Here is a 72,089-nt window from a genome sequence, read left to right on the forward strand (position 1 = left end):
TTTTAAAAATTTATTTTTATTTATACAATCTCTGGGTACAGTCAGAAGCGCGGGAGGGTGAGAGAATTCACCAGAGCCAGAGCGGGGAGCCGAGCAGGCAGAAGGACCGAGGTACACTACTGAGGGGAGCAGCGGGCGGCAGGAGAGGTCTGCGCGCCATGCAGGACCCTCCTCTGATGGCCGGGGAGCAGCCGGGGATCGAACTGGCGCTGCAGAGGCTGCGGGCAGCTTCGCAACCCAGCGCTCAACCGCTGCGCCACCGGGGAGGCCCCCACAGATACTTTTTTTAAACATCCCAGATACGTGTGGACTAACCCTCGCCCTCATATTCTGATCTGTACAGGGGCCTCCCTGGTGGCGCAGGCAGTTGAGCGCAGCGATGTGAAGCTGTCCGCAGTCTCTGCAGTGCGGGTTCCATCCGGGTGGGCCTGGGAGCTACCCACATGGTGCGGCCTCTCCTGTCTCACCCGCCACTCCCCTCAGCAGTGTATTTCGTCAGTGTGCCTGTTCTTTTCTCCGCTCTGTCTCTGGTGAATCTTCTCGCACCCCACACATCTGGCCTGTACCCCAGTTCTTGTATGCTTAAATAAATAAAGCTTTAAAAAAAAAAAAAAAGACCAGTACGTGTTAAATAATGCACATATGTAACTGCTTTTTTTTTTTTTTAGAAGAACTGGGATGTAGGCCAGAGGTGCAGGGGGTGAGAGGATTCACCAGAGACAGTACAGAACAGGCAGATTTACTGAAATACACTGCTAAGGGGAGCAGTGGGCAATACCGAGAGGTCTGCTAGACCCTGTGGATTAGGTACCTGGCCATGGATGGAACTCAGGCCACACCAGAGATAGCGCTGAGACTTAACCCCTAGACCACCAGTGAAGCCCTGGACCCATATATTTTTCTAAAGGACCCTTTTAATTTTATAATCACTATGAAAATAAGGTTTTTTAATTCAGATATTGTGTAAATGACCGAGTATATGCCAAAACAAAATAGGCTGAGCTCTTAAAATCTACAAAATGAAACTTAGACAATGTATAATGCAATATTGTTTCAATTAAAGGGAGCAAAGTATTTTTTGAAAGTGGTGAGCAGTCATGGAAATGTGCACAGTATGCCTTGACAGCACAGCAAAGGAGCATCTGACTCTGACTGAGAGATGGCAAGGTCAGGCAAGGTTGGTGAAAGAGCATTACTATAATAGAAATTAGCTGAAGGGTTAGAGTTCTACAAGTCTGTCCTAACAGAACTGAAGTTGTGTTTTTTTAATGTGGAATTTAAACTTCATCATGGAATCGTCATTAAAAGATGTATTTAAGGGTACACATTTTCCTCATTATGCCTTTATCTGATTTTATTCTTAAAGCATGTTACCTTCATTCCAAGCTAGTATAAACCCCTGTAGAGTACTGTGGTGGCGGGGGAGAGGGATATTACCCCTTTTCTTCATTTTTCTAGGCTGACAAATAATCAAATTAACATTAAACGAGGGAAAAAACCATGGAAGTTTAATAACATTTATAAATCCTGTGTACATGGGAGACCCAGTATAAACTAATTCCCAAAAATAGCTGAAGTCACCTCCTTAAATAATCAGCTACAGACAAAGGATGTTGGTGGGGTGCTCATTCAGGGGAAGTCACCAAGAAAAGCACAATAAACAAGTATGACTGTATGCAGATTTGTCACTGTTTCTCCATTGATGAGTTAAAGGAAGCCCAGAATATCCCACTTTGGCATAAGATTTATTTCCAGTTGAAAGTATTTGAGTTCCTGAACCTCCCAAAGAACTCAATTGTCATAAATCCCTTCTTAGGGTGCATACAGGGAAGATTCTCTTATAACCCTATACAAGAAGCACCACACCCAAGCAGACTGTGTCACAATACTCTTCTCCTTACGACCGATGTATCTTTCCTAAAGGTAATTCGCCTTCACACATATGCCCTTTCTCCCAGCAACTTGCCCTATTAAAATGCCAATTTTTAGTATCCTTCAACCCCTCTCCTGTCAAGAAGGTATATAAACCCTAAATTCTAACCATGTTTTATGCCATTTTTGTGAACTGCCTCCTCTATTAATTTTTTCTCTTGCTAATGTTTTTTGTTAGTCTATTTTTTAACGATTTATTTATTCATACAAGAGCTGGGGTAGATGCCAGAGGTGTGGGGGGGTGAGAGGATTCACCAGAGACAGACTGGGGAGCAGAACAGGCAGATTGACCAAAGTACACTGCTGAGGGGAGCAGTGGGCACGTCAGAAGAGGTCTGCTGCATGTGGGTAGCTCCTGGAAGGCCGGGAATTGAACTCATGCTGCAGAGGCTGTGGACAGCTTCATAGGTTGTGTCTTAACCCCTTGCACCACCTGGGAGGCCCTTTTTGTTAAATAGCAGGTTTCCAAACACCTAAGAGGTAGGTTTTTCCTATCCTAAAGATTAAAAAATGAAACTTTTTCACTGGTGAAATAACTATATATAAGTGGTTTAAACAGTGGGTCTTAACCCTAGGCAGCCTTTTAAATGCTGGTATCTGAGCCCCTGAGATTTTTATTTTATTGGTCTGGACAGGAACCTTGGCATGTTTTTTTAAACTCCTTAAGTGATTTGAATATGCAGCCAAGGTTGAAAACCACTGGGTTAGATATTGTACTCTTTATTAAAAACACAAAATTTTATTTTCAGTTTATTCTAATTAACTGGCCAACCTTTTACTCAATTCACCAAATACAAAATTTAAATGTTTCAAATTGGTTATGCAACAGTCTGAAGCAAAGTGAAAAAGCATCCTGTTTATGACAGTGTTTTAAGCCACCTAATTAAACAGCTATTTAAAATCATAAATGACTCGATTTATAAAAGCTTCTAATTGCCACAATTATTACTTCTGAACTATTGAGCAATCCTGTCCTTAACAATAAATCTGACGAGATTTGAGAATAGAACTATTTTAATCATTCAAATAGCAAGCTCAGTATTTGTTTCAAATTCTTTATTATACATCATGGTTGCACAATTTGAGGCTGGTTAAATGCAACTGGTTTTCAAAATTTCTTTATATTTTCTAGATTACTACATGCAAGTGACCATGAAAATATTTGGCATTTTTAAATTCTGAAACTCTGAACAGGCACTTACATGAAGAAAAACATTACCATTCACAGATAACCACATTGAAATTAGATGCTCCAGCACATAGTACATGGAACCTTTTGCCAGTAAAGAGGTTGGTTATTGACCATTTACCAAAGTGCCATAGTAGTAAAACAGTTATAAAGAAATTAATTTGGGTTGCTTAACTTACTCATAAAGTAAGGTTAACTGACAATACTTGTGCTGTGTATAAAAAAATATTGGTACAAAAATCAGTGAACCATAAATGAGAGTTTCACATAGCAGGCTTCATTTTAGTTCCTACACCCCACATTTAGTGTATTTTGAGATCAGACCCCATGCATCTGAACAGATGACTCCAATCTTCCTTTTTTAGATATTTTGAACAAATGACTTGAATTTAGTGTTAAAAAATTAACACAGTGGGTAAAGTTTCAATTTAAATTTGAACAAGCCAAAGTTCCAGTTTAACATGAAACAGTCCTGATAACTACATGCTTGCCAGGACCTTGTGAGAGCCCCTAGCCCCAAATTTCCCCCTGTAAAGAGAAGAGAGTATTTGTGAAGTCAAGAAAATTATATTTGCATATATGTGGTAAAAAGATTCCTTAAATAAAAAATTTTTTTGAAATATTTACGGAAAAAAATCAGTTTTAACAAATTCTAAAATGCCAATATAGCGTCAACTCCATATTGCAGAAAACAATGATAGTTGCTTGGATGGTAGTCGCGAAATGATAACAATATGGGGAGAGGGAGGAGAAGAAGGCTATAATGACATGTCACATAATCCCATGGAGAAAAAATTTTAATATTCATAGTGCAGAAGAATTCAAAGATGATAAAATTCAGGAAGCCATGGAAGCACCTACAGTGAAACATTCCATATACATTTCTCAAGCACATATGTATAAACATACATACAGTTCTCAAAAATATTGAGATGCTATGTTTTAAATCTCTGCAGGATTTAAGGGCCACTAAGGTTTTCTAATTTTATTTGAACACAAAATATTTAATTTTTTGCATGTAGACAAGAGGTAATCATTAGCATGAAAAAAGAAAAGTATTTATAATCAACATTATGCAGAAAGAAAGCAAAATTACAAATACCAGCCTATTCACATGAAAATCTTAAATGTTTTTTGCTGACGCATTCTTCTGAGTGCTTATCAAATCAAAGTGTGCAGTAAAAAAACTGGCAGCTTAAGAAAGTTCCAGTGTTTCAAAGAAAGCACTTTTTTGAATGTATATACATGAAGAATGTTTAGTTATATCATAAAATAAATGCAGCACTGTAAGATAAAGGAAGACTTATAAATGGAGTTTTGGCCTTTCCCCCGCCTCTACACGCTGCAATCATCTTTAACCTGCTGAACTTAATACAGTTTTTTTCTTTTTCTTTTTTTCTCCTATTCAGTTCACATTTCAGGCTGTTCAGCAGATGCCTGTGATTCTGGTGATTCAAATCGTTGGTGAAAGTTTGTTCTCTGTTTCCTCAGTTTTTCAGGAGCCTTTCTCCACAAAATGATCTCCTAATAAAACAAACAGATTAATGTTCTCACACTATGCCTTAACTTTTCACCATAGAAACACTGACTCTTCAATTTTAACCATAATAAAATTCTTCCCGACAAAAGCCCTCTTTGCTGATGGACCCATTTCCAGTTCTAATCTTGGACTGCCCCTTCTGCCACCATCAAATTAATAGTCATGAAAAGTTAAGGTCTGTATTTGTTGATAAGGGTAAAATATTCAAGACACTTTCGGGTGAAAAAGCAAAGAACAATTTAATATGCATAATGTTATCTAAACACAAATATACAGATTTTTCTGGAAAATTAAACATAATGGTGGAATTTCTATTGATCCTAACTTCATTCTGTTCTTTACTGCCTGATTAAACAAAAAGCAAACATCAGGTATTAAAGAGACAGAAAAAAGAACCTTTCAAATAAAAATAAATAAATGCCCTACCCAATTATAGACCATTCTGAGTCCTACATAATAACTGGAGAGAGATCACCACACGATCACATTCACATCTACTTCCTTATCATACTCAGTGAATTTACTTACTTAGAAACCCCCACTTGCTCAGTACAATCAAGCTTAGAAAAGTCAGTGCTTTCAGAAATGCCTTAGAATAAAACATCAGCCTAGGTGGCACCATACCTGCTGTTTGAAGTACCTTCTGTCTTCCTCATCAACAAGGACTAGATTCAAAAAGTACCTTACTGAAAACTTTTTGTTCACATCTCTCATTGTTGGAGTTGGATCATATCCTGCTAAAAATAATCTTATTGGAATTGATTCACCTGAAAGAAAAGCAATTTCCATTAAATTCTAAAAGTATTACATATGGTCACATAATATTTAGAACTAATCATGAGACAGTAGCATAACAAAAAACCATAAACCAAGGTTTCTTAGCCTCAGCACTACTGACATTTTGGGCCAGACAACTTTCTGTTGTGGGGAAGGGCCTAAGGACTATTGGAGTTAGCAGCATCCTTGCCCTCTACCCATTAGATGTCAGTAGCATTCCCCAAGTGTGACAACCGAAAACATCTTCAGGCATTGCCAATGTCCCCTGGAATAGAGCAGGGGCAAAATTACCCCAATGTGAGACACTGCTCTACATATCAGAATTCCTGGACTCATATCCAGCTCTACAACTTTTACTGGCTATGTCATCTTAGGCAAGTCACTTAACCATTTTGTTCCAAGTTCCTCATCTATAAAATGGGGACTATCAATAATATCCATCTTGTAGAGAATTTGTCACGTTATATGGGTTAATACATATTAAAAACTAGAAACAGTGCTATTTTAGTAGTTTTGTGCTGTTTTAAGTGCTATTTTAGTAGTTTTGTTATTTTCTGTTTTCATGAAGTTGACCATAATTTCTAATCCTGTATTAATTCTTAAATACTTAAAACTAACTCATCTAAAACCAACAAACATTTGGAATGATAACCTTCCTTCATTACCAAAAAGACTGCTATTCAGATTCTCATGGCTTCTCTATTGCTAAGTGTGGCTATTTGCATATCCTCTTTTGAATCTTTTTTATATAACATTTTCTTGTGCATATCTATTTCCTGAAAAATGTGATCCATCATTTTACATAAAAACTTGTGGCTGCTGGAATTTTACAAAGTAATGTTGCATAATATAAGAGTATAGAAACATGGGTCTTGAGTTTAGAAAGGTCTGGGCTCAAACCTCAACTCTGCAATGATTAGTGATATTGAACAAAACCAGCATGTTGCTACAAAATATTCCCCTGAAATAAAATTATTTTGAGCCAAAGGCAAATAAGCAGTAGCAAAAAGGAGAAAAAGCTCCTCCTGTTCTACCTAAAGGCAGTGTAATAAGTTATTTTACTGAGGACAGACTCATATAGCCCTGGGGTAGGAAAACAGGAATTTGCAAGTAAACCTTACTACGCCATTAATTTCCTCCCATGTATGAACCAGTGTGCTACCCTTGGGAGTCTAAAATTGCTTTCCTTGTGCAATCACTTCTCTCCAAATTTATTGTTCTTTGAAGATGCTAGGTAAGTTGAAATTATAAGCTACCACTTTTGAGTTACTTTTTTTTGTTGAGGTTTCTTCCACCTGATGTGTACTGCACATTGTTTTTTTCTTCTTTATTGTTCTTTTTGCTAGAGCCCCGGCTGAAAATTTTTAAGAGGAGTGAGGTAAAATTTGCCCCCTACACTACATCATCTTTAATAAGTATTTAACCTTTCTGCATCTCAGATTCACCTGTAATGTAAGGGACATCACCACCTAACCAAAAGAGTGGTAGGGTAATTTAGAGCATGTGAGAATACAATGCCTAATCTACAGCTGTCAATCAATAAATGGTAGCTACTTTTTAACAGAGTGAGAAAAGGCCAAAGACATTTAAAATCATAAATACTGGCCTCATTGTCTTATGGAAGATTATCAGAACTGCTTCTATTCTGGGGGCTACAAAGAGTCCAAAATCAAAGAGGAATTAATAGTCAGCTAGCTATATTTCTCCCACTGTTCAGTGAGTTAAAAAAAAAAAAGATTTAAAAAGATGAACTATTATAACAGGAAACAATCAAAATACAAATTCAGACTAGAGAACAGATATATATAAATGTCTCATAAATACTAAATTTAAGCCAAGTAAAAAAAATCTTATTTCAAACTAGAAAGTATTGTTATGCTTTATATAATCTATGTAAAGATGATCTTTAAAAGCATCATTGTAAGAATTTTTAAGAATTCAAAATATTTTCATATTGAATAAACATTTTTAGGCTACATTACCATTAATATGGCTGCTTACCCTACCTATAACACAAAAGAAGAGAAGCAAATGAAAAGTGTATTACCTTTTACTGGTGCACCATCCATTATTTCATATTTAGCAATTGTTTCTGTTTCTGTTGTGGTACTGGGTCCTAGGTGAAATAATGTAAACAGCATTAAATTAAATATTTCCAGAATATAACTGCCAGCCTTACACCTTCTTCCTATTTTCCAACTATATTATTTTAGTACTAATTTATATTCCCATCTGGTAAGATCTACACTTAACACAGTCACTCAAAAAAATATTTCATTCCTTTCGTCCCAAAGATGATAATATATAGTTAAATGAGAATTTTTTCACAGTTCTATCATTGCTAATATCTTGCTAAAATGGAAACTAGCAATACACATCAGAACTAACCAATGGCATGCTAGTTTTCTCTGCAATACTACGAAACTGTCTTCTCTTGAAGTAAACTTTAAGACAAAATATCAACTGAATACTTGATTGGCATACAGTTCTTTTAAATTTAGTATTCACACCTCTAAAGAAATAATTTGAACCCAAGCAGTTTCAAAAATCAATGATATTCTGAGTAAAAAAAAGTAAAAAAAAAAACAAAACACCAAAATTCATAGTAAGGATCCCGGTGTTTTATACAATATGCAAACACTAAAGTCCATTCTATATGATAAGTACAGGTTATTTTTATTCAAATGTTTCTAGAATTGAATATAAATTTTATAATCAGAAAAAATGTTTAAATAAACTATTTTTAAATAACAAACAGGAACCTAAAGTTTGGTTTCAATATCTTTAAATCACTTAAGCTTTTATTAGCAGGTATAAAATAGAGATTAAGAAAGCACAGAAGTTTATAATTATCACGATGTTGTTAAAAATTAGGGAACTTTTCCCCAATCTAATAAAGTGCTGCCTAAAAATTATTTTCAGCAAAAAATCAACAAAACTAAAGGAACAAGTCTCTACACTAATTAAAAATAAAGTTATAATGAAAGAGTATATGATTTTGAGATAACTGGTCAGCCATTTGGGAAGAAGTAAAATTGAATCCATACCTCATATCTTACATCAGGACAAATTCCAAATGAATTAAAAAGTTAAACCAACTCCCCAAACTATCATATATTATTTTAGTAGAATCAAGCCCAGAAATTTATTTTTATAACCCTGGTTTAAAAAAAAAAAAGGCTTTCTAACTGGCACAAAGCCCAGGATCCATTAAAAAAAAAGAAGATAAATCTGACTACACAGCCATCACGAACATCTACACAGCATAAACCAACATAATTAGAACAAACTAGTGTCGTTGTGACTGCTCTTAATATAAAAAAAGGGAAGACTTTCCACGATTAATAAGGCTAATAGGACAAAGGATTTGGGTGGGCAGCTTACATAACAGAAATACAAATAGTTTTTATGAACATGAGAATATGTTCATCATTACTTAGAATGGGAAAACTAAATTTAAAATAAAATGGGGAGGGCCTCCCTGGTGGCGCAGCAGTTGAGCGCTGGGTTTCGAAGCTGCCCGCAACCTCTGCTGAGCTGGTTCGATCCCCGGCTGCTCCCCTGCCACCGGAGGAGGGTCCCACATGGCGCGCAGACCTCTCCTGCCGCCCGCTGCTCCCCTCAGCAGTGTACTTCAGTCCTTCTGCCTGCTCTGCTCCCCGCTCTGGCTCTGGTGAATTCTCTCACCCTCCCGCGCTTCTGACTATACCTAGTGCTTGTATATATGTATGTATAAATCAATCAATCAATAAATCTTTAAAAAAAATAAAATAAAATAAAATGGGGAACTTTTCCCTTACCCATCATATATTAGTTAAAAGTTTTATAACATTGTTCTGGTGAGAATATAAGGAAAAGGAGGCATTCGTCTATATTCATAGATGGCAGTAAAGCAAACTGGTACAACCCCTAAAGAGGACAAACTGATAATGTATATCAAAATCACAAATGAACATACATACCACTTCTCAGACTTTATCTTCTACACACACACACATAATCTGCTAAGTGATAACTATTAACTGAAGCACTTTAACATCGTAGCGATCAGGCTCCCTGATTTCAAACTGTATTACAATATTATAATAATCAAAACTGTGATATATAGACTAGTAGAACAGAACACAGACATCATCCCACACATATATATATGGTCAATTAATTTATAATTAATAAAGAATATATAATGGGGAAAGAATAGTCTTCAATAAAGTGGACAGACACATGCAAAAGAACGATACCAAATCAGTATCTTACATCATATACAAAAGTTAATTCAAAACAGATTAAAAACTTAAGACATGAAACTCTTAAAAAAAAAACTAAATAGGTAGTAAGCTCCTTAACATTCTTAGCAGTGACTTTTTGAATCAGATACTAACAGCAAAAGTAACAAAAACAAATAAGTGGGATTACATCAAACTAAAAAGCTTTAGCACAGCAAATGAAACCACTAATAAAATGAAGATAGTCAACTGAACAGGATAAAGTATTTGCAAATCATGTTTGATAAGGGGTTAATATCCAAAGTATATAAAGAATTCATGCAACAGCAAAAGATCTGAGTAGACATTTTTTCCAAAGAAAGGCAGACAGATGGCCAAAAGGTACATGAAAAAAGACAGTTATCATCACTAATAGAGAAATACCAATCAAAAGCACTAAGTATCACCTCATACTTGTACAGATGGTTATTATCAAAAAGACAAGAAATACAAGTGTTGGCAAGGATGTGGAGAAAGGGAACACTTGCGTATTGTTGTCTGGGAATGTAAGCTGGTACAGTTGCCATGGACAGTATGGAGGTTTCTCAAAAACTGAGAATGACCACATGATCCAGCAACTCACTTCTAGGTATTTATGTCAAGAAAATGAAAAGCATAACTAATTGGAGAAGCTATCCCCATGTTCACTGCAGCTTATTTACAATAGCCAAGTTTTAGTCCCCAGTGGATGCACAGATAAAGAAAACATAATGTGTGTGTGTATAATGGAATTTTTTAATTTTTATTTTATTGAATTTATATTGCATTATAACTGTGTATGTTTCAGATGTGCACCATTAAAAATCAATGTATGTATACAGTTCATTAAGTTCACCACAAAAAGTCAAATTCTATCTATTACAATAAAATTGACTCCTTATACCAATTTACCTCTCCTTCTTTCCCCTTCCCTGCTGGTAACCAGTAAGTGATATTAAAGTCTAAAAATTTATTTTGTTTGTTTCTTGTTTTATGTACCATATGAGTAATATCATATGGTATCTGTCTTTCTCCGCTGACTTATTTCACAAAGCATAATTCCCACTAAGTCCATCCATGTTGTTGTAAATGGTAGAATTTCATATTTTTAAAGATTTATTTATTTATGCATACAAGAGCTGGGGTGTTGGCCAGAGGTGGCGGGGGCGGGGGGCGGTTTGAGAGGATTCACCAGAGACAGAATGGAGAGCAGAACAGGTGGACTGACTGAAATACACTGCTGAGAGGAGCAGTGGGCGAGACAGGACAGGTGTGCTGCACCATGTGGGTCACCTCCCTGGCCAAGGATTGAACTTGTGCTGCAGTAGCTGGTGAGTGCTTGATAGTGCTGAGACGTTAACCCCTTTGCCACCAGGGAGGCCCCAAGAGCATGTTTAAAGTCTAATACATCCATAGAATACTATAAAAAAGATGAGGAAGTGCCCCAAGTATTGATATGGAGAGCAGTCTAGGCTATATTAAGTGAAAAAGCAGATACTGCATATAATATCTGTTGTGGGGAAGAATCAGGAAATTGGGGTGCAGGCCAGAAGCATGGGGGTGAAAGAATTCAGAGGTAAAGAACAGAAAAAGAAGATTTATTGAAATACACTGCTGAAAAGAGTAGCAGTTGAGACTGGAGAGGGTCCTGAGGCTCTATTTATACTCCAGGCATCAGGGACTGGCTAGGATATCCAGCCCTAGGCATGTCCTGACTCCTGATCAGGATCATGGGCTTAACTGCTCAGTTTCCAGGGAAGTCCCAGTCACTACTCTTATCCATTCAAGCCTCCTAAACTGCCTGTTGGGCAAGAAATAGGGGCTTAGCTTTTAACCTTAGTAATGATACCCTGACAATAATTAAACACCATAAGAGGTGTGGTTATATCAAGGTATTTACTCTAGAAGGAATTTAGTATTTATAAACATATTACCTGTGAATAATTTGAAACAGGATAGTTTTTACTATATAGTCTTATACTTTATTTTTGAACCATGTGAATTTATTACCTACTCAAAAGTTAATTTTTCAAAATTTTTGAGATTTTAAAATTGCAACTAAAATAGGAATTTTACTTCACTCTTTCAACTTACCAATTCCCGTGATCTCTTTTTTGATCAGTTGTAACTCCATATGTTGGATTTTTATTCTTACTAATAAGAAGTAAATTTTTCCAACAATCACATCCTTTAAATGATACCTTCGGGGAAAGAATACACTTATTATCGGTTAAAAAAACAAAGAGTGAAACAAGTTCTGAAAGGCTTTATTAGACATCTATAGGATAATATGTATTTAAGAATAGCATTTTGACTATTCATATTGTTTAATGTTCCTTTTTTCAAAAAAAAGTGTTTATCACCTTACTATTTAAAAAAACAAACACTATCACTATGACTCAGCAGGAAGAACTGGCCTGATTGCTGGTCCTTACTTAGAAGATAAATTAGTTTTAAAAGAACTTTAACTGAATGGAAAACTAAGATTTTCATGCTTGATATATTTATTTGGCATATGAAATCTTTTTAAACATTAAAAACTCTACCAAGAGTTTAGTGTCATTATTACCTAACTAAGTGCTAGAAAAGTGCAGCTATCAGACCTGGCCACAAAGAGGGGCTCCACAGGTTGAGTTTGTTGCTCTGTATGTCATAATTTAAGGACTTTTATCAGGTACCTTGAAATGATGATCTGAGAATTTCAACAATACCCATAGAGCCTTCTCTCCGGTTTGAATCTCAAAATATCTGAAGAGTTGATTAACGCAATTATGTCAGTCTGAAGGCTTTAACAAGTTTTTAGGTCCCAAACTATCTGATAATTTTATCCACAACATAATTTAAGACTCTAAAGGTATGTGTATCATATATTCAGTAACATTAACCAGGGGAGTGACAACCAATAAAAAGTGACAGAAGAGTGCACAAGACAGGAATGAGGGTGCATTAATCAACAAACATTAATGAAAAAACCGAGGGGGAACCTATCAATTAAAAGAGTCAAACAATTAAATGCAATGTGCTTGGATGTACTGGATTTGAATAAATCCTATTTGGATTTATTGAACTGATAAATCTAAATCTTCTTTGGCTACTGGTATGTACATACCACGTGGAAGAAAAAAGGACATTTCTGACACAATTTAGGAAATAGGAACACTGACTGAATATATGAGGATATAAAGGAATCACTAACATTTTTAGATATAGAGTATTGCAGTTAGATGTAAGTTGTATAAATTTTATGGATAAGATTATGCCTAAATTTAATATAAACTTTGGGGAGCGTGGAGACTGAATATAGCTCTTCCCACGCTTATGTTGACAGCTGCTAGAGGTGGGCAATAATTATGAGAATTTATTACACTGTTTCTATACTTTGGTATGTGTTTGACATTTTCCATAATAAAGTTTAAAAAGTCATTGAACAATAAAGAGCCCATTTCTATAAAAATACAGTGTATATAAACATATATGACACCCCCTCATTCATGGAAAGATTACAGGAGTATATTAATTGTGGTTAAATGAGAAAGGTGACAATATGGCATTTTTATTTTCTTTGTCTATGTCATAATTTTCAATAATTAGTCAGAGGAAAGTATTTTTATTTCATTTTTAAGTGTATAGGCTAAAGTGATGTCAAGTCAGTAAGATAAACTTTTACAGACACAAGGACTAGCTGCCCTGAGGTGGTGAGATCTTCTACAAAAAATGTCCAAGCAGACTTAGCAGGAAAAATTACAAGAAACACTTACACTGAGCTGGAAACCAGATCAAACTCCTGAGTTCCTTTCAGTTCAGATATATTATTGGTTTGTTGGCACCAGAATAATGTCAACTTTTTCCTTACTTTGATCAATTTATAAAAACCTGAAAAGCCTATTTCTTAATTTTCCCTGAACATTTAAGTTACCCATGAAAGGTACTTACTTTGATTTATTATATTCAAATTCTATGTGCAGGCAATCTTCAATGCCCACTTCCATCTTAATAGAGTTGTTAACATCAGGATAGGTTGCAAGCTGGTGAACAATAAGATCATATTCTTTTACCAAGTCTGTCAGTCTTTTTACTATTGTCACTTTAAGAAAATACCTATGAAATGAATGGAGAAAACAAATTAAATCTTCCATGATAAATTTCAGTGTTTTAAATAGGCAAATAATAACAGCAACTCGGACTTCTCCTTGTTGGAACTCCTTTACATCAACTTACTTCATGAAGTTGTTCTAATTTTTAAATAAATGTCCCCACCATGAAAATAACACAAGAGTTCACAGGCAGTAGAATAGGGAGAGGTGGGGGTGGAGGGAGGCTGGGGAGGATGGTACGTACTTTTTAAGTGAATTTGGAGAGTTATCACCAAGCCTACTTAAGGAAATTCTCTAGATCACTTCTTAAGCATGTATTAAATGAGATTCATTGGGAAACTAATGAACTTAGAGGGCAATCAATCATGTTTATACAACAAATGAAGTATCTGAGCAGCGATTCAACAGGGAAATATATGACTAAAACTTCTCCTAATAGGATTTGCTAAATCTGTAATAAAAATAATTTCTTGCCTCAGATAAGCTTAGCAAGATAAAACATTTTTGACAGAATTTTAAAAAACCTAAGTCTTCCAGTCCAGAATTATAATTAGCAGTTTGAGCATGACATTCAAAAGTAGTTGTTACTTCTGGTTTTGATGTTGTTTACATATTTTAATACCTATGCACATACCTTAAGCGGACATTGGTACCAATGTAAGATTCATATGGCTTTTCAACTTGCATAAATTCAAAATCATAACTTCTGCTCTGAGTCAGTTCTCCAGGTAAGGCTAGTTCTTTCACAAGGTTTACAAATTCATGAGTATTACTCTTGTCGTTGAAAAGTTCTAAGAAATTTTAAAAAGCAAAACACCAATTATATTTAAATCCATTTCATTAAAACTCAAACTTCTACCTCCAAAGAAAGTAATATGTATCAAAAGAATTAGTTAAATTTTCTCTTCTTTAATATATTAGAGCTATGATCTGAATTCTAATATTCTTCTCATTATTATGTTCCACCCAGGCATGAAAAAATTCAAGTATCATAGCAAAATGAAAACTTCTATTTATAAAAAAGTGAATTCATTCCTTTAATGTAGTTAAGGCTTTGCTCAATATGAAGCTGTCTTAACATATTTCCAGCAGTTACTTTAAATTCAAGAGAAAAAGCATTTTGTTTTGCTTGAGTCAGGCAAAGATATTACCTTGACAAAACTGTAATACACAAAAGACTAAAATCAACTTTAAATTAATTACAATAACTCCACCTCAAGCATAATTTCATCTAGAGTAGATATGTAAGTAAATATCTACCTACTCCAACTTTGATACTTTAAAAATATAGTAAAATACAAAGATTTAAAACTTAGCTATGTAGACAGTATTATAAAGTCCTATTTTTCTTTTCTCTTTTCTGAATCTGCAGTATCAACGAATTTACATTGTTAATTCCTGATAAGTCCAGGATGTCTTTGACATACAAGCATGGAAATAACACTTTAAGTCAAAAAGAAAAATTTCCTTTTCATATGAAATTTTCTGTTGACTGGTAAGTGGCTACAGTTACACACTAGGTCAGGAAGACAAATGACATGGGTATTAGAAAGTGAAGAATGAAGGTGAAACTGGTAATTGTAAGTAAGGCCAAAGAAATGTAAGTAGATGGAAATTTCAGTAAGTCAACACTCAAATTATTTGTCAAGGCTGGTAGTTTACATAGCACCTTTCATTTTTAGTAATTAAGTTTAACAGCAAATAAAGGCAAGATAAGTCAAATATCTTTAATGCAACTAAAAGAAACATGATTTAAGGTTTACAAAATAAATCCACTTTTATTACAAAATTAATTCCTTCCTTCCACAAAGCTAATCTATAATTCAATTATTTAAGTGTTACATCCAACCCTTTTCAAACTCAGTTACCAAACAAAAGAAAAAGTAGTACTATTTTAAAACTCACCAATTTGACCTACAAATTCAATTCTAATTCCTTGGTGCTCTAGCCTCTTTCCAGGTTGCTTAAAGGCTAGGTTTACCTGCCAAAACATGAAATTGTGAGAAATGTTAACAATCCTTTGAATGGGTCTACTAGTAGATTCCTTCCAAATGAACGCAATATACAAGTATTTCAGGTATTCATTTCTGAAGTTTGAGATACCACTATATACCTAGATACCACTATATACCTAGTGGTATTTAGATACCACTATATACCAAAGAAGGTATAAATCACACAAACATACTCACTAGTGAGCCTATCACTTATACATAAATTTTAAGCATCTGCTTTATGAAGAAGGAATTCTTTAGAGCTGGAAAACTATAAAGACTCTTTGAAAAAAGGGGAAAAACTTTATTCAAATATGTTTTCTAGACAAATAGTTAATGATACAACTAACAACAGCACTTTAATGTAAAGTAACCTAAGACCAAGATATGACCTCATAGATCACTGAACTTTTTGTAACTAAGGATATATTGTTTTAATTTCTAACCTTAAAAACAATGCTTATTGCCCAGTCTGCTACTCATCTGAAAAGTACAATGTCTAAAGATTTAAAATTTGAGTATGATTTATCTTACCTAGTTTTGAAGTAAAATACATAATCTCAAAAATCCCTAAACTCATATCTGCCAAATGGAAACCTTATTTTGTATGTGTTGAACAAAATATCTGTACTCATTATTAAAAATGAAATTCCCAATGTTTAAGGATTAACATACCAAAAAAAAAGCATATTCTAAGTTTATTCCTTCCTCATTATAAAAAATATTGGGTGACATGACTTCTAAAAACTTTTCTTCCAAACAATGTTTCTCAAAAGATAATAAAAATCAGGGCCTCCCTGGTGGCGCAAGGGGTTAAGATGCACCTATGTAGTTAACCGCAGCCACCACAGCACGAGTTCGATCCCTGGCCAGGGAGCAACCCACATGGGGCAGCAGACCTCTCCTGACGCGCCCACTGCTCCCCTCAGCAGTCTATTTCAGTCAGTCTGCCGGTTCTGTTTCCCACTCTGTCTCTGGTGGATCCTCTTGCCACCCGCACCTCTGGCCTGCACCCTCGTTCTTGTATGCATAAATAAATAAATCTTTTAAAAAAGATAATAAAAATCAAGCACCAATAAAAACACAGATCCAATCACTTGTTTGCTATATAAATTAAGATATTCAAATATATGCTGCCTACCTACAACCAAGGTTACTTGCCTTCAATACTAATGTCGCAGAAAAAGAAATAACTGTACATAAGAAGATGGAATAGTATCAAGATTTAAAAATAAGATTGTCAAAGAATTTTTAATGATGTGGGATAATGTGCATGATATGTTACATGAGGGAAACATGGTCAAATTGTATACAAGTATAATGCTAACTACATTTCTGAAAAGTACAGAAATTACTCAACAGTAGTTACTTGTAGAATATATGATTATGGATCATTCTATTTATCCTTTGTAGTTTTCCAGTGTGTTTTGCTTTTTACAATAGGTAAATAATACATTCAAAGTCAGAAAGTAAATTTTCCATTTGAGCAACAACTAAAGCATGACTCCAAGCTGGGTTCATAAGACAGGCAATAAGTAGAGCTATTCTCCAATTTGTGCTAATAAAGCAAAAGAACATATTATATTTAAAGTATACTTTTTAAAAAGTCTATTTGGCAACAGTTTTTGAGAAAGTCTTTGTTGAACAGAGCTTTTTTTACAAAAAAAAAATCATTTTGACCACAGGATTAAAGGTAAAATGCAAAACTATTCTGTTTTCAGAGCAAACTGGGTATTTTCCTTATCCTCCCATTGTTAACACAGTTTGTCTGGAATCTGAAGGATCCCAAAATTGAAAGGCAAAATTAAGCATGTTGTTTTAAAAGCTATTCTGCAAGATAGCATAAAAAAGTAAATGGTAGTATGACTGAATTGGGTTAAAGAGTTTTTTACCAACTCAGTTACATCATGTAACTCAAAGTTACAAAAAAAAAACTTTTCTGTAACAGCAAAGGAAATCCCACCTAACCTTTAGTCAGATTCATCATGTTTATCTTGTCCCATACAATTGGCCATCTTCACTCTATATACACATGTGCAAGCATACACACATACTTTTTTTCACAACCAAGAATGTTAGAGACATTATAACCCTGCACTTCTAAACACTACATGTGTAGCTTCCCTAAGAAAATGAGCCTTCTCAAAAACAGGGAAAAAAACAACCAAAAAAATGAACTTGCTCTTACATAAGCACAGTGCAATCTTTAAAATCAAGAAAGTCAACATTCCAAAGTCTATATTTAAATTCTATAAACTGTAATATACTATAATTTGTAGCATTTCTTCCTCCTATACAGGCTCCAATCCAGGATCACATAATATAGGTGTGATGTCTCTATAGTCTCCTTTAATTGAGAACATTCCTAAATTATTGCCTTTCTTGACTTCGATATTTTATAAGAGTATAGGTCAGTTACTTTGTATTGAATAGGCTGTTCCCGGTGACTGAGCACATAGAGGTTAGTACTCTCCATTGTGAATAGAATGTTCCTTAATTTGGGTTTGCTTAATGTTTTATCACAAGTAGCCTTATTCAAATTATGTATTTTGGGCAAAACCACCACAGAAGTGAAATTGTGTTTCTCTGTATATCTTATTAGAAACACAAGATGCCAGTTTTTCCCAATAATGGTGATATTAACTTTGATCACCTAAAAGAAGTGATCCATCAGGCTTCTTCAATTTAAAGTTACTATTTTCTTGTTGGCTATTAAGTAAATTGAGTGGAGAAACTTGAGACTATGGATATGTAAAAACAGAATGTAGGTAAACAATATATAAATCATTCACTGATCTAAAAAAAACCCCTCAAAGCTCATTCCTCAGCATATAATATTCTATAGATATCTTGAATATTGCTGCCTTCAGGATCTATTTATAGAGTGAAATTCATCTACATTATGTTTAAGACAAACATATATCAATGTACTACATGCATTATATAGGGTCATTTATAGTGAGGCACCAAGATTACTGTTGTTGGATATTGTGATTACCCAAGACTAGTCTCTACCTGCTGCCAAAAGAGTTTGGTCCCTACCCATGTTGATGAGAGATATAATATTTCTTGCTTAAAGAACTAAACTATAAACTCCTATAATCTCAAAATAGACACATGCCTTTGTTCACTTTTAGACAAGGACAGATGCAGAATTCACTATAGGTGCTTTGGTACTGATATCAACACTTCAAAACAATTACTTATCACCAACCAATCTAAAAGAATGTCCTGAGTAAGAACTTATTACTTGTGAACCCACACCTTCCATCCCCTCCAAAAAAAAGCTTCCAGCTAAGGTACAGTCATATTTTTCATAATTCAAAAACTATACCTCAATACAAGTTAAACATACATTCAGCAAGACTCAAAATCATTCAGAAGGCATAGTGATACAAACTGTATTGTAAAGAGGTTAAATATATTAAAACAGAAACATACATACATGAAAAATTTAGGATATGATCCAACTTTTATAGACTTAACATTTGTTAAGTCTACTTTGAAATGGAGGAAATATTCTAAGGGTAAAAAGAACATGGGTAAGTAGTTTTTAAGAATTTCCCTATTAATCTGTGATAATCTATTTTAGAGAGTCTTTTTTTAAAAGATTTATTTATTTATTTATTCATATAAGAGCTAAGGTGCAGATCATAGATGCAGGGGGTGAGAGGATTCACCAGAGACAGAGTGGGGAGCAGAAGAGGCAGATGGACTGAAATACACTGCTGAGGGCAACAGTGGGCAAGACAGGAGAGGTCTGCTGCATCATGTGGGTTAGCTCCCTGGCAGAGGATCAGACTTGTGCTGCAATGACTGTGAATACCTTCATAGAGCAGATTATTAACCCCTTGAGGCACGAGGAAGGTCCCTATTTCTGAGAGTCTTAAGGAATGCTCCAGAAACTCTAAAAATTTGAGAGCAATTGATTTTAACTTTAAAAAGTGTATGTTACAAAAGTCCCAAGACAATTCCATGGGGAAAGAAAATTTCTTTCAACACAGTGCTGGAACAACTGATTACCAACATGAAAAAAAGAATTTAGTTGGATTCCTACCTCACACCACATACAAATATTCACTCAAAATGGATCAAAGACCAAATGCAAGAGCTACAATTACAAAAATCTTAGAGAAAACAACAGTGTAAATATTCATGACCCTGGATAGGCAATGGTTTCTTGGATGACACCAAAGACACAGCAATAAAAGAAAAAAATTAACTGGACTTCAAAATGTTAAACTTTGATGCTTCAAAAGACACCATCAAGGAAAAACAACTCAAAGGAGAAAATATCTGCAAAACACAACTGATAAAGGACTTGTATCCAGAATACATAAAGAACTCTTACCACTGCAAAGCAGCCCAATAAAAAGCTTATCTCCAAAGAAAATTTACAAATGGCAACAAGCACATGGAAAGATGCTCAATATTATTTGTCATTAAGGAAATGTAAAAGAAAACCATAATGAGATACCATTTCAACAATAAATAGTAGGTACTACTACTATATTAAAACCAATAGTTAAGTACTGCTAAGATGTGAAGAAATATGGAACGCTTGTACATTTTTGAGAGAATGTGAAATGGTATAGCTGCTTTGGCCATTGCTCTAAAAGTTAAATACAGAGTTAACCTATGATTCAGCAATTCCACTCCTAGGTACATATCCAAGATAAATGCAAACATATATTCAGACAAAAACTTGTACACAAATCTATAGGCATTATTCATAATGGCCAAAAAGTAGAAACCCAAATTCCTCAATTGATAAATGGATAAAGGAAATGTGGTATATTCATGTACCACATAGATACATACTAGAATATTAATTGACTATAAAAAAGAATGACATTTTGATACATTCTGCAACATGAATGAGCATTGAAAACATTATGCTAAATGAAATAAGGCAGATGCAAGAAGACAAATCTTGTATTTGTCTTTATATGAAATATATGAAAAAGCCAGAACAGGCAAATTTATAAAAACACAAAGTAGTCTAGAGATATACAGGAACTGAGGAAAAAAAGAAAGATATGGGGAGCTATTATTTAATGGGTAAAAGGTTTTTATTTGGGATGATGAACAAATTTTGGAAATAGTGGTAATGGTGGCACAACACCATGAATGTACTAAATTGTACACTTTAAGATCACTAAATTGTACACTTTAAGATCACTAAATTGTACACTTTAAGATCGCTAAAAGGGCAAATTTAATTTTGATATATTAAATATGTATATATACACTTTAACAAAAATAATTTGTTTTTAAGAATGAACCTTGAAAATATCATGCTAAATGAAAGGAACCAGACATAAAAGACCACATAATTTATGATTCCATTTATATGAAATGGCTAGAAAAGGCAAATCCATAAGGAAAGATTTAGAAATTAGTGGCTGATGGGTATCCATTTAGGCTGCTGTAACAAAATACTATAGAATGGAACTGCAGGGGATTATGCTAAATGAAATAAGCCAGAGGAAGACAGAAATACCTGATGATTTTACTCCTATGTGGGTTATAGAGAAATCAAAGGACTGACAAAACTAAATAAAACAAAGCCTAGAACTATGGCTGCAGAAATGAGGCTGCTGGAGCAGGAAGGTGAGGATAGGGCTCAAGCGGGGAGCGAGGCCAATGCTACACCATAAGGGAATGAGCGCTCTCATGGTGGCTATGGCATGGTGATGTACATCTGAGAAGGTGTGAACCTGTTCCCCTACATCATATATAGTGCTGTAAACTTAAGTCACATCAGTGATTTAAAAAAAAAAAAAAAACAGACTGGGTAGCATAAACAACAGTAATTTATTGCTCACAGTTCTTGAATCTGTGATCAAGGCTCATACAAATTTGGTATCTGGTGAGAGTACACTTTCTAGTTCAAAGATAGCTGACTTTCCACATGGTAGATGGTCAGGGATTTCTCTGGGGTCTCTTCTATAAAGGCACTAATCCCATTCATGCCGGCTCTATCTTTAATACCTAATCACTTTCCAAAGGCTCCTATCTCCAAATACCATCACATTGGGAATTAGGTGTCAACACATGAATTGTAAGAGAACACAAACTGTTAACTGCATGATGTTTCTTTTGAGGTGATAATGTTATGAAAGTAAATAGTGGTGATGGTCACACAACTACATGCTGCATGAGTCCAACTATACTGACACTCTGGAAATGTCATATTGGCACAACTATGGAGATAATACAAATATCAGTGGTTGGGGAGAGCTGGGAAAGAGATGAATAGGCTGTGCAAACAGGATTTTTAGGGCAATGGAAATACTCTGCATGATATAATGATGAATACATTTCAGTATTTTATGTTTGTTCAAACTCACAGGCTATACAAGACCAATAGTGAACCAAACCAAGGTAAACCCTAGATTTTAGGTGATCACAATGTGTCAATGTAGATTCACCCATGGAAAAAAAGGAGTGTACCATTCTGGGGAACGATATTGACAGTGGGAGAGTTTATATCTGTGTGGGGATGGAGGGTATTGGGGAAATCTCTGTACTTCCCTCTCAATTTTGTAACAAATATAAAACTGCTCTAAAAAAATAAAGCTTTTAAAAACCTAGACAAGGGCCTCCCCGGTGGCGCAGCGGTTGAGCACTGGGTTGCGAAGCTGCCCGCAGCCTCTGCAGGGCTGTTCGATCCCCGACTGCTCCTCGGCCACCGAAGGAGGGTCCCACATGGCGCGCAGACCTCTCCTGCCGCCCGATGCTCCCCTCAGCAGTGTACTTGGGTCCTTCTGCCTGCTCTGCTCCCCGCTCTGGCTCTGGTGAATTCTCTCACCCTCCCGTGCTTCTGACTGTACCCTGTGCTTATATAAATAAATAAACAAACAAATAAATAAATCTTTAAAAAAAAAAAAAAAAACCTAGACAAGAAAGCATGTAAACAGAAGCTCACATCCAAAATAAAATAAATCTATTACTGCTTTGGGTAAGATGTCAAACTTCCTAGATCAGGCCTCCCCAGTGGCGCAGCGGTTGAGCGCTGAGTTGCGAAGCTGCCAGCAGCCTCTGCAACATAGGTTTGATTCCTGGCCACCAGGCGAGGGTCCCACATGTCCCCAGCCACTAAGCGAGGGTCCCACATGGCACGTAGACCTCTCCTGCCGCCCACTGCTCCCCTCAGCAGTGTACTTCGTCATTTTGCCTGCTCTGCTTTGCTCTCTGTTCTGGCTCTGGTGAATTCACTCACCCTCCCGCACTTCTGACTGTATCTAGTGCTTGTATAAATAAATTAAATTTAAAAATCTTAAAAAAAAAACAAACAAAAAAACCCAAAACTTCCTAGATCTCCAAATAACCTGTTCTAGAGGCAAGGAATCAATAGTTACAATAGTTACAAAAGGGAAAAAAAAAGGGCGGGGGACCAGACATCATGTACCACCTGATGAAAAAATAAAAAATAAATCATCACCAACATTCTTTTTTTTTTTTTAAAGATTTTTTTTTTATTTATTTATACAAGGGCTGGGGTACAGGCCAGAGTCGTGGGAGGGTGAAAGGATTCACCAGAGACAGAGCAGGGAGCAGAACAGGCAGATGGACAAAAAGCACTGCTGAAGGGAGCAGCGGGCGAGACAGGAGAGGTCTGCCTCACCTTGTGGGATTCTCCCTGGCCAGCCGGGAATCGAACCAGTGCTGCGGAGGCTGCGGACAGCTTCACAGCCCTGCGCTCAACCCGCCGCACCACCGGGGAGGCCCCCATCACCAACATTCTTGCCAAAAGAACTGAACTTGAATCTGATCAAGCCTCTAGATGAGCTAACAATTTAGAGATAATAACTCTATGATGAGTGTGCAACCACAGAACTCTACAGGTTCAAAAGGCCCAGGTTCTTCAACAGATTAATAACAATGAAAAGAAAGGCATGAAGTGGAAACCCGAGATTAAAATATTTAAAAGTTCTATCAATTTTTTTTTTTTTTTTTTTAATAGAGGCATGCTTTATTTATTTGTTTGCTGGTTTGTTTGTTTGTTTTGTTTTATACATGCACTAGGCACAGTCAGAAGCGCGGGAGGGTGAGAGAATTCACCAGAGCCAGAGCAGAGAGCAGAGCAGGCAGAAGGACCGAAGCACACTGCTGAGGGGAGCAGCGGGCGGCAGGAGAGGTCTGCACGCCATGTGGGACCCTCCTCCGGTGGCCGGGGAGCAGCCGGGGATCGAACCGGCGCCGCAGAGGTCGCGCGCAGTTTCGCAACCCAGCGCTCAACCGCTGCGCCACCGGGGAGACCCTCTATCAATTTTTTTAAAGGAACAAGATTAAACAATTAAGAATCACAAGTTCTTATGTATTCACATATTATTATAAAAGTCAACACTGTGCTTACTCTGAGCTGAAGGAGCTATATAATTGGGACAGGATAGGACTTATGAAGCGAATGGCAAAGTTCTACTTCTTGAATGGTGATTACAAGAAAACATGCCTTATATAATGATTTATTTGTGCTCTCTGTGGTGTTCTATGTTTTGTTTTATAATAAAGAGGCTAAAAGTGAAAAAAAAAATCACTTTTGGTTACTAGTCAAATTCCAGATGTAATATCCTTTGAGCAAGATAAAATATTTAACTCTAAGAGATTTATCATTTTTTAAAAAATATACTCTCCAGTTAATACGTCCACACAGGACCTCCAACAATTCCAAAAATGTAATTTTAATGCCAACTATTTTTCTAAATTACACTGAAGTAACTATATTTACTTAAACATCCCCCTTTCCTTTATTTACCCCCTAAATGTCAGTCAAGAACTCCTAATTGGCCCAGATATGGAACTTTAAACCAGACAGGGAATATTCCCTATTTGGACTTAAGAACAGTAAATAAATCAAATAAATATTTAATGGGCAACTACTATATAACCAACACTGTGATGTATTTTATGGGGAGTACAGAAAGATACTTTGACCCCCCTGAATCTTAAAAGGTTTACAATCTAGCAGAACAGGTATTTACTTTCTTGCTGTATCTTTAATTAACATATACCATAACATATCTTCTTTTACATGAACCAACACTCTTTCCCTTACTCTTCTTTCACTTGACATGTTCCTCTTTTTGATGATTTTGCCTGATCTCTTTTATTGCTATTTCCCCTTCTCTTTCTCTCTTTGTAGAGGAAAAGTATGAGGAAAGTAAAGTTGAAAACCTGAAAATTTATTTCAGATACAAAATCAAGACAGCAATAGAAGTAATTTGTGAAAGGACCAAAATACACAACACAGTAAAGTGGCTAATAAGCCTAAATTCAACTTATCTGGTAACCACAAAAATGTTAATTATAAGAATAACCTCATTTTAGCCTACCAAAATAGATTTAAAAGTAATTATATTCAGGGCCTCCCCTGGTTGGCGCTGTGGCTGAGCGCTGGGCTGCGAAGCTGCCCACAGCCCCTGCTGGTTCGATCCCCGGCTGCCGGCGAGGGTCCCACATGGCTCAGCAGACCTCTCCTGCAGTGCCCGCTGCTCCCCTCAGCAGTGTATTTCATCAGTCTGCCTATTCTGTTCCCTGCTCTGGCTCTGGTGAATTCTTACCCTTCCACACTTCTGACTGTACCCAGTGCTTGTATAAATAAATAAATAAATCTTTAAAAAACATTAGGGGAAAAAAAAAAGTAATCATATTCAAAGGTACCTTGAAAGAAATAAGACATTATAAGTAGACATGAGATTTAACAGAAATTTTCCAGATTAACATGTATCAACCCTTCAAATAGGCATGTCTTTTAGTCCAGCAACTCATTTCCAGGAATTAATTCTACAGAAATAATCTTACCCTACAAAAATTTGGAAAAAATTTTATGTATATTGAAATCTGTATTACTAAAGATATGGTAATACACAAGTCATCTAAAAAAACAGAAGGATCTTAAATATCCATAGGGAAAAAGTATATTTAATATGTTAGATACATATAAATATTAGTCAATGCAGAGGGGAATAGGAGGAAATACACCCAAATTTAACAGAGAATTATTTCTATATGATCGGACTATAGATAACTATCTTATTTCCCAAGCTGTCTAGCACATGTATATATTATTTTAAAAAGCAGGGGAGGAAAATCTTAATATTTAAAAATATAAAATCAAATCCTTCATGACTTGGTTTTGTCTACATTACCAATACTTGAGATACTGAGGAGTATTACAAACTAATAAGTATTGGTATTTCCTAACATATAAGAATATTCTTATACATCTTTTAATGAGGAAAAGGAAATAAGGTGAAATCTTAGAAAAAGTATCACAAATATATCTGATCATGCATACATTAAAAACATACTTAATTCCTCTAGTAAGGGAATTAATACCAACAAATGAGATCAGTAGACACAATGGTAAAAGTACAGAAAGCTGTTACAAAGAATGAGAAAGAAACTTTAAAAAAAAAAAAAAAGCTATACTAGAGAAATTATTCCCAAACTCTCTAACTGAACTTTTTATGTTAAAAGAGAAACAAACTTTGAGTGTGTTGTGGCATCATTGGAGAAAGTGTCTGAAGCTAGAAACATGCGCACAGCTACAAAGTCACAAAATTTTGCATGCAATTTAATTTAGACTGTACCCTGTCACCCTTCCAGGTTAAGATATTTCCTTTATAAAATTCTAATGAATCAAAGATTTGACCTTCAGAAAAAAATTTCCATCTCTTATAAAAGCAAACAAATATAGAAACAACACAGACCACTAATTCTAATATCCTATAACTAGATTAATTCTCCCCCAAAAAAGACTTACCTTTCCTGAAACAGATTCCCCATCATAGAAAAGATAGTGTTTTTCTATTTTGCCATCTTCAGTTTTCATTTCTGCCATTTTCCTGGTTTCCCCATCATTAAGGATAACATCAATTTCACAAATGGAACCAAAAAAACCTCCAAGAAAACTCTGAAATAAAAGCAAAACAGACATAATTATGTTTTGTCAGCTACTACATTTGTAAATTATATTACTTGTAACCTACAATTAAACATAATACGAATCTGTGAGTTTATATTTGATACGAAATTAAATCAAATTTTATGTCAAAACTAAACATAGCAAAATGTGCATATAGTTAATACTGTACTGTACACTTAAAAATATGATGAGGATGAATTATGTTGTATTTTTATCACAGTAAAAGACATAAAGAAAACTAAAATTGAAACATGATAGAACTTCAGTCACTGCAAGGTAACCACTATGTATAATACTAACAAATACCAGAAATTAAAAAAATTCTCAACTCAGCATTTGAAAAGTTACATTTAGTTGCACTTCTATGTGTTTCCTTTACTATAGCAGAAATCATAAAATCCAATTTACCCATACAAATCCAAATGAATTATGCTCTACTTCTATAAAATCTACTGCTATGATAGGTCTGAACAGAGAATGACAAACTATATAAATCCTTAGAACAAAGACTAAATTTCTGTGAATTTTTACAAAAAAAGTTTATAAGCTTTGTTCTGTAAATAAGAAACAGTCCAAATGCCTATCAACAAGAGAATGGACCATATACATTTTAGTTTATATTCATAATGAGCAACAGAATGAGATACATAAAAGGATGAATCTCACATAATGTTGAAAGAGGCCATACACATGGTATGATTCCATTTATAAAAAGTAACAAACATGTAATGTACATTACAGTAGTAGAAAGTCAGGAAGTGGTTGGAACAATGTATAAAGAGTACTTCTGAAGTACTAGTAATTTTTTTTTAATATGGGTATTTGATACACAGGTATGATCATTTCATAAAAATTCAATCAAGTTGTATACTTATGTGTAAACTTTCCTATAGCTAATGTTTGTTTTATTGTTACTTCAAATAAATATACACTGCATTTAATGGGGCCTGCACATATCTGACTCTTTCCATCTCTTCAGCCACATCAGCCTCAAATGATCCTGTTTATCAAATATGTCAGTCTCATTCTTGTCCAAAAATAAGCATCCTTAACCTAACTGTGCTTTGAAGTTTGCATTTCCTAGTCAAAATTGGGTACTCCAAATTTAGTAGGTCTCACAACACTGCATAGTCTTACTTCATGTTTTAAATAATTTGTGTGCTTATTTAGTACCTGGCTCCCTAACTGAGCCATGAACTTCATGAGGACAGAGAACTTAATCCATTGATCATTACTGAAGACCCAGTGACTAGAGGAGCAGTGTGTGGCATTTAGAAGGCATCCAAACACCTGCTGAATACTAAATTTTGAATAAAACTAACTGTCCGAATAACAGAAAATAAATGGATACATGAAAGAAATGAGGTAACATCTGGAATACTTGGGAAGACTAGCCCTCCTCTAGGAAGTTAGCACAGATGCAGAAGCAAAGTCTAGAGCAGGGAACTTGCATGGTCTCAGATCCATCCTCAGGTGGCAGGATAAGAGCAAGCATGTTAATGATCCTCCTAAGGCAGTATAGGTCCACAGGGTGATACAGGGTAACACACAAAGGAGATAGTGTTTTCCTAAATTCCAAGTTTGTTTTTTATTAACTTTATATTAACAAAATGATTGTAATTTCAAGAAATAATGAAAAGAATTGTGAGATTAGTACTTTTGATATACTCCAAAGACAAAAACAGCAAATTTCTTTTGACAGGCTATTTTAATCTTTCCAGGAAATATTATGAATAAAATGTTAAATTTTAAGCAGAAAACTATTCTGAACATAGTCAGAAAAATATCAGTCATAGGTTACATGCACTGTCCCTTCCTACTTAGCTTTCACAACTCATGTTTTAGACTCAAAACTTGCTCAAAAATAGTAAATTTTCTCCCAAAGACTACAGATTTTCGTGAAAATGTATAGCAATTCAAAATCAGCTGATATTTGCTAATTATCAACTATGTGCAAAGCACTGAGCCAGCAAAAGGATGGATGGGGGACTGCTGTGAGAGAGTAATTATGAAAAGGTAGAAGACAACTGCCTCATTTGAATTATAAAATATAAACAGGAAAATAAAAATTAATTTTCTCATTTCCCCTTAACACTGCCCAGAGCAACTTCCAGGAAAACTCAAATTTTAAAACTAGCAAAATTGTTTTATAGATGAAAGGAGATTTTTTGTTTTTCCAATTAAATGTTTATTGAGGTACAATTCATTTACATCATTGTATCTGCTTTGGGGACTACAGGTTCAAGCCACTACCAATGTATATATTTCCACACTACGCCCAACTCCCATGTGCCAATAATCAAAAGGAAATATTAGGGTAACTTTACCCCCCCACACACACACATATCTATGTTAAACATAATTATAATTAAACAGTGTCTAATTTTGATATGAAATGTAAAATTTTAAATGTAAAATTTAAAATGTAAATGTAAAATTTAAAATACGTGAAAACTATATGTTATCCTCTTATTTTCTGGATGCATGAAGTTTCTCATAACTAAAAATTAAAACTAGACTTACTTTTCAACTCAATCAAAACATCAAGACTGGAAGAACTCAGAAGGAATTTTTTAAAATGCCCAGTATACACATGCAAATGAATAGGTTGAGTAATAACTACAGCAGTTTAACAAGGTTGGTTAATGATGTCAAGAGAATTTAGCAATGTTTGAACATTCAGTTTTTTTTACTATGACACATCCAAAATGAACTAATACTACTAAAGCCTTCAGAAATTGTGGCAGTCTTACATTTAGCAAGTACTTGATAGAGATATAAGCTTTGTTTTGTTTTCCTTCTAAAAGGAGATGAAAGAGGGCCTCCCCAGTGGCGCAGCGGTTGAGCGCTGGGTTGCGAAGCTGCCCGTGGCCTCTGCGGCGCCGGTTCGATCCCCAGCTGCTCCCCGGCCACCGGAGGAGGGTCCCACATGGCGCGCAGACCTCTCCTGCCGCCCGCTGCTCCCCTCAGCAGTGTACTTCGGTCCTTCTGCCTGCTCTGCTCTCCCCTCTGGCTCTGGTGAATTCTCTCACCCTCCCGCGCTTCTGACTGTTACCCAGTGCTTGTATAAATAAATAAATAAATCTTTAAAAAAAAAAAATAAATAAAAAAATAAAAGGAGATGAAAGAAAAACACTGTACTCAAAGTCTTGCTTTTGTTTTTATTTGAAGATGTCCATCTTCTGTCACTTCAAACAAAAAAGTCATAAAATAGTTGTTTAATCATTCACAACTAAATAATATTTCCCATATGTAAAGAGGAAGTAAAATACAGAATTGTCAGGATGACAACTAGCAGGGTAAGGAAATAAAAATAGAAGAGAGGATTAGGATACACTGACAAACTTGTGTTGAAATTGCAGAAGGAATTTTCAGGTGTTTTAAGCATAAAACAACTATCAGCTCTGGAAAAGTTATCTTTGAGCATTTAGAATATGAGATTTTCAGGAGCAATAACAGGCAATATATGAGGTAAAAGTCTTAGGGAGCCTTTAAACAACTAGATTACAAACATATATGACTGTTAAAACATTATGGGACTTGTTTTTCATTTTTAAATTGTGGCCTAAACCTCCTATCACTGACTTTAGGTTATTCCATGTAATTTGTGAACACAAGTTTGAGCATTACCATCATGTGGATACATTTAAAATAACAAAGTTTTTAGTCCTCCCTGAAGAAATTTCACTATGTCCAACGGAAGCACAAAGAAATGCAACTCAAGGGAAGCTCTCAATATTTATTCACTTAGCCTATACACAAGCAATGAAACAGCATATTTTCATGCCTATATTACATTTGTGCCCATTTTGTGCTTACAATTTAGTCTGAGTAACCTGAAAATAGAAATAAATTGGTCTTGAACATAATTCAAAAGCTTAATAAAAGCAATCATTTTAAATGTGAGCAAAAATGGGGAAAGGGGGCTTTTAAGTCTTTCTGCAAAGTACACTGAATTAAAGAAGCCCTCCCTAACCCCCTGACTAGGCAAGGTCCCACAATACTTTCTTCTTACATGTTACAACAGCTGTAATTTCCACTTTACACAAATAAATGTTTATCTCCCTCTAGATTCTAAACTACAAGAGAACAGTTTCAAGTCTTGCTCATGACCCCTGGACACAACTAAGTATTTATTGAATGAAAGAAAAAAAGGCTCCAGGTTTAAGAACAGGTCTGCCTTTAGTTTTTGGTTTTGTTTTGTTTTTTTAATATCAAGGTAATATGATTCCTGACTTTAAATTTCATTTATTCAAAACAACTTTTTAAAAACAAACCCAGCTTGATCTTTTGCCAAAAGTCTCAGGCAGTTTAACTGAACCGGTGTGGGAAAGCAGACAGTATAAGGAGGGCACACAGTAGGCGCTCAATATATGCTTGCAAAATGAAAAAACCACTACCACCATATAATGAGCCAATGAAGTCCAATAAAGAGGAAATTGTCATCACAAAGTCAAGCACCATCGTGCCCACGCTTATGCTTTCACTAACTGTAGTCAGGACTCTGATTTCCTACCCTCTGCTCCCCAGGCCATTTCCACAACATCCCAAAGCATTAAGTTTCTAGCAATGACTTGGGGAAGGAAATGAGAGCACTGCTTACATTCGCGGGCAGGAAACTAGAGTCTTTAGAGTTAAATATGCGCCCCCCACCCAGCCCCAGCCCACGTCCTTTCTCTCTCCCATTCTACAAGTGTCAACATCAAATCTGAACGGGGATCCAGAATTGGCTGAATGTCACCCCATCCAGGTTAAAGAATCACGGAGTTTCCCGAGCTCGTGACACACTGGAAGCGGGCGACCAAGTTCGGAACTGGGGACGCGCGGTCCCCCCACCCGGGGGCACGCGAGGAGGCTCGGAGCGGAGGGCGGCCGGCGATCTGGGCGCGGGAGGCGGCGAGCCCCCGCAGAGGCGGGGCCCGCGAACCCCGCCAGGGCGCCCCGCGGCCGGTCCAGGAAAGCCGGCAGCGGTTCGGACAGGCCAGGCGAGCGCGCCGCCGCGGGCAGGTGCTCGGGCCTCGCCGAGACGGACAGGAGGCGGCGCCGCCCGCTCTCCCCGACCCGGCCGGGGCCCCACAGGCCTAACCCGACTCCCCACCCGCTCGGCCCGCCCCCTCCAGTCGCCCCCGCCGCCCCTCCCGCGACGCCCGGCCCGCCGTTGGCCGGCCCGCCGCGCGCTCCGGAGCCGAGGCAGGAGGCAAGCGCGCGGGCCGCCGCGCACTCACCATTGTCAGCGCCGCCGCCGCGTCCCTCCACTTCACTCCTCTTCCCTCTGGAGAACTCCCGGCCCGGCTCCCTACGCCCCGGCGCCCAGTCACGTGACCTCGGGCCGCTGGCCGCACGTGACCCCTCCCTTCCCAGCCTCCCCTCCCCCGGCTCAGCCCCGCCCGGCCTCTCGCCCCGCCCCGCCGGCCGGCCCGGCTCTCGTAGGGGAGGCCGTCTGGAGGCGGAGCCTCGCGCTCCACCCTTTGGTGGGGGAGTGAGGCCAATGCGACGCCGTGAAGTGGGCGGGGCCTCCCCTCACGTGACGGGCGGTGCGCTGACGGGCTCCTTCGCCACACCCAGTTGCGCTAGGCTGTGCAAGTTGGCGAGTCTGGGGAGGGACGGAGGGTTTTTTCGCTAGGCGCTCCCCGCCGGGTGTTTGCCAGCCCCCCAGGCCCTGGCTTCCCTCGGCTTCGCCAAAGACCCGGCCTCACTGTGGGGATGAGGCGTTCTTCCATCTCCCTCGAGCGCTACCCAGCTCCTTCCTCCTCTTAGAGCTTCTAGGTTTTGAGAACTTGTTACTTTTGTCGCCCCTGAAGAGACGATCAGGAAAAAATGTTATGGTGCTCCTAAGAGTTGATTTCTCAAGTACATGGACACCTCCTGAGCAGATCATTGTTAAGGCCCTGCCGTTCCACGAGGGAAAAACCTTGCTAAAAAAAGTCTGATTACACTGCCAAGTGTAGGCTGGCTTTCACCGCATCCTGGTTACTTATTGTCGTGTGAGCCTAGGGAACCTCCAGAATGCTGTTGGAGGATTTCAAAACTTAGTGTTGAGCCATCACAGTGCACTCCAGACACAACCAACGCAGAAAAATGACGGATGTCAGAACACACTAGTGTACACACACACACAAACACACACACACACACACGTATATATGTCCTATCAAAAGAAAATAAAATCAAGTTTGTAAGGCAAGGGCATAAAGCCAGTCTCAAATTTAAAGGAGTTTAGTGTATTGTCCCTAATCACAACATAATTATAAATCAATAAAAGGTAGCCGGAAAATCCACAAATATTTGGAATATTTGAAAACTAAAGCAACGTAATTCTAAATTTCTGTGTCAACGAACAGAGATTTTTAAATTCGTTGAACTAAAAGAGAATGAAAATACAGCATAACAATTTTGGGGATGCAGTTGTAATAGTGCTTGCAGGGAGATTTGTATCTGCACATGCTTTCGCATTAGGAAGCTCAAAAAAGATTAACATGAGGAAGGAAGTAGGGGATATACAGAAACTCTGTACTTCCTCCTCAATTTTGCTGTGAACCTAAAAGTCCTCTTTAAAAAAATGTAAATTCCTCGCAATGTAGTCAAATGATCTTTGACAAGGCTTCCATGATGACTCAGTGGGAAAAAGTCTTTTCCAATGGTGCTGGGAAAACTGAATATGCACATGCAAAAGAATGAAGTTGGACCTTTATCTTACACCATATATAAAAGTTAATTCAAAAGACCTAACTGTAAGACCTAAAACATCTTATTAGAGTTCTGAAAAAATAGAATACTCCTTCAGAAAATATTGACAACATTGAAGTTGGCGATGTTTTCTTGGATATGACACCAAAAACAAAGGGCACAAAAGATAGATATGGTTTTGCACTGGGACCACAACAAACTTTAAAATTTTTGTGCATCAAAAGACACACAGATTAAAAAGCTAGCATATGGAATGGGAAGAAATATTTACAAATCATATATCTGATGTGGGAGTAATATTTAGAATATATAAGTACTCCTACAACTTCAGAAAAAATCAGAAAACTTGATTAAACCACGCATGACGGACTTGAATAGACTTGAACAAGCATGTAAAAAGATTCTTAACATTACTAATCATCAGAAAAATGTAAATCAAAACCATAGGATATTGCCTCACACCCATTAGTTAGGTTAGTGTCAGAAAAACAGAATATAACAAGTGTTGACAAAGCTGTGGAGAAATCTGAAACCTTGTGCATGTAGGGTGGGGTTGAAAATTGGTGCAGTGTCTAAAGAAATCAGAATGGACATTCTTCAAAAAAATGAAAATAGAATTACCAAGGATCCAGCAATCCCATTTCTCAATATATAGCCAAAAGAATTGAAAGTGTGTCTCAAAAATGTATTTGTACCCCTGTGTTCACAGCACATATGAACATTCATGTTCGCTCATAATAGCACTCAGAAACTTAGCTGCAAAAACCCCAAGTTTATAAAGCAAAAATTTCTATGAAAACAGTGGTCTGTGGCCCTATACTGAGGTTAAATGTACTTTTTAGAATCTTCTTTGTACCTGTAAAATTCCTATCTGTCGGATGGGACAACATCCTTACACGTGTTTTAAAGTTGTCTCTGTTTTTATTGTGCTAAAGTCTGCACTATAATATGTAGATGAATGTGAAATGAAACAAGAACAGAACCTTTTGTCTAAAATTGTAAAGAAAGCAAGAATCAAAGGAAAAACTATGTTCATGTTTTCTCCTTCTGTTGTTTTCCTGTAGGAGTCTCTCTCAAATAACTTAGATATTTGCTGGAGCAGATATATGGATTCTGAGATCCAGACATTCATTCATTTACATATATTTATTCAGTGCTCACTAAATGCTAGATATTGCTCTAGGTTGTAGGATAGAGCCAGTTAGCAATAACCATAACCACAATAATAATAATATTGAAAGTCCTTGATGCCATTGAGCTTACATCTAGCATAGGAAATTAGCAATAGATAAGAAATAATATACTTCAAGTTAGAAAAAAACACTAAAAAGAAATTAACATGGTGACATGATGCGTTGAAAAGACCTATTGGAAGAACTGAAGAAAGATGTTCATTTCAGGCATAAAAAATAGCAAGTACAAAGGTACTGAACTAGGAAAATGCTCTAGTTTTCCCAGCAATTGAAAGACCACATAGCTGATGCCTAGACAATGATTGGGACTATAATACAGGATGAAGAGCTACAGTTATTTTAGACAACAGTTGAACATAAGATACATAGGTTACTCTCTTAACTCCAGAACCAGGATTGTTGGTTCAGAAATTCCGAATTTAAAAAACAGTATGTTCTGATTTTGCCTGTGTATCTCTTTACAACCTTGAGAACTGTCTTCTTCCATCCTCATTCCAACAAGCACTCTTTATTCCCTTTGACTGTAATCTGTTTTCCCTACCCAATTTAGGGAAGGGACTAAAAACTACAACAACACCCTACACTGCAATACCTAACACTCCCAAAACCCACAGTAAATATTTTTATTTGTAGAGCCGTAGATCTACTTGTAGTTCAAGTAGTCCAATTTTTATTTTATTAGGATCAAGACCATACAACTTGTTAGTGCAGAAGGCTGATGTCCTGACTCCAAGTACAGGATTGTCAATATTTTTTATATCAGCAGTTTTTATGAGTGTGTGATTATCTCACTACGGTTTTAATTTGCATTTCCCTAATGATTAAGGATGTCAAGTACTTTTTAATGTGCTTGTGGACCATTAGTATATCTCCCTTTGAAGAATCTACCAAGATAGTTGCCAGCCTTTTATTGGGATGTTTGTCTTCTTATTGTTGAGTTATAGTTTATTAAATATTTCAGAAACAAATGCTGTGTCTGGTATTAATTGCAAGTATTTTCTTCCATTCTGTAGCTTGCCTATTTATTTCTTTAATATTTTTGATGACATGAAAATCCTGCCTTTTATATTTAAGTATGTAGTCAATCTCAAATTAAATTTTGTAAATAATTTGAAGTAGAATTTGGGGACTTCTTTGTATCCACAGATTCCAACATCATTTACTGAAAATAATTTCCTTTCACCATTAAATGGCTGTGGTATTTTCATCAAAAATCTATTGACTTTAGGGCCTCCCTGGTGGCACAGCGGTTGAGCGCTGGGATGCAAAGCTGCCTGCAGCCTCTGCAGCACCAGTTCCATCCCTGGCCACCGGGGAGGGTCCCACATGGCACGCAGACCTCTCCTGCCACGCCTGCTGCTCCCCTCAGCAGTGTATTTTGTCAGTCTGTCTGTTCTGCTCCCCTCTCTGGCTCTGGTGAATTCTCTCACCCTCCCGCGCTTCTGACTGTACCCAGTGCTTGTATAAATAATAAATAAATCTTTAAAAAAAATCTATTGACTATGTAATATAGATTTCTTTCTGGACTTTTTATTCTATATCATTGATCTATCTTTATGCAATACTATATTGTCCTCATTACTATATCTTTATAATGAGCCTTTAAAATAAAGTAGTGTAGTTTTTCCAAATTAAGTTATTTTTCAAGAATGCTTTGGTTTTTCTAAGTTCTGTGTATTCTCACATTTTAAATTGTTAATCCCTTCTTTAAAAAATATACCATGATTTTTATTGGGATTGAGTTGAGCCTGTAGTTCAATTTGAGAAAATTGCCTTCTTAACAACATTGAAACTTCCAACTCATGAACATAGTATATTTTTCTATTATTTAGCCCTTCTCTAGTTATTCTCAGTGATGTTTTATGTGTAACAGTCTTACACATCTTTTGTTAAATTTATCCCTATGCATTTATATTTTTATACTAAAATGAAATGTTTTCATTAAATTTTTAATTGTTTAATGCTTGTGGTGTCTATGTGTATATGATTTTTCTACATTGAATTTGTGCTTTGCAAACTTGCTAAATTTCTTTAAGAATTTTCTCCCATCTCTTTTCTCTCCTCTCTCTTCCTGGATCTTCTATTAGTTATTTATTGGGCTTCCTGGATTTATTGCATAATATTCTTACTTTTTGTTCCTATTTTCCATCCATTTGTCTTTTTATGTTCTTTTCAAATGATTTTCCCCAAATTTATGTCCTAACATGTAATTTCATTTATTATGTTATGGTAGCCAGCTTCTAAGATGATCCCCAATGAGATACACCTCTGTGTAATTCCTTCTCAAATTCTGTGAATGTTGGTTTGTGTGATTAACAGAGTAAGGTAGAATTGATCATGTGTGACTTCCAATGGCACTTCTAACTTGGCTCACTTACTCTGCAAGAAATCAGCAGCCATGTAATGTTATTGTGCAGAGAGGTTCAAACTGAAGCTTCCTGTGACTATCAGTAACACTAACTTGCCAGCCATGTGAGTCAACCACCTTGAAATTTATCCTTCTACCCCAGTCAAGTCTTCAGATGACTGTACCCCCAGCTAACATCCTAAGTGCAATCTCATGAGAGAACCCCCCTAGTTAGAACCACCTATGTAATCTACTCCCTAATTTCTGATCCACTGAAACTATGAAATAATAAATGTTGATTGTTGCTTTAAGTCACTATGTTTGGAGATAATTTATAAAATGGCAAAAGATAACTAACAGATGCTATTGTTTTTTTAATTTCTAAGTGTTTTTTTTATTCTCTGAAAGTCTCATTGCACTTTATCATTGCAAAGATAAAATAGTCAGTATTCAAAATGTAAACATCTAAAAGTGTAGATTTGTGCATAAACCACTGGTGTAATTTACTCTGTAACAAATAGCCTTATCAAGTACCTGGATAAATGTGATAGGAAAGTTCCTAGTTCCTAAGGACCAATGATAAATGATAAATCATCCTATAGCATTACAAAGTGTAAATATAACTGATAAAACTTTATCTAGAAATACATAATACTTTAGTGTAGTGGTTCTCAAGAGGGAAGGCTTTTTCTTCCCAGTGGGTATTTGGCAACAGTGGGGATATATTCAATTGTTAGGTCTGGGGAAGTGCTGCTGGGTATCTATTCGGTAGAGCTCAGAACGCTGTTAGGCATCCTACAATGCATAGGACACACCCTCTATGGCAAAGAAATGTCCTGTCTAATATGTCAAAAATGCCAACACTGAACAACCCTTGTTTAGTATAAACCTATTAAGACAAATAAGAGTTCTGATTGATAAATTGTATTAATATTTTAAGCTGAATGGTAAAACAGTCCACATGCTGAGGAATGGAGATAAAAAGCTTCTGCAAAAATCAATCATTGCCTTTCCTTTGCTAATTTAGCATTTTGTCTATAATTATTATAGCATTCGAGGGGAAAATACTACAATGTAAAATGTATCACAGTTATTTATATGTTTCTTCCACTAGATTGTGAGCAGTCTTAAAATTGTGTTTATTCCCGAGGTCTTGGCCCTTTGTAGGTGTTGGTTGATTGCATAATGTAAGAAAAAGTGACTATGAATTAGAAAGTTACTCAAAAATACAAATTGTAAGAAGCCCCAACTCCTCACCTCCCACAACTCCCTATAAACTGTGATAAATAATTGGTTGACAAATAGAACTCAAAAGGTAAAAGTAAGAATTAGAAAGAACCTACTTAAATTATGTACTATTTCCCTAGTTGCCTGAAAATATTTACCTCTGTCTACCTTCCTTCAGGCCACAGAAAATACCCACTGCCATTCAATCCCTGTTAGACTCTAAACGCAAGGAAAAAGGTCATCTGGTACTTCCATCTCTGTATCCCTAGCACTTAGTACAGTGCCTGGAACACAGATAAATCTTTAAAATAATCTTATGGGTCTCCCCTGGTGGCGCAGGCAGTTGAGTGCTGGGCTGCAAAGCTGCCCGCAGCCTTTGCAGCACCGGTTCAATCCCCGGCCACCGGTGAGTGTCCCACATGGTTCACAGACCTCTCCTGTTGCTCCCGCTGCTCCCCTTGTTATATGGTGAAACAAAATTAAAAGGGGGGATTGCAACAGGGTGGTCCCCAAGAAAGGGGGAGGTTCCCTGCCCCACCCAAGGGAGGGTGGAGCTGAGCAGGAAGAGGAGAAGCTGCAGAAGAGACTGAGGAAGGAAGCAGGATGGAGCCAGGAGACCTGGAGGAGGCGCATGGAGCCTAGAGACACGTGAAGAAACTGCGCTTGTCTTTTGGTCGTGGACTGGGTGACACAGATGTGGGTGAGACCCGTGGGGAGGTGACAATGGCAGCTTTTATTTTAATGTTGATTTTGCTCTTTTCCTTCCGGGCTTGTCTGGTTGTTTGTGACCCTTTTCTGTGGGTCCCCACTGGAAGATGCTTTAGACTTGTGGCAGGCTTTGGGGCCTTGTTCTGGGCCAATCCCATTTGGATGGACTTTTACCCACGAGGGGACGGGTAACTCTGGATGCTTCATTTAGAAACTAGACTCTTTGCCTTACCTGTATTGTTTCCTAGTTTTATTAAAGTTCCTTCCCATTAAAGTCTCCTATGTTTTGTGTTGATGCGGCGGATGGCAGAACCCATGTAGAATAGGCAGGTTTGCGGGGTTTGGGCTGCCCCTCTCCATGTCCGACATATGAAACAAACACACCGGAGAAACCAAAAATCACATTTGCGCTTATGGTAGCCAGTGCCATAGGGAAGCCCAATTTCCCCATGGGGCTGACTAACCACGGATGGCTGTCCTAAATCTTCGTGGTCGCCAAATCTGTTATAGGACATGGAGAGGGGCAGCCCAAACCCCGCAAACCTGCCTATTCTACATGGGTTCTGCCATCCGCCGCATCAACACAAAACATAGGAGACTTTAATGGGAAGGAACTTTAATAAAACTAGGAAACAATACAGGTAAGGCAAAGAGTCTAGTTTCTAAATGAAACATCCAGAGTTACCCGTCCCCTCGTGGGTAAAAGTCCATCCAAATGGGATTGGCCCAGAGCAAGGCCCCAAAGCCTGCCACAAGTCTAAAGCATCTTCCAGTGGGGACCCACAGAAAAAGGTCACAAACAACCAGACAAGCCCGGAAGGAAAAGAGCAAAATCAACATCAAAATAAAAGCTGCCATTGTCACCTCCCCACGGGTCTCACCCACATCTGTGTCACCCAGTCCACGACCAAAAGACAAGCGCAGTTTCTTCACGTGTCTCTAGGCTCCATGTGCCTCCTCCAGGTCTCCTGGCTCCATCCTGCTTCCTTCCTCAGTCTCTTCTGCAGCTTCTCCTCTTCCTGCTCAGCTCCACCCTCCCTTGGGTGGGGCAGGGAACCTCCGCCTTTCCTGGGGACCACCCTGTTGCACCCTCAGCAGTGTATTTTGTCAGTCTGCCTGTTCTGTTCCCCACTCTGGCTCTGGTGAATTCTCTCACCCTCCCACGCTTCTGACTGTACCCAGTGCTTGTATAAATAAATAAATAAATCTTTTTTAAAAATAAATAAAAATTTTTAAAATATAAAATAATCTTATGAAGCAACTCTTACACATGTTTTCACGATCATGATTTTTTAGGGGCTTACTTAATATTCCAGGCACTGAACTAATTGTATCTCAAACATTGCCTTATTTAATCTTCACTACAACCCTACGGTAGGGCATTAAGTGCTTACTTATAGTATAGATAATGATAATAGCTCATATTTACTGATCACTCAATGACATTGTTACATTTTACATATATTATTTCATATAATTTTTAATAAATCTATAGACACTATCAGTATCCTTATTTTAAAAAGGAAGAAAATGAGGTACAGAGCAGTTAAGCAACCCATCCAAGGTCATCCCTTGGATAAGTGACAGAACTTTACTTTTGTTCCAGAGAGTCTACAATTAACCCCTGCACTACATTGCCTTCCCAACACAAACTTAGAAAAATTAAGTAACTTGTGCTCGCTTCGGCAGCACATATACTAAAATTTGAACAATACAGAGAAGATTAGCATAGCCCCTGCAAATGACACACAAATTCGTGAAGCGTTCCATATATTTAAACCGCTCAGAGTCAGCCACAAAAAAAAAAAAAAAAGAAAAAGAAAAATTAAGTAACTTGCCTTGTTACAGTGAAATTAGTATTCAAGCCAGAACTTTGTCTTTTTTTATTGTTGCATATTACTTCTAGGGATGCCATCTCCCTCACTCTTTGCTCATTAGGCATCTCTTCCAGTCAGACACTAGTGCTCACTGTGATAATGGCACAATCTGCCTCTAATGGCTGAGCACTACCTCTTGACCGCTGCTATTACCAGACCTGTCATTGTTATTAGTGAGCCCAGTTCTATAAATCTCGCTACCATCAACCTGCCTTTCAGAGGGAAGTCTCCACTGACAGCTCGGAGATACTCTCAGTATATTCTTCACTGTTTGGCCTTCCTGCAGAGCAAAGTCTTTTGGTGGGTTTTCAAGACTTACCCAGTCTGTTCAATTGAGCATGTTTTCTCTCTCCCTTTAACCATCTGACCTTGTCTTCCACTGCCTGCCATTGCAGTTCTAGCATTTTTACTTAAAAGGGATTGTCACTTTCTCTGAATTTCTAAGAGCTGTTCTAGCAACATGCCAATACCTTCTTCCAGGATTCTTGCAAAGATGTTGAAACTTGCATCTCAGGAGAGTGCTAAGTACTACCTTCTCCAACTTTAAGTTTTACCTCCATCCCTTAGCATTAAGTCTCATAGATATTTCTCACCTTGTGAGGGACCTTCAGTCCCTCAGTGTCTGTTACCTTATTTCTTTAGTAAAGGCAGCACTTCTCTGTTGGTTTACATTGTAAACTTAGTTGTTGATCTGGTGGCCAGGAGGGAGGGTGGGGACAGGCCCAGAGGGAGGGTGCATGTGGTCTTAAAGGAAAGAGAATCATCACCTTCAAGCCCAAGAGAAGCATTAGTTCTTAAGGAGTGGGCCTTTTCTATAAGCTCAGAAAGTTCAAGGGAGTCTCAGAATTGAAGACCCGAAAGTATTAATCCAGATGTCCCCACTTCTCAGGGTCCCCTTGTTTCCTATTGTTCCCCTGACCTTGCATAACAGACTTGGGTTAGGTTGACAATATAACCTTCTTGAATTCTGCTATTCTCACGATTACATCCTGGGCCTGGTTCTCTGCCCTTCCACAGCAGGAAGGTGTTTCTTAATATACTGCCAAGGAGACCCATTGGCTTTTGCATTTATCCCTTAATTGATTATCCATGGCTTTTTATTATCTCTTTCAAAAGCATTAATTACCTCCAACAATAGCCACCCAATACCATTATCTTTAAAATGTCTGATATTGTGCCCAGGTGTATACTTCATTCCACCTCATCACCAGCGAAAATTTTAACAATTGCAATGCTGTCTTGTACCTATATTGCATCTACCACCAAGGGTTCCCATTGCCAGTCAGGCAGCAGGTGAACTAGCTCCAAAATCCCATTAGAGCATCTGCTTTCTACCATCCTGGCAAATATCACAGGTCAGATTCTCCATGGAGCAAATTTGGAGATGAAAACTAACATGTAGCAAGTTTCTAAAGGGCACACTCTCAGAATAGACATCTGTGACATCTATGAAGGGAAAAGAAGGAAGCAAAACTAAATAAAGAAATTGAACCATAAAGCAATCCCAACAAAGCCTCAGGTGAACCCTTAGGGAGCTCTGAATCTGTGGTAGCCCTTCTGAATTGCCCCAAGTTCTAGGCAGAGGCACTGATATGCCCACAGCAATCAATCATTCATTGAGGACAGGCTGCCCTGGGAGGAGGTGTGACCCCAGACAAGGTGGCTTTCTTCAGCAAATATTAGTTTGAGAAAGTCCTTGGTTCTGAAGAGGAGATCTGGACAGTGCAGCATCCATGACAATGATACTCACAGCTTTTCAGAACAAAGGGGAGCAGAGAGGAGAATAGTCTTCAAGAAGAAGTGCTTTGACAAAACCCTCTTGCCCTGGCCTAATTGTTCCTTCATCTGCTGGTGAATATGTTTTGCTGCTAGTTATAAAATTTATTCTCACTGTAAAATAAATGTATAATTATTTTGTTGCTAAGACATATAGAACCATCTGAACAAAAATAATTATTTCTTGAGTTTAGAATAAGAAATCCCATGCAACCCATCCCTTTGGTTTATTTCTGCTTTAATGGAGGTACATTTGAAAATGCAAAATACACTGACATCCAGGGGGGAAAGTAAAGCAGTATGAGGTGTGGAGAACACAACTGTGCTTTTATTTGGCTCTTAAGTAAGCAGTCATCCTTCTAAACAAACGACGTCCACTAGCTCTGCAAACACACCCAGCGTTAATTTTAGAGCAGTACACGTCACACTGTCAAACATGTTATATACCCACTCTATAAATTCACTGTGTGTCTCATCTTGATCTTTCCGTAAGAAAAGGGGCATATCAATAATTAACAATCAGGGGTTCTAAGGAATTAGGTATGAAATACCTGTCGATTTTCTTCTCAGCTTTAAAAAAGTATAATGTATTCCTCAGCAATTTTATAGACATGGGAAGTTTATTTAATTTATAGTGATGTTTGTTGAATGTGATATAAAAGAAATGCTGGTAGTTTCTGGAACAATAGAACAGATGAAGGAGTCTTTAAGAAATCATGGGGAAACAAGATGACAATCCTTAAGCTTCTTCTCAGGTGTTTTTAAGTTTCTATAAAAGGTTTTATTCCATAATAGATCATTTAACCACGTAAACAATATACTGAATGCATTGCCTGGTGTCAAAGTGGGGAAATTCTCTTTTTTATATAATAAAATCCTGCCCGGCACGATCATGATAAGCTTGGTTTTCATCTATTGGTTGGTATTCCTGTTCAATATCAGTGAGGAAGACATTTTCAGAGCTGCTGCCAGAGCCAGAGCCTGATCCAGAAACGTCTTCAGAAAGAGGAAAGTCATCATTCAAGTTCTGGGATCTCGTCAATCTAAAGTATGAGAGAAAAATGAAAACAACCACAGTAAAGTTTGAGCCACAAGAAGATAATCATAATAAATTTTTAATAAAAAGTAAAAGCAGCTACCCAGCTGCTCAAGTCTTAAAAGTTTCCTAGTTATTCAATGCTTTAAAACTAAAAACAAGTCACCTCTCCCACCTGTTTGCCTAACTCATTGCATGTATCAGCTACACTCCAACCCAATGCAGACTCCTGTAACTGTGCTAATTTTCTCATCACAAGCATAGCAATCCTATGGCAATCCCATAGCAATTAGAATTTACTTATGGAGTAATTCATTGGGGAGGAAAGTTCTATCCTCTGTGATATTTTGTCTATTTTCTCCCACTAAAGAAAGGACAAACAAGATAGCATTGATAGATGACATTTTTCTTAAACTTTGTGCAAAAGTCTAATAATTTCAGTGCTTCCACAAAACTCACTCTTAAGAAATTCTTTACAACAAAACAATTTTTTTTACTTGGGACTTTTTGTTTTTTTATGAAATACAATTTAGAGCTTTTTCATGTTAGAATATATAGACCTGCCATGTTAAAAAATAGTACTGTATTATACCTGTACATTGTACATGTATGTACTATATGTACTTAATCATGCCTTATTATAGGACATTCAGGTTGTTTCCATTTTTTATTTTCATTTTTTAAATTTATTTTTATTTATATCTTTTGTATCATTGTGTATTTCCCCAAAAATTCCCACCACCAATTCACCCATGAATCATCTATAGTCCCTTGTGCTTTTCTCTCCCCTTTTTTATAACAAAATAATTTAAGCATTATATTTGCCAACCTAGTAACATTGAATTTTCTCCCACAAAAATATATCCCAAAATTATGCTGCTTTCAAATGTATTCATTCAGATAATGTGTTAATTCAGCTAAAACCTGCTAAAAGGATAGGCTGCTGTGTCTGATTTGAGTGAGGTAGCTACAAGTCCACTCAGCAGCAGAAGACAGAACAATGGTGACACTCCTAAGTGGCAGAACAAGGCAACAAAATATCACAAACAAAAATTGAATTTCAGAGTCTGTGGGTCATTTTCTCCATGCAAACAATAAGCCACAGGCCATACAACAGGTAAGGGTTTTCATCCACGCATGCAATCAACAAATATTTGTTGAACACCTGATCCCTGTTCCAAGTGCCTGATAGAGAGGAGGTAGATAGATGACATCCCTGCTCATAGAAGAAGTTCATAATTTAGTGGGAAGAGGGCCAATAAAAAGTGAATAAGTCAAGAAAATATTAAGTAATGCTAAGCACTATGCAGAGAAATGAAATAATCTAACGTAATTGAGGGCAAACAGGTGGCTAGCTTAGATTGTGGGATCAGGAAAAGGGAATCAGAGTTGTCAACAGATTTGGCAGTGAATGAGAAAGGGACAGGGAGAGTATCAAAAGCATTTAACACAATGAGGTCAAACAAAGCATGCAGAAAGAGAAGGGGCCCGGAACAGAGCCAGCGCAGCAACGACATGTTAAATATTGAGCAGAGGCGAAAGAACAGCCAGGAAAGTAAAAGAAAACCCACGATAAGGTGGGGCCATGAAAGCCCAGAGAAGAAAGCATTTCAAAGCAAGGGTGGTCTACTGTTTTTTGTTTTTTTTTTTAAAGATTTATTTATGCATTCAAGAGTTGGGGTATATGGCCTCCCCTGGTGGCACAGCGGTTGAGCGCTGGACTGCAAAGCTGCCCGCAGCCTCTGCAGTGCTGGTTCAATCCCCGGCCGCCTGTGAGGGTCTCACATGGCACGCAGACCTCTCCTGCCGCCTGCTGCTCCCCTCAGCAGTATATTTCGTCGGTCTGCCTGTTCTGCTCCCTGCTCTGGCTCTGGTGAGTTCTCTTACCCTCCCGTGCTTCTGACTGTACCCAGTGCTTGTATAGATAAATAAATAAATCTTTAAAAAAAAAAAAGAGTTGGGGTGTAGGCCAGAGGTATGGAGGGTGAGAGATTCACCAGAGACAGAGTGGGGAGCAGAACAGGCAGATTGACTGAAATATAATGCTGAGAGGAGCAGTAGGAGAGACAGGAGAGGTCTTCTCTGCCATGTAGGTTAGCTCCCTGGCCGGGGATCGAACGCATGCTTCAGTGTCTGCAGATAGCGTCATATGCTAAGACTTAAGTCCCTGCACCACCAGGGAGGCCCTGGTCTACTGTTTTTAAGGCATTTTAGAAGTTTAGAGTGGTAAGTAGTGGATGTGTCCATCAGAAGTAATTGTGACTTTAACAAGCACTCTGGGAGGAAGGTAGGAAACGAAGTCCACAAAAAGGTGTTGAAGAAGTTGGAGATAGCACGCACTGACAATCCTTTCAGGAAGTATTACTATGAAGAGGAACAGAATATGGCAATAAAGGGAGAGAATGAAATCAAAGAGGGGTTTTACCTAAATGTAGGAGCTACTGCAGTATGTCTGGTACTAATGAGAAGAAAATGCTGAGTTTAAGAGGGATAACTGTAGAACTCATGGCACGGAGATGAGTGGGAATAGGATACCCAGCAGATGAAGATGTGGGCTGAGCAGCTGCCTTAGTCAGACCTGAATCAGGAAAGTCATCTAAATATTTATCACAGAGGGAACTGTTTACACATGTGATGGAAGAGAGCCAAGCCAGTAGGGGAAAGTGAGATAACCCAGAGGTTAGCAACAACAAGAAAATGCTTCCATTCTGGGCTCAGGGGACAATGGAAGGAGGTGCCCAGGGACCAGAGGCATCTGGTGGGAGCTGAAAGCATGGATGAGGCACAGTCCTGCCAGAGGTGCCATGAAGGCAGAGAGTGAGAAAGAAACACCCAGGTCTCTCCCTTCCTCAGATACGTGTCATATCCTTTCTGTGTCTCCCATTGGCCAACACTCAGTCACAAATCTGAAAGCCTAAGAGATGCAGATCACAGAGTTCTCTGAATTTGCCTGTTCTGGACATTTCACATAAATGGACTTTCATTTTATTGTATATAAATACAATATGTGACTTTTGTGTTTGGTGTCTTTCAACTTTGTATAATGTTTTCAAGTTTCATTCATTTTACAGTATGTATCAGTTCCTTTGTTCCTTTGTAATGGCTACATAATATTTCATTGTATGGATATACCACATTTTGTTTATTCATTCAGTTTTTGAATTCCTATGGAGTTTAATATTCAGTATGCTCTATTTATAGAAATAAAACAATATTCAATCATTTTCAATAACTGTTACTAAAAAGTACTCAATTTTTGTCTCTATGAGCCACTAGAAGATCTTACAAAAATGTAGATGAAATGTTTATCCTTGCACAGCTCATATGCTAGTAAATACAATACAGTTTTACCAATTTACCGAGCAGAAAAACCAAACCCCCAAAGCAAGAACTTGAAAAACAACACTCCAGTAACTCTCCTACCTCCATACCAAGAGGTTTAATATCAGAGAAAGTTCACATACGTGAAAGGGTCAATCCTCAGAGGGAGGATCCTGTTGGATTCGCCTGGTAGTTCAAAACTTGGTCCCTTTTCATCTATGCAGTTTGCAGAATTATTGTCAGGGCTGCAGCGTACCCACTGGTATCTGGCTCTCCGCACAGGAAAACCTGCCCAAAGAAGGAACACACATGGTTAATAAATTATCTCTCAGTTTCTCATTTTTCAGTGGCTAAGAAATTTTTAATTTAACAGATTCTAAATTTGGTAGACAGTAAGGTATGGACAGATTTTATGGTCATTAATATAACAGGAGCATTCACTATGCCAACCTTGTTCCTCCTTCTCATGATATCCCTGTATGATAGCCCAGAGTCTAAGATTAAAATAGACTATAGAGGGTGGGGGGTGGGGAGGGGAGGGATTGGAGTCAAAATAAGGGGGTTGCAATTGTATGGGGAATATAAAAAAAAAAGAAAAAAAAGGAAAAAAAAGAAATGTGAATAGATAGAGGTATATGGATTGAAAGAAATTAAAGTTATTTTCTCCTTGGGAAAAAAAATAAAATTTAGACAAATACCAAAAAAAAATAAAATAAAATAATAAAATAGACTATATAATAATCAGCTGCCTGGGGTAAAGTCCCAGCTCAATTACTGGTTAACTATGAAACCTGATTCCCCTGAGTCCCCACTATAAAACAAAGTTACTAATAGCAACTATTTTTCATAAACTAGTCACAAAAATTAAGTAGGAAAATACATGTCAAGATCTTAACATACAGGCAGGCACAGTATACACTTGATACGCTTATCTATTTTTTTGGTGCTATTATCTGTAACTTACACAAAGGAAAACTAACATGGTACATTGCAAGGTAGAGGGCCCAGGATTCAAACCTGTATCTGACCACAAACCCTGCCTCTTATAAAGACGAGCCCAATCATGTTCAGAAAGATTAAGAAATACACCAGCATTACCTGAGCTATTACAAAATTCATTCTTTAGGGTTAAATGGAGTACCTAGGAATGAGAAGTAGATAGCTGTCTCTTTCTTTTTTTTTTTTTTTTTTTTTTTTTTTTTTTTTTTTTTTTTTTTTATTTTATTTTATTTATTTATTTGTTTGTTTGTTTGTACAAGCACTGGGTACAGTCAGAAGCGCGGGAGGGTGAGAGAATTCACCAGAGCCAGAGCGGGGAGCAGAGCAGGCAGAAGGACCAAGGTACACTGCTGAGGGGAGCAGCGGGCGGCAGGAGAGGTCTGCGCGCCATGTGGGACCCTCCTCTGGTGGCCGGGGAGCAGCCGGGGATCGAACCGGCGCCGCAGAGGCCGCGGGCAGCTACGCAACCCAGCGCTCAACTGCTGCGCCACCGGGGAGGCCCCTAGCTGTCTCTTTCTTTACATTCACATCTTTACATTCACATTTTGAATATTTCAAAAGAACACGACCCCTTTATTCATAAAGGGCCAGATAAGTTGGAATATCCTAGTCTGTAACAACTTCTTTGAGTTTAATTTCTAAGGAAATGGCTTCAAATCTGTTGTTGTGTTATATTGAATTCATTAGTTCATGAAGTCAATTCTTCATTCCTCAGTGCAGCAAAGTAGGAGGCTGGTGGTGAGATGTAATTCCCCCCCTCGAAAAGTTCATCTCTATCCCATACCAAACACAAGATTTGTTCACAGAAACGTTGCTAAAAAATCACTCAGCAAGGGCCTCTCCGGTGACACAGTGGTTGAGCGCTGGGTTGCGAAGCTGCCCGCAGCCTCTGCAGTGCTGGTTCATCAGTCTGCCTGTTCTGCTCCCTGCTCTGGTGAATTCTCTCACTCTCCCATGCTTCTGACTGTACCCAGTGCTTAAATAAATAAATAAATCTTTTTAAAAAAAAATAAAGTTATAAAAAAAGAAAAAGAAAAAAAGTCACTCATCAAAAGCTGTGGAAACAACCCAAATGCCCAAAAATAGATGACTGGATCAAGAAGATGTGGCACATATACACAACGGAATATTACTCAGCAATCAAAAAAGACTCATGCAATTTGCAGCAACGTGAATGGAGCTGGAAGGGATCATGCTCAGTGAAATAAGCCAGAAAAAAAAAGAAAAATACCGGATGGTCTCACTCATAGCAGGAACTTAGAAAACCTAAATAAGAGGCCAGGAAAAAGACTAATTATAATAAAGTAAAAATAAAAATCAACAAGCAATAGTGCTGGGGGGGCAGGAGGGATTGGGGTCAGGGTGGGAGGGTAGGAATTGTATGGGGAGTGTAGCTGGGATGAAGGTGCGTGCATTATGCAGAAATGAAAAATTATGTGGAGAATATATAAAATGGAATAAAATATTAAAAAAAAGAAAAAAAATCACCCAGCAAGTGGCATGTCTATATCTTGAAAGTCAGGAAAGGTGATTCCAAAGTCCAGCACATTGTTGCACTGTACAAATCAGATTGGGAATGATAAAAACTAAGAAAAAATAGTGCTATGGACAAACACTATGGCATTATTTTGCAACAGCAAAAGACTGGAAAACTAAATGTCCATCAGTCACAAACTGGTTAAGTAAATTAAGATATAGCCTACAATACTATACAGTTATTAAAATAATGGCAACTCTACACAGAGAAAAGAAAAAGAATGGCAACTTTCTGGGTACTGATATAGAATAATCTCTAACGTATATTATTTATTCCCAAAAGGTAAGGGATATCACGCATTATGTGTTACTGTATGTATGTGTAAGAATGCATTCCTATATATGCTTACATGCCTGGAACACCTCTGAAATATATAAAACAAATTGTCTTTGTGAAGGGAATTGATGGAAGGTAGTGGACAGGACACTGACTTGTCATGGCATATCCTTTTGATTTTTAAGTCATATGGTATGCACTGCCTATTTAAAATTACTTTTATTTTTTAATAACTTCATTAAGGTAGAATCGACATATACTATTAACTGTATTTATTGAAAGTGTACAATATAATGTTTTGGCATATGTATACACCCATGGAACTATCATGACAACTGAGAAAATGAACATATTCAGTACCCCCTGAAGTTTCCCTGTGCCCCTGGGTACTCCTGCCTTTCTTCCTTCTGACTCCCAACTACCCCCGCCCCCAAAACAACCATACAACCATTAATCTGCTTTCCATTAGTCTGCATTTTTTAGAATTATATGTAAATGGACCCATTAGCAACCTACCAGAGGTTTCTTGACTTTTAACTTAGGGGCTAGTAAAAAGGGGTTTCTGCCACTATGGGGTGGTGGTGGAGGAGGGAGTAGGGTCAAAACAAGGGGGATGCGAATTGTATGGGAACTATAACCAAGATGAAAATGCAAACATTGTATAAAAATGAAAAATGACGTAAAAATGTATAAAATAAAACACATAAAAAATAGTAACCCAAAGAGTTCCTGTTCAAGTGAGATGAAAGTATGTGAACAGGCCTCCCCGGTGGCGCAGTGGTTGAGCGCTGGGCTGCGAAGCTGCCCGCGGCCTCTGCGGCGCCGGTTCGATCCCCGGCTGCTCCCCGGCCACTGGAGGAGGGTCCCACATGGCGCGCAGACCTCTCCTGCCGCCCGCTGCTCCCCTCAGCAGTGTACTTCGGTCCTTCTGCCTGCTCTGCTCCCCGCTCTGGCCTGGTGAATTCTCTCACCCTCCCGGACTTCTGACTGTACCCAGTGCATGTATAAACAAACAAACAAACAAACAAATAAATAAATAAAACATGCCTCTATAAAATAAAAAAAAAAAAAAAAAAAAAAGAAAGTATGTGAACATATGCACATGGTACGTATATAATATATTTGAGCTCCTTTTTTCTCCTTTTCTGAATATTTCCTAAAGCAGCCTAAGTTTGGCATTTAATTGCTACTTAGCAGCATCTGCTCAGTAGCATCTACTAGCTGCTACTAATCCAGCATCTGCTCCAGCAGAGGGCAATGTCTTCACATCCTATACCCCCTAGACCAGTGCTGTCCAATAGGGACATGATGAACCTCGTGTGGAATTTTCATTATTATGGCAGCCATTGTCTTAAAAGTAAAAATAGACAAGTAAAAATAATTTTAATACATTTCACTCAAACCGGTATGTTCACATATCGTCATGTAACAATCAATATAGAAATTAGTGAATATTGGGCCTTCCTAGTGGCTCAAGGGGTTAAGATGCAACCTATGAGGCTATCCCCAGCAACTGCAGCACAAGTTCAATCCCTGGCCGGCCAGGGAGAAACCCACATGGCGAAGCAGACCTCTCCTGTCTTGCCTGCTGCTCCCCTCAGAAGTGTATTTCAGTCAGTCTGCCTGATCTGCTTCCCACTCAGTCTCTGGTGAATCTTCTCACCCCCCACACCTCTGGCCTGTACCCCAGTTCTTATATGCATAAATAAATAAATCTTTAAAAAAAAGAAATTAGTGAATATTGGGGCCTCCCTGGTGGTACAAGGGGTTAAGCACAGCACTATGAAGCGATCCCCAGCCAGCCAGGGAGCTATCCACATGGCGCAACAGACCTCTCCCGACTCGCCCACTGCTCCCCTCCGCAGTATATTTCAGTCAGTCTGCCTGTTCTTTTCCCCACCCTGTATCTGGTGAAGCCTCTCACCCCTCGCACCTCTGGTCTACACCCCAGTTCTTGTATGCATAAATAAATAAATACTTTTTTAAAAAAAGAAATTAGTTAATATTGTACATTCTTTTTTCATTCTAAGACTTTGCAACTGGACTCTTTCACGCCCACAGCATGTCTCAGTTTGGACTCACCACATTTCACACATTTCAAGTGTTCAGTGGCTAGAGGTGGCTCGTGGCTACCAGTTTGGACAGAGCAGGTCTAGGTATTCTCTAAATGGGGCTGATGTGCTGAAGAACAAACTGAGGAAATGTTTGCATAGATTGGAAGTTAAATAGATAAGTAAAACCAATACTTTCTGAGGAAGTCTGCATGTGAAAGACACATCTTTTCACTGGTGTACCAAACACAACTGTGGTAAATTGGTATAAAAAGTCTAAAACTTATCCTAGAGTTCTCAACTTTTAAAATTTATAGAGAAGTGTTTCTCTTTAGGTAATGCAAGTGTTCTAAAACTGACTATGGTGACAGAGGTGTGTGTGTGTGTGTGTGTGTGTGTGTTGTGTATATCAGTAAATGTACTTTAAAAAACACTGAATTATATACTTCAAATCAGTGAACTATATGGTATCTGAACTCTATCAGTAAAGCTGTCTAAAATTTTATAAATCGAAGGTAGACATTCTCCACTCCTCCACTCCAAAAGTCTATTTAATAGGGGACTGATGACTTTCAATCTACTTTAAAAAACAAGAATATAAATTACAGACACAAAATTCCTGACATATCTATTTAAGGATATTCGAAGAATATGAAAATTCAACAGTCCTAGCCCCTGAGCTTGTGGGAGTACCCTATCGTTATCTTGGCTTAAGAGAAATGTCATAATTATCATAATTAAAACAATAAAAGGTAGTGTTATAAACTAATTTTTAAATATCAAAAATTATTCCCCTTTTTCTTTCTTCCATTTCTAACAAAAGGAAGAAAGAAAAGGAGGAATTAAAAAATAGAACTTCATGTACAGGAAGGTTAACTTCTTAAAAGTCCCCTCTCACTGGATGTGCTAGTTAATTTTGTGGTGGGTTTTAGAGAAGAGGGTGGCTTTTACTTAGAATCCCTTTCCTCACTGCCCACCCACCTGCCCCCACACATACATAATAACTAGTTCTGCTTCACCCAAACACTTTCTATAAATAAATATTTTTTATTTTTTTAAAGATTTATTTATTTATGCATACAAGAGCTGGGGTACAGGCCAGACATTACCAGAGCAAAAAACTTACCCCAGTAACCTGTCTTTTATAACATTTTAATATAAATTTTCCCCAACATCATTACAAATTATTAACTTCCTAGAATTTAAGAAGTTAAGAAGTTAAGTTTCATACTGGAAACTTGTAGGTGAGTTAGAGAAACTTAAGCAGAAATTTCCATGGTGAGGGTGGAGGGGACCATTTTGATTCATTGTTTGGTAACATGCAAACTCTGTCACCATAGTCAGTTTTAGAACACTTGCATTACCTAAAGAGAAACACTTTTCTATAAATTTTAAAAGTTGAGAACTCGGGGATAAGTTTTAGACTTTTTATACCAATTTACCACAGTTGCTTTACTTTCGGCTTTACTTCCTAGTGGGCAATCAACTCCACAAGATGGACAAAGTTCTTGCAGGGTTTGAGAAAAAGCTACAAAATGTTCCAGGTTTACTTTCAATTTCTCTCTCTGCTCCTCAACTGAATGATAAACTTTATAGCCAGGGCTAAGCTATAGAGAGAAGGCCTTTTTTTTGTTTTGTTTTAAATAAAGAAAATCTCTAATTCACCTACTAGACCTCTGAGTTGCAGTAGAAAGTTGACTCTGACCTTAAAATCAGAAGACCAATTTGGTCATTAATTAGTTTTAACGAACCCTGGGCAAGTCTTAGGGAGGTGAACAGCGGGTGTGCAAGGTGTCATTTCTGTGGTCTAGGAGGCAGTGTGAACAGACACACGGCAAGGCTCTGGACCCCTTGGCCACACTGCTTGTAGATTTTCCATTGTCTCTTTGGAAAAATAGAAGTAATAAGAGTCCAGGATTCACAGGCCTTATCAATAACCCCCCTGAACTTTACATTAAATCGATTAGCTGGGTCTTCCCTGGTGGTGCAGCGGTTGAGTGCTGGGTTGCGAAGCTGCCCGCAGCCTCTGCAGCACCGGTTCGATCCCCGGCCTCCAGCAAGGGTCCCACATGGCGCAGACCTCTCCTGCCACGCTCCCCTCAGCAGTGTACTTCGTCAGTCTGCCTGTTCTGCTCCCTGCTCTGGCTATGGTGAATTCTCTCACCCTCCCGCACTTATGACTGTACCCAGTGCTTGTATAAATAAATAAATAAATCTTTTTAAACATAAATAAATAAATAAACAAATCGATTAGCCCTCTGTGCTCTCCAGGGTCTCACACATTGACAAATTTCAATTTCTTTGCATTTGGTTAAAATGGTTTCACGCCATATCTTTATTAGGGTTTGACTTAAAGTAACCTATGTGTGCTAAATTACGTCTGCTATTCATATGTTGAAGTCCTAATTCCCAGTACCTCAGAATGGGACTGTATTTTGGACATACAGCCATAAAAGAGGTTATTGAGATAAACTGAGGTCTATAGGGATGAGCTCTGATCTACTATGACTGATCTCCTTGGAGAAGAGGCAATTGGGACAGACACAAAAAGAGAAAGGAGCTTGTGAAGACACAGGAAGACGAAGTCATACATATGCCAAAATGAGAGGCCTCAATGACAGCTGCCGACACCTCGGGCGTCTAGCTCCCAGAACTGTGAGCAAATGAACTTCTGTTGTTTAACTTCCCAGTCTGTGCTTTTTATGACAGCCCTAGCAAAAACTAATGCAGAAACTTAAGGTGTTTTGAATATGCTCAGAAAAGCAGGCCAAAAGGCTAGTTAATTTGATCAGTTCAGGCAAAACAATGGGTTAAATAAAAATTTTAAAGTGGAGAAAGGGAGTTACCCAGTCATTTCTGGCACTACATGGATGCACCGTGGGGCATGGCTCTCTGCATTGCAGCCTTGAGCTGCCAACACACTCACTCACGCAGCTATTTCCCTTTTTATTCAGATTTTGGCACAAGTCCTTAATTTCAACACCAAGTGCTCTTTTTCTTTGGAAACATCCTAGTTTTTCAGTTCATTCATTCTCTCTTTTTTGGTTTCCTTTTCCAACACAGAGTTAAATCTACCAGGTGATGACATAAATTCTAGTACTTTATACGATTTCATGAGGGTTTCTTCACTTCTTTCTATTGAATAGATATTACACAAAAGATGTAATAAACACATGAAAGATGTCTTTATTTTAATGCTAGCATAGCATATTGACTCAGAGGGGAATTTGACCTTTCTGGGAAATTTTGAAGATATAAAGACTTATATAATTCTGGCCTTCATAGACCCACCTCCAACTGGTCATTCAAATCTCAGCTATAAATACGGACTTCGTTGCTCAAGACCCTGTCAAAGTAAAACTTGTTCCCTACAGTCAACAAGGTTTCACATTTTAAAAAATAAATAGGTTAGTGGGAAAGTTTCAGCAACATAGTTGCTCTTTATTTTTAATATTAGCAGAACAAGAAGAAAATGACCTTATAAATTTCCAAGACATAATGAATATATCTGTGATCACCTATACCATTTCACTTTGTCACTATAATAGGACAATCAGAAGTCACTTAGAAGAAACAAATCCAGGACAATATGTGTCACTCTGACTCAGTATTTCCTTTATGATTTGGGGCAACTTAGTATATTTCAGTATAAATTCTCCTATCTACTTATCAGGCCATGACCTTTTGTCTTATTTAGACATGATCCCTAATTTACCAAAGGAGAAGAATTGTGTTTTTCTTGCAAACTGAATGTTTTTATTTTCTTACTCATTAAAGGTTTTAAATTGTTTCAGTCTGAGTAAACAACCCTAATGGCAGAGAAAGTTAACAAGAAATTTCCAAATGTGATATTTCTCCAAGCAAAAGGACAAATCCTAAAATCCTTTGCCTCTTTCTGAAATTGGAGAGGGTTTTGTATTTAAACATGTTTAACCACAACTGGATTCTCACTAGAACCACATTTTAAAAAGAAGAAAAAGTACACACAGTTAAATTTACGCCGATTTTAAAGATAACATTTCCTGGTGCCACAGTAATTACAAAGCCACTATAATACATTAAAACTTGGGGTTGAGCAAAGGCTCAGGGGAATAGATGCTCCGAAATACTCGGGATGCCATCTCCACGCAACAGGCACCTAGCTCATTTTAGTATTCCTTTCTTGAGCTTTTTAAAATGTATAAGCCACACATTTCTTCCATGTGTGGCTTATAAATTTTATAAAATAGCCCATTTCAATCAATGTAACAGTCTACAAGGCCACACCTGCCTCAGGTTAAATTTTTCTTGCTACCAAACTAAACCAAACTCACACTAAGCAGTTCCGCCACCCCAACTCCTTTTCTCTTGGCCTATTTTCCCACAGTATTATACATCCTGTAGCTTAAATTGAATCTAATAATTTGTGTGGACCCTAGGGCCTACAAAAAAAGATTATGGGGGGATTCGATTCCTGCGTCTTACCTTGAACAGAAAAACCCAAAACCAGGATGAGGGCCAGGGCCAGGATCAGCCGCCCGCCTCGGTGGAGGACCTGCATGGTGACAGCTCACTTCAGCTCCACAGCCTCGCACACCAACCTCACGGTTAGGAAATGTAGCAGCGTGTTGTCTGTCCCTTTTAGAAAAAGTTCCAAAACCTCAAACCCTGCCCACAACACACGTCACAGTTTCCTGAACAAATAGAAAGAGATCTACATCAAAACCCAGAAAGATTAGGAGGTGGGGGAAAGGCAGCAAAATAACTATCCATACCCATTATGAAACTGTACTGGACTCTCCCCAGGCCTGAATTTTCAAAAGTTTTGTTGTTTGCCACTTGTCTGTTAGAAAAATTTCCCACTAAAACAGTAGAGTCAGCACTTGATACAGTTTGTTTTTCCTTTCTTCAGTTAGCTGGTTGAACACAAGATTGCTCATGCTGAGCCCACTGCACTTGAAGAGAAAAGGAAGCTAGGTGTTGCCTTCTTATCCCCTCAATGTAAAAATGTCTTCATTTTCTTTTTCCTCGGAGTAAGAGAAGTCACTGAGCCAAGCTCAAGAAGTGAAACTTCAAAGCTGACTTCTACTCTACAAGACGGAGTTGCTGGATTTCAGATAAATGGTTTCCTCTTTCAGACTCAGTTTCTCCTATTGGTTCGCTGGCTCTCCCTCTACCTTAAGACTAGACTAAGGATTTTTGGTTCCCCCTCCTCCTCTTGAGTGAGACAGAAACATGATTTTGCATCCCTCATGATTTTGCAACACTCTGTATTTCTTATGATTAGATTTCTCCTGGTGAAATTTTTCAACTTGATTTTTTAATCCTCTGGCCTTCAATAAGCCAGAAATCAAGAACAAGGGGAAGTTGTCCTCTCAGTAGGCTTGTGGGGCTCAGAAAACACACAAGCCACTGTCCCCTGTAAATAAAGGAACAGCATTTTCCCTGGTCCTGGGTCAGGGCGCAGACTCCTGGCCACTGCGGAACACCAGGCACTGCTTCCATAGAAAGTCACACCTTAAAGACCACTTACTGCACATCCTTGCCCTTGAGACCTGTGTTTTTTCCTCACTTCCTTTCAAGATTCACTCACTCTCTATTTCACCACTGTTTCTACAGGGCCCACTTTCCATTTTCATCCTTGTTCTTGCTGTCCTTTGACAGGAGGGAGGAGTTTCCTTTCCCTTGTTTTTGGTTTCCTGCTGATTCCTTTACCATTTCCGGCTAAGGACAGGCCTCAGAATTTAAACGCTGAGTAGTTGTGGTGCAAGTCCACAAAGATTACCAAGAATACGCATGTTGACCCTCCTCAGAGCCCCTCAGAATCAGCTGGGAGTGTGTCTGGGAACTCTTCTAGGCAGTAACCAACCCCCAAACTCACAAACCCAGCAAATTCCCCACTAAGCAATATTGGTTTCAGCTTGAAATAACAGCCCTCCTCTTCGGTCTCTTTTAACCATCTCCTCCAATTAAAAACCCTGGCACCAAAACAATAGTCACTGCCAATAGCTTCAATAAGTTTTCTGCAAACCCTCAAAGCTGATTAGAGCTTGTGCCTTAAACAGTAATTTTGGAGGCTGTTTCCACTTGGGTAATTCATTTTTTTCCTCCTCTGGGTCATGGCAATTTAAAAAAAATCCCAGCACACATAAGCATTCACTCTTCTCCCAGAACATTGACAAGCAGTGGTTTCTTGTTCCAAATGACCCCTCTCCAGTTTCATTTTTCTAGTCCTCTTCAAGAGGTAGAGGATCAGGACACGGTATGTGCAACCAGGAGCCAGGGTGCAAGCCTGTCTCCCACATCTACCAGCCAAGAGAGCTGGATCACCTACTCCACGTAAGGATGGTGTGGGAAAGCAATGAGAAAATGCCCATAAAAGCACTCAGTGCCCTCTGGGAAGGTGGCGTTGGCAACACTCCTTTGGACTGGGAACCATCTTTTTGCTCAAAGTTTCCTCCATGACCCCTGGGGATCCCCTGCCTTTCCCAAAACCTCGACCTCTATAATACACATTTTCCATAATTTTTTCTTTTTCAAAAGGTTTATTTTTATTTATTTATGCATACAAGAACTGGGGTGTAGGCCAGAGGTGTGGGGGGTGAGAGGATTCACCAGAGACAGAGTGGGGAGCAGAACAGACAGAGCTACTGAAATACACTGCTGAGGGGAGCAGCGGGTGAGACAGGAAAGGTCTGCAGTGCAATGTGGGTCAGCTCCCTGACCACGGATCGAACTTGTGCTGCAGAAGCTGCTGATAGCTTGCACCACCAGAGAGGCCCTATTTTCCATAATTTTAAGAGACAAATTAATTTCCAGAGTTATCACTCACTAACCAGATACCTTAAATACATTTACTTAACTGTACATTTAATTGTTTTACCTGTAAAATGGGTATCCTTATTCTTTAACAATCACTCTGGAGCACAGAAATCAGGTCCTTTTTGCTTAAGAATATAAGCAGTGCCCTACTGCCCCGCCCCCCACCCAGAACACACACAATATAAACATGACTTTTCACTAAGTATTGGTTTCAGGGTGATTTTTTTTGAAGGGGTGACATGTTGGGTATACCTGAACTTTCCCAGCATTACAACCTCAGCAGAACACTTAAAATGAATTGAGGTTTTCAGAAGATATACTGAGGGCAGCTCAAAGTGGCTCCAAGATTCATTTCTTTTTTAAAGCTCAGAGTTAGGGATACTGCCACTCAGTAGCTTCTGGGACTTTTTGTCTCTTCACTGAGAAGGTCTTGACTTTGAACTGGGCACTGAACCCAGAAAACACAGCAAATGGATCCTGTACCAAATCTATATGTCTCTGGAGTCTTACAGGATGACCCCAACAATAGTTTATTTCTAGAACTGGAAGAGATGTTCAAAATCATCCACTTTGCCCACTCAGGTGGGAAAAGTACAATTCCCAAAAGGCTGCACGACTTGCTACTTGTCATGCAGCTAGTTAGTGGCAAAACCAGGTCTAGAACTCAAGTTTTCTAATTCAAAGTCCAGGGACAGATAAAGAATGGCAAGGAAACAAGATCAAGATTTGCAAATCATCAGAAAGCCTTCCTTTAAGTCTTTCCTTTAAAAAAAAAAAAAAGAGGTACAAAGGAAGTATTTTTGTTTGCAATGATAAAATGACTGGGATTATTTTCACTCCAAACAAAAATACTTCCTATATACTTCTAGGAAAAAAAGACTAAAAGGAAGACTTGTGATGATTTACAATTTTTTAAATGCATACCAGAACTGGGGTGTAGGCCAGAGGTGCAGGGGGTCCAGAGACAGAGTAGGGAGCACAATGGGCAGATCTACTGGAATATACTGCTGAGAGGAGCAGCGGGCAAGACAGGAAGGGTCTGCTGTGCCATGTGGGTTAACTCCCTGGCCGGGGAATCAAACTCATACTGCAGTGGCTGGCAATAGCTTGATAGTGCTGAGACTTAACCCCTTTCACCACCAGAGGGGCCCCGATTTACAAATCTTTTTTTTCTTTAAGATTTATTTATTTATGCATACAAGAACTGGGGTACAGGCCAGAGGTGTCGGAGGTGAGAGGATTCACCAGAGACAGAGCTGGGAACAGACCAGGCAGCTCGACTGAAATACACTGCTGAGGGGAGCAGTGGGCGAGGCAGGAGAGGTGGGTAGCTCCCTGAGTGGGATCGAACTCAGGGCTTAGCTTAACCCCTGGGCCACCAGGGAGGACCAAGGATTCCCTCTTGTTAAAGGTCTCCAGGGCCCTAGCTCAGAAGCCTCCTGTGGTGTTGCCCAGTACAAAAGGTTTGGACAGGGAACAGGAGACGGGAAGGAGAAAAATGAAGAGGCAGGAGTTATGTGGGAAACTCCAGTACCTTTCACTCAGTGTTGCTATGAACTTAAAACTGTTCTAAAAAATAGGTTTTTTAAGTTATAAAAGAACTTGTGAGATGTAACTTGAATCTAGGAGACTATGACATTCCAATTCCAAAATTACAGGGCGCTGAAGAACCAACAGTGGCACTGGAAGAGCCACAGGCTGAATATTATTGATATAAATAACTGAGAGCAGGGGATGCTACTTCTCTTGAGGATGTTTTCACAGGCATCAGAAATATCAGAAGCAAATATCTTAGGAAAATATTCAGGCAGTGTGCTGGGAACACTGTGGACTGGAAAGAAGTTGTAGTCAGGAAGCGTCAGGGGAAAGAACACTTATGGAGTAAGTAGATGGTCCATTCCCATCACTATTGAAACTAGAATAGAACTTCTTCTCAGATTTTAGAGTATGTACAGAGGTCATAATACTACTAGCTCATGGAGATGAAAGTGAGGTGCCTTCCACTCTTCCCAAGAATCTGGAAATGGCGAAATGAGGCTCCCTTCAAACAAACTTACAATAATGAAGTGGAGGAAAGATGTTCAAATTCATCCTAGAATGGGCCAAGGGAGAGATGGGGAAAGCTCTTATTACCACAATCAAGCCAGCTTTACCCAAGGCATATCCTACTTAAAAAAGCAAACTACATTCTACTCCTATTGCACAGTGTTGGTTTCAAAAAAAGGGGCTCATTTAAGATTAAGGAAAATCTTGGTTAGAAGAAAGAGAGCTATATGACCTGGAAGTGTGTGGGGAAAAAAATATTCAGACATTGATTATAAAGAACCCATGTGGCCTAGGGCTTAAGTCTCAGTGCTATCATCGAGAGTGCCCACTGTGGTGGGCTGAGTTCTAGCCTCAGTAGGTCTGAGTCTGATCCCAGGCCAGGGAGCTAACCCACAAGGCGCAGCAGACCTCTCCTACCTCTCCTCTCACCCACTGCATTTCAGTAGATCTGCCTGTTCTGCTCCCCACTCTGTCTCTGGCGAATCCTTTCACCCACCTGCACTGCTGACCTACACCCCAGGTCTTCTACTCAAAAATAAATAAACAAAATCTTTTTAAAAAGAAAAAAAAAGAACCCATGTAACCCAAAGACAAAAACACTTTCATTCAGCTACTTCACTAACACTTAGGTAGCATTCTAGGGACTTCACATGTATGAATTCACTTAAGCATCGCAAGTGCCCTGTGAAATAGACATCGTTTTCATACCTACCTCACAAATGAGGAAACTGAGGCACAGAGTGCTTTAAATGCAGGTGGGATTTGACTTTTGGTAACCTGACGTCAAACCCCTGCCTCTTAGCTGTTCTGTGATCTCATCACGTGAGTTCTGCTGGGATGAACTTTCAGGGTGTCTTTTTCTGTTAGTCCTGTATCCCCAACACGCCCACCCCACTTCTGCCCCAGCATTCAAAAACCAAACACTCCTGTCTGTCTTGGTAAGGAGAGTCCCTCCCTAGAATCCCAGGGCCCTGAATCCTGGAGCTTGGGGAAAATCAAGTGTCTGATATTATGAAGCTCTCAAATTCCTCCTTTTAGCAACTGGGTGGATTGTGAGAGCCTCAATGTTGCCTTCCTGACCGCTCGAGGCTAGGAGACTTTGCCAGGTTTTAGCTTTTTTTTCAATTTGTCAAAAACCGTTTTTTGACCTTTTGCATAATACTTTCCAAACTTTCCCAAACTGTCAGTTGGCTGTTTGCGGATGTGCTGAAGGCTCAGCTAAGGAAATACTCTTCAGGAGCTATATGGGCGGGCCCTCAGAATATGGTCCCCACAAAGCGAGGGCCGTTAAACGTTGGTAGGAGTCTTTTGCCTCCTTCACCTCATACTTCTCCCTAACCAAAGACCATGCTCTTGCCTTTATTTTCCTCAGAAACCACAGAGGTTAGGTAGTTTTGCTTTTGCTTTTAAAAGTCTCAGTAATATGAGTAATAAGTTTATTCACTCTGAAAACGTGCTGCAATGGTCATCTTATTAGTAACATTATTAATAGTACTGCTAATGCTGCTGCTACCATTATTACAAAGCCTATTTGGGGAGGGGTCTGGTGGGCACAAGACCACAGAGTAGTCAGATGGTGGCTGTCTCCTGACCCTGAGGCCCAAGGAGCATGCAGCTTACTCAAGGCCATGTCCTAGTTGTGAAAGGCCTGGATCAGAACTGATTTCCGTTGACCCAGAGGTTTGGACAGAGCCTGGTCTCCAGGGCCCGGTAAATCACCCCACCCAACAGGCAGCCACAATGAGATCAGCATAGGCATGCCTGTCCGCCTCCCTCCTCCACAGCCCTTTCTCAGACAGACTCCTTATCTTTCAGATATCCCCTTCCTGATGTTTGTGTTGGATTTTGTTCTTTTATGTCTTCAGCTATTCCTGCTGCCTGAAATGCACCCAGATACCCACATGGTAAAGCCCTCCCCTTTTTTCAAACATATATCTTTTACATCATTGTTCATTTTTAAACAATATTTACTTCCCCCCACCCCCTCAGGTGGAGTCCCCATAGAGTTTCCTTCACCAATGCACCCGTGCACCATCACCTCAGTCCCCTGGGCTCCTCCCTCCCTCCCTCGGATCCCTCTCCCTCCTCCTCCCCTGCAGGATGTCTCTGATTTATAATTGTCTGTTTGTTTTTGTTTTATGATGTTTTGTATTATTGTTATTTTTTCCCCTAATGTCTTATTTGGTTCCCCTATATTCCTCCTATAAGTGAAACCATCATAAATCTCTCACCTTTTTCAATCACCTTTCTTGATTGAAATCTGACCTTTTTAAGGAGACCAACTTTAAGACCTTACCTCCTCCTCTGCCCACACATTCTGGCTCTCAGCCCTCTTTCTTTGCTTTTTTCCATTGTGTACATCAACAGACAAATTGTCTGTCTTCCCCCTAGAATGAAAGTTCCATGAGGACAGGCAGTTTTAGTTTGTTGATGTACCCCAAGTGCACAAAAGAATTTCCTGGTCACGCAGATGGTCAATAAATACAGACTGAACGTCTAAAATGTGTATTGTCGCCCCCTGCCCACCGCTGGTGCCTGAACAATAGTTCACTGGAACCCCACTCCCACCCTAACACATTTCCCTTCTGGTTGCTTCCATTTTGCAGTCAGATATTGAGTTTATTACTATTTGGGTTTGACTGACCCTTTGTTATTTTTCTCTGCATTTACACCTATAATCTCTAAAAGCTACAATGATGAAAACCAATTTTACCTCAATAAACATAATTTGAAAAAAAAAAAAGTAAACAAATAAATGCTGATTGAGATGGAAATTCTTGATGCTCACCAGCTCAGACCACAAGACTCTCAGGCAAGGCCAGTATCCTGCCAGGGTCCTCACAGCACCCAGCACATAGACAGACCCCGGGGCTCAAAGTAAGTGCTAGCCTGCATAAAAATGTCAGGGAAAGAGGAACACTTTTATTTCATTTCCAAATGTCTGGAAGATTAAAGTAATAAGGCAAACTAATAGTCTGAGCAGGACCCGTGTATGACTTGCATCCGCTCCAAGTCCACCCTAGGTGCACCCCTCACTGCCCAGAGCATAACCGGTGGAACAAGAGAGCCTGGAAAATGCTGACCCCTGCTCAGGGCCTGGGACAGGAAGCCAGCCTAATGGAAAGGGGCCAGTCTTGCTTCAGAGAAGAAAGGCTCAGTGAGATTTTGAGATTTGATCTTTTCAATCATGTGAAAAAACGTGCTGATTGGCCGTTTTCCATCTCTACAGGTGACAGAGCAGGAGAAAATATGTTTCTTTTTGAGCACAAGAGAGTTCAGTGAGCTTTAGAAAGAATGCCTTCCTCGGGAGAAGGTGAGATACCAAGAGAACATAACCCAGGGAAAATTGAAATTGCCAACTCTGGAGTAAAATATCTTTTGATTAAAAACAAACAAAGCCCTGACATTCATAGGAAATGACCACGTTGTTTTCCCCCACTTTCCATGGATTCTAAACTTAGAGCCACACAGTGGCAAGCAAGCCGAGTGCTTACAGCCGGGCTCAGGCTGCTTGGATCAACACTGCCGCTTCCTAGCTGTGGCCTCAGGTACAAGACCCCACAGAGGCCCAAGTCCTAGAGATAAAATCGAGCATGTGCCTCAGCTTTTCTATCTTTTAAATGGGGATGATTATTGAACCAGCCTTTGCAGAATATCAAGCGAGCGTACCTGTGTGAAGTCCTGGCACACGGTGGGAAAGGACAAAGTAGACTGGGCCTCTGTTCAAGTCCAGTGAAGTCACAGTCCATGAAACAGATGTCATTTCCCAAGGTGGAGGGCGGGAAGAGGCACTGAAGGGGCAATCCTTAGTTGAGACAAGAGCTTCCAGGAGACACTCTCGATGCGGGAACTGAAGAGTGGGAAGCGTAGGGGTAGGAGGAGGTGAGTGAGAGGACAATTGGGAGATCAGGACAGAAAAACAACAGAGCAAAACCTTCCTGAGAAATCTTAAACCTCTTTTACTTTGATGTTCTTTAAGAAGGTGAGAAGGGGCCTCCTAACTGCCAAGTAGGCTGTGGCTGTTAGATCTGTGAGACCTCACATGAGTCAGCCCACTGGTGAGAATCTATACTCAAGGTTGATGGAAACAGGAGCAGGAGCCAGGACAAGAATCAAGTTTCTGTCCATCTTTGTGGATGAGGCCAGATGTAATTATTAACAATCACATGTGATGCTGCTCTAAACACTTGCCCTTCTTAACACATTTCATCCTCTCCACTGAGGATGGTACTGATGAGGAAGCTGAGGCAGAATCTGAACAGCCAAGACTGAGCTCCAGAGGTACAGACAGAGGGGACCTCTCCAGCCCAAGACAAACATTCAGACCTCTGGCTGAGGCGGGCTCCTGTGGGGTTGATACTACAGAGGAGAGAATCTGGACTTAGGCTTTGTCCATCCTATCACACCCGCTGCCCCCATCCCACCAAAGGCCTGAGCCAGCCTGTTGTAACACAAATAAGATCACACCTCTCCAGATCACTCCAAAGGCAGAGCCAACTAGTGAAGCAAAATTTCTCCCTAGCCAAAAATTTGAATAAGGCCTCTTCATCCTAACTTCAAAATCTCTTGATAGCAGCATCCTCTCTGATAGGATCCATCGGCAGCATCTCCCATTCTGTGGTGTGTATGTGAAACAGAGATAGGAAGAGCCCTACAAAGAGCGTGTGAGGCAAGACCCAGGGAGGCCCAAATCCTAGAGATAAGCAGGCCCTGGAGATACTCAACCTCTTGCTTCCGTGCCCCAAAGAGGATAATCGTTACCTCAGGGTAGCCACAAAGGATGAGGTTAAAGTCACCCCACATGTCCTCCCCAGACAGGACAGGAGGCAGAGCCATGTACTGTCTGAGCCCAGTGTCTTCTGAATATGCTAGTCTTGGCAGGGCCAGGCTTTTCTCCACTTCAGTCCATCTCCACTGCATCCTGGTAAAATGACAGCAGCTGGGAGGCTCCAAGAGGGCAGGGGCAGAGTGTGATCACCAGGGTAGCCGTATGTGCCAGGCACACAGCAGGCTTTCAGCACATTTTTGTGGACCACACACAGCAGGTCCAGCACTTAGAGTACACAGCATGGGGGTGGGGTGCAGAGCTGAGCCAAGCTGCCTGTATTACCCTCTTGTGTGCTCTGACATCTGCTAGCTGAATGTCTTGGGGAGTCTTTAACCTTTCTGGATTTCGGCTTGTGCATTGGTTAAATGGTGGTAATACTACCTCCTTTACAAAGAGGTTATGCGGAATAAGTAAGTTGAAACAGGAAGCCCTCTCTGGTGACAGCTCAATGGTAGTTAGCAATCACCGAGCATTACTATATTTAGCTTCATGATACTGGAAAAAATCACATTACTGAGTCTTGGTTTTTATTCCTGTAAAGTAGAGACACTATCTACTTAGAAGATTGTTGAGAAGATTGAACGAGGGTGTAGTGTACTGCCTGGAAAACACCGGATAAGAAGTCAACCACTAACTGTGCTGTGTTCCATTCTTTCAAGGACACGCTAGTTGAGCAACCTATTGTCCAAATATATTAATTAATATTAGTAATCCAATTAGACTTTCTAGAAAAGGCAGAAATGCTCTGGTTCTGCGTCCCTAAGGTCACATAATGAATGGATTCCAGGTACAGTATTCCCCAATTTGACTTGGTGGTTAACTTCCCCCAGAGTTGAGTCACTTCATGGTTCTCTGTCCATTGGAGAAATAGCTCAGAGAGTTTCCCTTTCCAGATCTTTGTCTGAGCAAGAATCCTACCCTCAAGGAGGAACTAATGGTGACGTTTCAGATATAAGGTGGTTGGCGAGGGAATATTCTCGGACCTTTAGCCCTTAGCAAATGCCAAACCAAAACAAAACGCCCTGCTGTTTCTCCCCTAGAGCTGGTTCTCCCACATCACAAGGCCCATGTAGGTCTGGCAGAGTTGTGGACCTATACGCCAGAACCCCTCGGAAGGGAAATATGGTCTCAACCCCACAGATGCCCATACTTGGATCAAGAGGGAGGTCAGGAGTGAAGAAAACGAACCCTACCTCCAGGAGCTCTGTGTAACCAGGACAAGGAAAGGACTTCACCACCTAAGTCCTGGTTGTGTCTCTCCAGGAGTAACGTCACAGAGGTTTGACTTTTATATTGATGATGGTATTTTATATTATAATGATGGTGCAACAGTTAAAATTTAAGAAAAGTCTTTAACAGTCTCTGCCTTAGCTCAACTGTTTCCATTTGCCTTCACCTCCCATTTTCTAACTACAACACACACATTACACTTTTTAGCAGCAGCAAATAGCAATCACCACATACTTACCAAGGATTTTCCCACTATTTATATCTTTATAGATGCCTGCCTGGCATAATTAGCTTTTTCAAAAGGCTACATGCTATGTTCTTTTAGTTCCTGTGCCAGAATTACAAAACAATTCCTATATGTTGGATTTGCACAACATTATCTGCGGGGATGGAGAGCAGCAGGGTCTGGAGAGTTCCTACTCCAGCCGCATCCTGCACTAATATCAGGGCCCAGCCACATTCTCACAGAACTCAAGTTCCCATCGGACCCTTAATGGCCAAGGAACACAGCACATCTTTTCAATAAAATGTGAAGACACCTTGGAAGATACACAAAGTAAATATCCTAAAAAGCCCCAGCAAAAGGGACTTAAGGTTAAGGGGCCCAAAGGAACTACACACTTTCAAAATGACTGAAGTAAAGTACTTGAGAAAGTCCCAGTGCCCAAGTTTTAGTCACCAGCTGAGTTGAAACTAACTTCACACAAGTTGTAGTTCTAAAAGGCAATTCTTTTAAATTCATTGGTGACTGAGGAAATACTCGCCTTTACCTCACAGTGAACTCCCTACCCATACTGACCAACCAGGAAATCCCAGACTCCTCTCCTACCCATGGAAGAGCAAGTTCAGGCCTGTGTCCAGCCTGGTGGAGAGACTGCATAGGCTGACCTCTTTCTGTCCTTTCTCTCTCTTCTCTACTTCTCACTCCAAACAGAGGGTGGGACAGGATCCCTCCAAGGAGAACCATGGCTTACATTTCCTTCTTAACAGTCCTTTTCACTGTTTCCTTAGGGAAAAAAAAAGAGCATATATTCACTTTTTTTTTTTTTTTTAACATTTATTTATTTATTTATTTATACAAGCACTGGGTACAGTCAGATGTGCGGGAGGGTAAAAGAATTCACCAGAGCCAGAGCAGGCAGAAGGACCGAAGTACACTGCCGAGGGGAGCAGCAGGTGGCAGGAGAGGTCTGCGTGCCATGTGGGACCCTCCTCTGGTGGCCGGGGAGCAGCCGGGGATCGAACCGGCGCTGCAGAGGCTGTGGGCAGCTTCGCAACCCAGCGCTCAACCGCTGCGCCACCGGGGAGGCCCGAGCATATATTCACTTAATCTAGCCCACCAAGATGGCCTCCCTCATAAAACTGAATCCTCTGGCTCCCAATCCCAGCTATCAGAAACAAATGCAAAAAACAAACCAGAAAACACTGATGTAGAAGAAAAACCAAAGGCACATAGCCTGACTGGACTCTCCAGGCCTCAAGCAACCTAGGGCAAGTCTATGTGTCCCTAGACTCTGAGGACCCACAGGGCCAGCTATGTGCTCAGTAGTGTAGGGAGAGGGAGGCACAGTTATTGGTCAGAACTCTATGGTTCTTACATACAGGTGGGGCTCCAAAGACTATCTCCAGTGCTTGGTAAACCTTGAAGGGAGGAGGTTAGCAGAGCACCTATCACATATGATAATTTTGTATTGTAAAGGTCAGTTTACTTGCCCCTACAAAACCTCGAGCTCTGAGGGCAGGCACAGATAGCACAAAGACAGCTTAGTCGGCACCCTGGAATAAGTGAATAAGAACGCTTTCTGGATGCTGCATTCCCTCATGATCTTTATTGGATAGAAGGGATCCAGGGTAAGTCACACCCAGATCCAGTCAGGGCATGATGATAGGAGGACAGTGGAACCCACCCCACCCTTCCTCTGCACAGGGTTGCACACACTAAGTACACTAAGCTGTTGGTCTGGCTATAAATTTCTCTGGCTTTAAGAAAGTAAAATTTCCCTTCTAGACTCAGCTCAAAGAAAGGGAATTCCCAGTGACAGTAGCTACTGAATAAATGTCTTTTTTTCTTGACAAATCCCAGGGGAATGGAGGAATTTCCAGAGAACCTTGAATTGTAGCCAGAAAGAGCTTTGTAAAGGAGGAGCCCAGAAACCTTAGCACCTGGTTCTCAAACATGGCTGGACATTGGGCAACTAGTTACTTGAAGAACTCTTGATATTAGGGGAATGGGTGGAGGGGTAGATAGATGTGTGATAAAGCAAGCAATAGTCAAATGGCCAACGCAAGAGCTACGTGGTGGGTATATGGCTGTTCACTATCAAATTCTTTCAATTTTGCTACATATCTGAACACTTTCCTAATGAAATGTTGGAAAGAAAATCTTGGGGCCTAATTCTGCCACAGAGGTCAATTTAACTGTGCAGTCTGTGCACTGAGAGTTTCCAGAGCTACAGTATGATTCTACTCCCAACCATGGTTAAGTGCCCCTTGCTCTGTCAAGGACTGAGTGTGATCCAGACCAGCATCATAGCCATCATCTGGGAACTTCTTAGACATGCAAATTCTGGGGACCCCATCCAGATCTACGGAATCAGAAACTCTGGGGTGGGATCCAACAATCGATGTTTAACAAACACCATCCAGTAATTCCAGCACATGCTAGTCAGAGTTAGTTTGTCCATACTTTGGAATGAAAACCTGAGGAATTCCTTCCTACTCTCTGTAAAGTAAACCCTCCAATCCCCACCCCATATTATCCCATTACTCTTTTTGTTTTATTCTATTTTTGTTTTGTAACTACCTAAAATACTTTCATTTTATATTTGAGTGGTCTGCTCCTCCAGAAGGGCCCGTGAGGACAGGGGTCCCCTTTGGCCTGTTCACCTCTGGATTCCCTGGAGATTTCCTCAATAATTATTTGTTGAATGTGTGAGAGACCCTCTGACCTCATCTTAGAATTCCTCTCACTAAGGGGGGTAGTTTGGGGGTGTCACCACAGTGCCCAAACTTTCCAGAGGAGCTTATTTTTGCCCTAAACAGACAACCTTTGTCTAGGTGAAGATAGATTTACTTTGGGCTGGGATGCTGGGAAACAGCATTTCTTCCTTTTGTCTCTTTTAAGGACATATTTTGTGCCCTCTACCTTCCGTTCTCCTGTAAGTACTCCCAAGTCATCCATGCTTTCTTCTTCCTCATCTCACTTCAGCTGGCCTGCCCTCTGTGAACTGGAGGGGATGCCAAAACCATTGATTAGTGAGACTTGAAAAGCCCTCTAAGATCATCTAGCTAAACAGTCTAGAGAATGCATGTTATAGAGGGAAGTGTGAGGCTTAGCGTGGGGGAAGAATGTGGTGGAAGATCCCATGTAGGAGTCAATAGCATGGTAGGTTTAACTCTGGAGTTTCCTTAAAACTCCTAAAATTACTTGAATCACTTTGTGGTTACTATCCTTTCATAAGTGTCTTAAGGGGATTCTGAAATAGCCTTAGGAATTGAGTAGACTTTGAAGAGACTCCTTTGAGAAAATTATAAGTGAATTGGGATGTCATGTGACCATGCTTCTCCTAGTAAATAGCGGGAGATGCTCTTGTTTGTTCCTTGCTCCATCAGGCCCTTTTCCCTTGTTTAATGTTGAAGCCTCCGGCTGTGTGCTCTGCTATGGGAAAGGGAAATATTATTCTGAGGAACCTCTCCTCCCCAGGCTTTGGTACTTCTCCTGCCTCACTCTCTTCCTCCCATTCTTTTTCTTTTGAGGCCACTATTTACTGAGTCTTTTTTTTTTTAAGATTTATTTATGTATGCATATAAGAGCTGGGGTACAGGCCAGAGATACGGGCGGGGGGGGGGGGGGGGGGGTGGTAAGAGGATCCATCAGAGACAGAGTGAGGAACAGAACAGGCAGACTGACAAGGGGATTGGTAAAGGGTGGAGGGGAGGCACTGCGATCTGAGAGGCAGTAGAGTTAAACCCTGGGGAGCCTTGTAGGCTAGAAGGAAGTTACGGGAAGGTTTTGCAGAGGAAAAAAATGGATGCCTTTAGGACCCTAGTAGACTCCTCTCCTCTTATCTCCTTGACCTCATTGCTTCTCCCCCTCCCACCAGACACACTGGCCTCCTTGTTACTCTACAGACAGGGCCACTCACTCCAGGGTATTCTTACCTTGAATCCTTTGCACTGGTTATTCCCTATATCTAGAAAACATGCCTCCCAGACACCCACTTGGCTTGCCCCCTCACCTCTGTCAGTCTGCTCAGATGATATCCTCTCAGTGAGACCTCCCCTACCTCTAAAATTTCAAATGGCAACTCTTCAAGCCAGTACTCCCCACCTCCCTCTTCTGCTTTGTGTTCAGTGTACTTATCATTTTGTAACACACCAACTAATTTGTATCTTCATTTATTTATTGTCTGTCTCTCTACTGGAATGCTAGCTCCATGAGGGCAGACTTTTTTCCCTGTTTTCTTCACTACTTATCCATAGTACTTATAACAGTGGTGCACACTGGTAGGTGTTCAGTAAATATTTCTGGAATGAATGAAGCACATATGTACTAATTCAGATACAGAGGATGGTGGTTTATGAAAGAATGGTGGCAGAGGAGATGGGGGCAAAGTGCAGCAAAAATTCTGGAATGTTAGGCTAAGTCAGCCCAGAAGTGGCTGGTCCCCAATCAGCCAAACTGCTCTTTTCACTACCCCACACATACCAGGTTTGTGGAGCCACGAATGTTGGAATTCCAGGCTCAACTCAAAGCTATCCTTCTCCTCCTCTGTGTTGCCTTTCTATTTTGCAATACCTGAACTGGATCAGAGGTTAAAAAAACATTCATTTATGAGACTATGGCCAGAACCTGCCAGAATCCTGATTCCCACAAAATGTAAACAAGTGGCAACTAAACATACACTGAACTTAGTATGTGTTCCCCTCCATTGTGCTTTTGTGCTATAACTCACATAATATACACCCCTTGAACATGGGCAATTCAGTGGTTTTTAGAATAGTCACAACTCTCATCAATACTGAATTCCAGGGCCTCCCTGGTGGCACAAGGGGTTAAGACGCAACCTATGATGCTGTCCACAGCCACTGCAGCACAAGTTCGATCCCCTGCCAGGGAGCAACCCACATGGCGCAGCAGACCTCTCCTGACTCACCCGCTGCTCCCCTCAGCAGTGTATTTCAGTCGGTCTGCCTGTTCTGTTCCCCACTCTGTCTCTGGTGAATCCTCTCGCCCCCTGCACCTCTGGCCTGCACCCCAGTTCTTGTATGCATAAATAAATAAATCTTTTTGAAAAACTTTTTAAAAAATACTGAATTTCAGAACCATTGCATCACACCACAAAGAAACCCTGTATCCACTGGCACTCACTCCCAGTTCCTCCTTTTAACCAGCTCCTGGCAGCCACTAATCTACGTCCTGCCTCTATGGACTTGTCTATCTGGA

At 39.3% G+C, this 72,089-nt stretch overlaps 2 protein-coding genes and 1 non-coding gene across 3 annotated transcripts; 1 reads left to right on the plus strand and 2 right to left on the minus strand.

Annotated features, from left to right (window-relative positions):
* Positions 1-2,973: 2,973 nt before the first annotated feature.
* On the minus strand, positions 2,974-32,030 carry VPS26A (VPS26 retromer complex component A). The gene is made up of 9 exons (XM_037496113.1): positions 31,929-32,030; positions 26,542-26,691; positions 15,682-15,757; positions 14,411-14,567; positions 13,616-13,780; positions 11,777-11,883; positions 7,486-7,554; positions 5,286-5,428; positions 2,974-4,645 (listed from the first exon to the last, which is right to left on the minus strand). Exons 1-9 carry the CDS (start codon positions 31,929-31,931, stop codon positions 4,532-4,534), a joined length of 984 nt encoding a protein of 327 aa, XP_037352010.1. The 5' UTR covers positions 31,932-32,030; the 3' UTR covers positions 2,974-4,531.
* An 8,508-nt stretch (positions 32,031-40,538) lies between these two features.
* LOC119235008 (U6 spliceosomal RNA) lies at positions 40,539-40,641 on the plus strand. The gene has a single exon (XR_005122764.1). It is a non-coding gene; the product is annotated as a U6 spliceosomal RNA (small nuclear RNA).
* Positions 40,642-42,704: 2,063 nt separating this feature from the next.
* Positions 42,705-56,353, minus strand: SRGN (serglycin). The gene is made up of 3 exons (XM_037497141.2): positions 56,203-56,353; positions 47,019-47,163; positions 42,705-43,561 (listed from the first exon to the last, which is right to left on the minus strand). The coding sequence occupies exons 1-3, from the start codon at positions 56,276-56,278 to the stop codon at positions 43,381-43,383; spliced, it is 402 nt and encodes a 133-aa protein (XP_037353038.1). The 5' UTR covers positions 56,279-56,353; the 3' UTR covers positions 42,705-43,380.
* Between the last annotated feature and the right edge of the window lie 15,736 nt (positions 56,354-72,089).

Source organism: Talpa occidentalis, unplaced genomic scaffold (assembly GCF_014898055.3).
Source record: "Talpa occidentalis isolate TD23 unplaced genomic scaffold, MPIMG_talOcc4v2.1 talOcc4.8, whole genome shotgun sequence".
In the NCBI taxonomy this organism is placed as follows: domain Eukaryota; kingdom Metazoa; phylum Chordata; class Mammalia; order Eulipotyphla; family Talpidae; genus Talpa; species Talpa occidentalis.

Coding starts and splice junctions, on each gene's coding strand:
- SRGN (XM_037497141.2), bottom strand. CDS start 56,278: ATGCAGGTCCTCCACCGAGGCGGGCGGCTGATCCTGGCCCTGGCCCTC. Junction 47,164..56,202: donor TTTGGGTTTTTCTGTTCAAG/GTAAGACGCAGG, acceptor TTCTTTGGGCAG/GTTTTCCTGTGCGGAGAGCC. Junction 43,562..47,018: donor CTGAGGATTGACCCTTTCAC/GTATGTGAACTT, acceptor CTCATACTTTAG/ATTGACGAGATCCCAGAACT.
- VPS26A (XM_037496113.1), bottom strand. Junction 15,758..26,541: donor GGGAATCTGTTTCAGGAAAG/GTAAGTCTTTTT, acceptor ATGTTTTGGCAG/GTAAACCTAGCCTTTAAGCA. Junction 5,429..7,485: donor GGATGGTGCACCAGTAAAAG/GTAATACACTTT, acceptor CTTTTCTTTCAG/GTGAATCAATTCCAATAAGA.